The 72,089-nt window shown below is 33.8% G+C and overlaps 1 protein-coding gene across 2 annotated transcripts; it reads left to right on the forward strand.

Moving 5' to 3' along the window:
- Positions 1-25,247: 25,247 nt before the first annotated feature.
- Positions 25,248-46,367, forward strand: LOC147409930 (long chain acyl-CoA synthetase 9, chloroplastic-like). Of its 2 annotated transcripts, none has more exons than XM_086432112.1 (12): positions 25,248-25,503; positions 28,007-28,477; positions 29,544-29,624; positions 40,342-40,617; positions 41,214-41,345; positions 41,448-41,621; positions 41,743-41,972; positions 42,771-42,888; positions 44,773-44,904; positions 45,014-45,148; positions 45,217-45,423; positions 45,959-46,367. In XM_086432112.1, the coding sequence occupies exons 2-12, from the start codon at positions 28,031-28,033 to the stop codon at positions 46,124-46,126; spliced, it is 2,100 nt and encodes a 699-aa protein (XP_086288238.1). In that variant the 5' UTR covers positions 25,248-25,503; positions 28,007-28,030; the 3' UTR covers positions 46,127-46,367. The 2 variants fall into 2 exon arrangements, with proteins under 2 accessions (XP_086288238.1, XP_086288237.1); XM_086432111.1 differs by having other exon boundaries at positions 25,249-25,503; positions 27,978-28,477.
- The last annotated feature ends 25,722 nt before the right edge of the window (positions 46,368-72,089 follow it).

Raw genomic sequence — 72,089 nt, forward strand, 5'->3', positions numbered from 1 at the left:
GAGTCGATAGAAGTTAATGTTCATCTAACCTGGGGCCCTCCTATAGTAATTCAAGACCTTTGAAAGTAACCAACTGAGTGGAACTCGGAGGACAGCTATAAATTGTCTCTAGAATACCATAGTGGTATATTGAGGAAAATCTTACGAGAAAGGGGACTCCTCAGTTTAGGAAGTCCCAATTTCGTCAGGGATACCATAGGCATCCCTAATTGCATTCTTGGTAGGGTAAGAAGGGGAATGAGACTTCCCCTTAATTATAGAGGAAGACAAAGAATAAAATAGAGAATAAGAAAAAGAAAAATCCCCAAGAAAAAAATTTAATGCCCTCACCTAAAATGAAAGAGAGATCGAGAAGAAATGAATTCCTTCAACCTCTCTTGGACTTGGATGGAGGCACAAATAGTGAACTAAAGAAGAAGTGGGAAGGAAGAGAAGGCTTAAAGTAAGATGGATAGTGAAAAAAGAAGGAAAGGAGTTTGAGGGTATTTATAGACTCAGGGATATCGAGATTCGTAAATCTAAATAAGCGGACAAGATAGCGTGGGAGAACGTACCAATAATGAGCAGCCTCCGCAGTGATTGAACGCAATGATCGAGGCAAAAAATACGAACACACATTCCAAGGAATTAATCAAGTGAGGCCACATGGTAAATGCAATAAGTGCACTGATATCGGGTTTTGCATGTGGCAAAACCATTAAATCACCAGAACAAATGCCTGTCGGGGCATCATTTGGATTCTCGAGGATGAATCAACACAGCAAATAAAATACACTAATAAAAGAAAGGGCACCACGCGCCATAAATGATTAAGTTGAATCTTGGAGGATTTTAATTAAATCCAAGCCCCCGAGAGGGGGTATTGTGGATAATCATTTTAGTAATAACTTCAGATCACTACATGTGGCATGAATACGAATCGAGTCCCAAGAACACGGTAAGATGTCACGAGTATTCAAATCCAAGAAATATAATTTGATGAGTCCGAGAGATATAAAGAGACCATTCCTGAGTCGGATCACGGAATTAGAGAAGTGAAACATATAATTGAACCCCAAAATATATGTGGGGCAGAAAACTAGGGATTTTCCTAGATTTAAGGAAGTTGATACTAAATATAGTTATGTGATTCTAAACCTAAAAAGGGAGAAAATACATTCCAACTAATACATCAAATTTTAGGGAAGATAATATTATAGAAAATCTAAAAAGATCATGAAGAAACCTCCATAAATAAGAGAGGAACAACAAGAAAAAGGTATATTTTTTGGGACATAGGGGAAACTCTACACCATTTTACACTTATTTCTGACTAAATTGTCAGAAATGTTGTATTATAGGTACACCCCAAAGTTCAGAAAGATCAAAATCAAGGCAGAAGTTTCAAATCTCAAGGTAGTACAAGAAATTGCATCAACAAGCATCATATGTACTTTTCCAAAATGTGATTTTCAACTTTTATTTATCCATCGTTTTGTGGATGACATGCAGTACTAATTAGGGGTAAAACTCGGTTCGGGTTGGTTCGGTTTAGGGCAAAATCAAAATTGAACCAACCAAGGTCAGTTTCATTATATGGGAACCAGAACCAAACCGAATTGATCTAGAATCAAACCAACCCAAATCAACCTTAATTCGGTTTGGTTCGGTTCGGTTCCAGGGGTTGCCAAAAAAACTCAAAATCTAACAGTAGCAATTATCAGAGAATTATACCAACATAATAATTAACTTTCCTCTAAACCCTCAAATGACTAAGAAAGAATTTCAAAATGCAAAATTATTCACAGAAATATATTAATCAAAATGCATTATTCCAAACCCTAACCCATGTCACATTAATGTAAAAATCCATAGAAAAATTATGACTCCCCTAAATACAGATCCTAGATTGCTAAAAAAATTAGAAAAAATTCCATAATTCTCCCAAATCCATAACCTCATTTAAGCCAATCATCACTTTCTTGCACCAAAACCCACAAATAATCTTCAAAAATCTCTATAAACTAGATACCCATATCCTGGAAAACTGTTCCAAACCTCAAAAGATCAGGAACCCAGTTCAGAAAATTAATAAAGTAAAGTAAGTATTAAAATGTGAACATGTTTCTTCATCTCAGCCTTCCTTGCCAACAACACTGCAAAGAGAAGCCTTGGCAACCGATCGAACCACTGCTTCAACATGTGGAGGCCAGACTTGGGGGTTCTTGTAGCAGAGGGAAGGAAAGATGACCCTGGCCACCGGAGTTGAGAGGCAGGCCGCAGTAGCACATTATGTAAGTTGCAAGAGGAAAAGGAGAGAGAGAAAAAGAAAGAGAGAAGGAGAGATGATGCTGACCGCCGAAGTTGAGATGCAGGCCGCAGTAGCACATTATGTAAGTTGCAAGAGGAAAAAAAGAAAGAGAGAAGGAGAGATGATGCTGACCGCCGAAGTTGAGATGCAGCCCACAACCGCATGTCCGCACAGTCGTACTGTGGCATACGATTGCAAGAGACGAGACAAGGGGGGAGGGAGGGAAGGATGGCCGCTATCGCCGGTCATTGGAGTTGAGCTCGCAACCACACATTTACTACAAGAGACGAGACAGAGAGAGTATAGGGAAGGGAACTGAAAGAACAAATGGGTTTAGGTTTTGTAAAAATTAAAATCATATTGGTTCGATTTTCGATTTGGTTTGGTTTTTTATATTTGCCTGAACCGAGAACCGAACTGAATTCATCCATTATTCATTTTTTAAACCTGAAATCGAACCGATGCTAGTCTAAATTGAACCAAACCAATCCAAATTTCATGGATTGGTTCGGTTCTCGGTTTGAACCGAATTAAGTTGCACCCCTAATATTAATGCACAGTTGGGTGCCATTCAGACGCCACAATTTCTTTCTCAACGTACTGAGAAAAATGAGATCTAAATTGTTCAAAATCTAAGTGGCATTGCATATAACTTAAAAATATTTTTTATGAAGGTGTCAACCACAATTGCTACATTGTATGGATGAGACATTACGATGAAATGTGCACCCTTATAAAGGCAATCCATTATGACAAAGATGGCACCATATCCTTGTGATTTTGGTAAACCCTTTATAAAATTCATAGAAAGATCAACCCATATATGAGCTGTAAAACCCCGAATTTTTTATTCGTGTCTCGAGGAAAAATAAATAATAGAGTTTTGAGAAAATCTTGAAAGTGGGACTTAGGGGTAAAATTTTAGGATATTTCTGATCATTTTTAATGGAATCTGAACTCACCATTGGATTCAAAATGATCAAAAAATGTACTTTAGCCTATAAGCATGCTTAAATACGAGTCCAAATAGAAAAATTACAAAATCCTCGATTACCGAGTCGGACCAAGCTAAAATAGTGACTTTTTGGTAAGCAATAATTATTAAGATTTTATTACAACATTGGATTCATAACAAAAAATTATTGAACATAAAATATTTATTTGTCATTTTTTGAGCACAAAAAGTCGAATTATCGTCAAAAACAAAAATGACGTCAATTTTATGGGTGACCTTAAGCCAGAAATGTAAATTTTTGTTAGAGATAGAATTTATAGAAATTGACCATACCATTAGAACCAGAATGAAAAATTAGATGAAATAGAGTATTCATTCGTCATTGTTGGAGTCCAGATAATCAAGTTATCGTCGATCGAAACAATAGGCAAAATATCGATTTCGTCCTAGGATTTATATAAATAGATTTTTTTTTAATTTTTTCACTATTCAAATTCTTTTAAAACGACCCAAACCAGTTAATCCATTTTTAAAAAAAAATCATTTTTTTCTTCAAATTTCAACCTCCGATTCACGATAAACGGCTCGTCATCGTCGACCCACGTAAAAGGGAGAAATGTCCACAGTCGTGTTCTCTATAAAATTCACCCAAGATCTCTTCATTTCATCTTTTTTTTTCATCCTGTATCGTCAAAAATCAGTTGTATATATATATGGGGGTTTCGAAATTTCGACCTCGGATTTCACCTATTTTGGGGTCAACCGTCTTCCACCGTAAAAGGGAGAAATGACGACGACATCGAGATCTTTAAAATCACCGGGTCAGATTAAAAAATTAGCTGCTTCAAAATTTGATCCATCTCAATTTTCGCGTCGATCACCTAGATTTTCGGGCACGTGTTTCAATTCCGTCGCCTAGACATAGTAAGGAGCTCTCAATTTCTATCAGTAATCGTAGATTGTGAAAATTGCATTTAAAATTTTATTAAAAATTGGTGGTGAATTTCTAAAAATATAGAATTCTTTTTAATTTAATTCACGTTAGAATTTGCATGTTTGATATGTTTAACTGTATTTTATAATAAAAATATACATGAGTAGGATACCTCACTAAGTTATTTCCGTCAGTTGGGTCCTATGCACCACTCGGACCCTGTTTTGATCTAAGTTTTGATATTTTTTTCAATGTTATTGATAAAAATGAATTTTATTGTTGAAAAAATGATTTTAATATTCAATGAACTCAAATTGAGTTTACGAATATCAGAAAGTGGATATTTTGTTTGAAAGATTGAAAATGGTATGAAACGGTAAAATGTTAGAATCACACCTAAGGGGTGATGTCTACATTTTACATTGTTGTGTTGTGTGTAGGTTGGTGAACGGATATCCAAGGATAATGTTACTGGTGGGATGTTTATTTACTTTCTATTAGCGCGAGGTGCTATTTACTTTTCCGTTCTATTATTTATTTTAGGTCAGTGGCCATACTTGCATGGTAGGAAACTGGATATCCATTCTCAACCTTGTATTGTTAATTTCTCTTTTGTTTTCAAATGAAAATGATATATATGTAGTTATTTTGTGAGTTGTAAAAGAGTTTGTGAATGCCTGAAGGGATAGTGCGTCATATCATCCGGAGTGGTGTACTATCTTGGGATGTACTGTAGGGACCACCAAGCTCATACGTGGTATGAAACACGTATGAGAGTGGGTCACAACTGAAATCCAGGTTTATTCCTCTCTATCTTTACTAGTTAACTTGTACTGTAAAGATGGTCGTATACGAATGGTTTATATATTTGGTAATCACATGTATGCCTTATAGGCATAGACGAAGATGATTAGTGAGTGATCACTAATAATCCATAGTAGTCAAACGTTCTGACACATCGAAAAGAGACCCATGGCTTACGGTCATGTCAAATGGCCAGCCTGAGCTGGATAAATGGTCAACCAAACATGGTAAATGCAACGACCGGCTACAAAATCATGATCTAAAAGTCAAAGAAAAATTATAACATCATGTCTCGACTGGGAGCGATCCAGTCGTGAATCCCAACTCTCTAATTCCAATACTCCACCATAGTGTATTATGTATCTGTTGCTTTACTTTGATATATAAAATGAAATGCATGTTTAATGTTTCTCTTTTGATAATTAGATTTGTATATAAAGAAAATGCTATAGTGAGTACTGTTGATTGATGTAATGTCAGTTTTTAAATGTTTAGTTGCTTATCCCTAGCTATATTATCAGTTAATCGTAATTTATTATGTAAAACTTTGCATATGTTAAAATGATTTAGTATGCTTATTCGTTAATGCTAGAAGAGGTTATTAGCAAAAACTGTTTGTTTCTTTACTGGGTAACTATTGTTACTCACCCATTCCTTCCTATTTTTTTAGCTTTAGAGCCTGTAATTGGCAAGGCAGGCGTAGAACCAGCAAGTGAGGATCATCTGGTGGGTCAGACAGACAACCAGAGTCCGTCACCTGGTGAGTATTGGGATTATACTCGATTTTTCCAAAAGTGTTATAGATTTGTGTTAAGCGTTAGGATTTTTGTTAGAGTGAGGAATTTTTGTATAATCCCGTATATAAATTTCTTCTTCCGCACTCTGATCTATCGTTCGTTATTAGATATATATATATATAGGCTTCCGTTGTTATTATATTTTGTATATATATGCAGGAGAATGTGTGTTGTTTATTAGGTGTAGGTTAAACGCTTTGGAATGCTAACATATACAGAAGAGACCATGTCGAAATTTTGAGGTGCCACCTAGTGCCTTGAGATCTGACATAGGATTTTGTTTTAGCGTTTGGCAGGACACCACAGATGGTATCAGAGCAAAATATTAAATACGTATGGGATACTGATCTGCTGTGTTTTGTGGAGTTGACTGATACCACAGACATTAGCGATAATCATAGAGTGTCATTAGGAGTCTGATATTCGAGCTCATTAGTAGTTCCGTATTGGGATTGCGAGCTCTTCTGTGTCTAGAAATCCTTAGAGCTTAGCAAGCGTAGGATAAGACTATAGGTTCATTCTGTAAGTAATGAAAATGGTATTCATTACTAGATTCCTTATTGTACTAGTAGTTAATGCTTCTATGAGAATGATGTTGGTGTGATTCGAAGAAGTGCCTTGCTTTTGATAAAGTGAAGATTTCTGAACTTACAGGTTAGGAAAGATGCAAGGAAATATTGGTACAACTGGACCCGTGACAAGGAGTCAAGCTAGTGGGGAAGACCTACCTGGGTCGAGTAAACTCACCAAGTTAGAACAGTTTATAGAAGCAGTCTCGGAGTTCTCCCAAAGGCAGGCTCGTATGGAAATGAGACAATCGGAGATGTTTGAGGCTTAAATGATTATGGTGGGTCAACTGACAAAGAGATTAGAGAGGATAGAAGAAAAGCACGACCACCATCTTAAGGATAAATCTCAAAAGGATCCGAGGGTAAACATCCCAACACAGGGAGGGCTGCGAGAAGAAGTAGGGATATTACAATCATCGCCTCAGAGTCTATTTGAAGAAGGGCAGTTAGGACCCAATAAGAGAAAAACAGTTACAAAACTAGAGGAGTCACGAGAAAAACAACCATACATAAAAAGCGAGACTATCGATATACCTGCTCAAGAAATAGAAGAATTTTGTAAGAAATAACAACATATGCTCATAAAACAGTCAAAAGAAATAGTAGTGACATGCTATGAATGTGGTAAGTTGGGGCATAAAGGGAAGCAATGCTCGGGTCCACGTCGACCAATAAAAAATGCATGGCTCAAAAGGATGTTGGATGGGCTAATTGAAGAAATAATAAAACCATCGGATTTTAACATGGTTGATGACATGCCTACACCATCGCAAGTAGATCGAACTAGCAGTAGAAAACAAAAGGGGATGGAATTATAGATGTCCCAGGGACAGACCAATCAACCCTTGACCTCTCTTCCTTTCAGATCAGACCTGGCCAAAAAGCCTATGTATTTGAGCCCACCCACCCTAGGATCAGTTTACTCACAATATAGAGCTACTTCACCGCCGAGTTGTAGGATTCCCTCATCACTAGGTCATAGAGAAATTGGGACTCCAATGAGGCCAGTGGGGACAAGAGTACCAACGAGACAGGTCCAAAGATTTCAAGCTCCAGTTTACCAACTACCCACTTCACAGAAATCTATGAAGACAAAATCATCGACATGTTTTGCGTGTGGTCAGGTGGGACATATTTTGAGAGAGTGTCATCTATCGCAGTCTTAAGTAGGGGTGGTAAACCAAGAGAAAGTATGTATCTCTGACGAAATTTTGGAAGGTATGATTTCTAATTAAAATGTTAGAAAATTGGACTTCTATTCAATGTTGTTTCCTTTAGATCATATGCTTCTAATAAGATTATGCACACTTACTAAAGTTAGAAATTGTCGAGATATGCCGAGTAATAAAACTTTCTACGCCACCAGAAGATTATAATTGACAAAAGGTTGTTGAGTACTAGGAGACAAAGAATGCTGACGAGATATGCACAATAGAGTAGGATAGAAAAGAACATTTCACGGGAAAATATGTATTGTGGGGATGAGTACATTTATAACATGATAATAATATAGTATTGGGTTTGTGTGCATAAAGGCTAAAAATATTTGTTGGTAAGTGATGTTTAGGATAATACCTTGTGAAGAAAGAAGGAAATTTTTTTAGAAAGATTAGGTAAGAACCTACAGAGTATAGGTATACAATTTAAAATTGAAATTTGGTAGGCGATCAAAATGAATGAGTATTTGAAGGTAAACTCGACGCGTAAATGATGAATTTCATTAGGAGAGGTAAGGGGTAGATTTATGAATAGTGGAACATGTTGGATTTGGCAATTGGATAAGCTAAAAATAGCGTTAAAAAGATTAGAATTATATTAGGGAAGAGTTAGATAAAAAAGGTAGTTTTGAAAGCAATGTAGGTCAATGTAAAATGCGAGAAGAAATGATTTTGTGACAAGGTTGCATTCATGGTGACTTATTAAAATTGTGAGAAATAGATGAAGAAGGTAAGATAGCAATATTGTTTATGAATTGAAAGTCATGAAAGATAGTTGTGAGATTTGTAAAGGTTAATTGTGATACTGTCAATATTGGATGATAAGTGGAAATATGTATGATTTAGGCAAAATATAAAGTTACATGAATAAGGATTAATTGATATTACAGTGATATTGAAACAATAACTGGTCAATATTGTAATTTTGGGAGTAGAGAAAGAAAGCGTGTGACTTGCAGCTTATGGGACCGTTTGAAGTAGTTGAACAGATTTTGAGCAAGTTCACCGGATGTTCCACATGTCCATGTTGAAGAAGTATTTGCCAGGCCCTTCACACGTGGTTAGTTGCGAAACAATTTATTTGATGTAAGATTTACCCTCTTGATTAAGGTTTTAAATCATGAAAATTATGACAAAGGCCTTGAGGAGATGTCACGGTAAGCAGAAATGGAATACTGCATTGAATATAAAGATATTGGTGTATTGGGAATAGAGATTTTAATGCAGTTGGCGAATTCAGTGTTAGTAGATATTTGTATTATACTAGAGATATAATAAGTGTGAAGGTTATGTATTATTTTATTAAGGAGTATTAAATGTGTGCAAATAGTAGTGATGTGTTTGCGGTAAGTCTATGCAATGAGGAGTAATAATCAGGGTAAGTATGAGTAAAACATAATAGACGGTGTAATTGGTGAGAGAAGTAAATATAAAGAATAGAGAAGATTTGAAAGAATTATTGTTGATAGATATTAGTAGGAAAGTGATACAAGGTGAATTGATTATTATTTTAGGATTATACAAATAATGAATTAGTTGAAGTATGAGTTTGAATTAGAGTGATTAATTAATGAATATGTTGGGTTGACGGAGTATGGGAGACATAAGGTTACGAGTTATAAATGAGATTGGCTTGGGACTAAGAATAGATGGTAATCAAAAATAGGTGTTGATTATTATACATATCGTGTTAGTGGAATCGCGACAAAGATTGAAAAGGTATAATTTTAATTTCGAGGAAGAAATTTTTATTAAGGGGGGAGAATGTAAAATTCTGAATTTTTAATTCGTATCTCGAGGAAATAGATAATATAATTTTGAGAAAATCTTGAAAGTGGGACTTAGGGGTAAAACTTTAGGATATTTCTGATCATTTTTAAGAGAATCTGACCTCACCATTAGATTCCAAATGATCGAAAAACATATTTTAGCCTATAAGCATGCTCAAATGCGAGTCTGAATAGAAAAGTTGTAAAATCCTCGATTACCGAGTCAGACCAGGCTAAAATAGTAACTTTTTGGATAGAGTAAGAATTATTAAGATTTGATTACACCATTGGATTCATAACGAAAAATTATTAAACACGGAATATTTATTTGTCATTTTTTAGCACAAAAAGTCAAATTATCGTCAAAAATGAAAATGATGTCAATTTTAGAGGTCACCTCAGGCCAAAAATGTAAATTTTTGTTAAAGATAGAATTTGTAAAAATTGACCATATCATTAGAACCAGAATGAAAAATTAGACGAAATAGAGTATTCATTCGTCATTTTTGGAGTCCAGATGGTCAAGTTATCGTCCATCGAAATAATAGGCAAAATATCGATTTCGTCCCAAGATTTATATAAATAGATTTTTTTAATTTTTTCACTATTCACTTTCTTTTTAAATGACTCAAACCAACTAGTCAATTAAAAAAATAAAAAATAATCATTTTTTTCTTCGAATTTCAACCTCTGATTCATGACGAATGGCTCGTCGTCGTCGACCGATGTAGAAGGGAGAAAGGTCTGCTGCCGTGTTCTACAAAATCCACCCAAGATCTCTTTATTTCATCTTCTCATTCACCCCATATTGTCAAAAATCAACCGTATATATATACGGGAATTTTGAAACTTCGACCTCGGATTTCGTCTATTTCGGGGTCAAATCGTTTTCTACTGCAAAAGGGATAAAGGACGACAGCATCGAGATCTTCAAAATCACTGGGTTAATTAAAAAATCAACCGCTTCAAAATCTGATCAATCTCGATTTTCGCATCGATCGCCTCGATTTTCTTCCACGTGTTTCAATTCTGTCGCCTAGAGATAGCAAGGAGCTCTCAATTTCTATTAGTAATCGTAGATTGTGAAAATTACATTTAAGATTTTATTAAAAATTAATGGTGAATTTTCAAAAATATAGAATTTTTTTTGTTAATATAAATTCACGTCAGAACTTGCATGTTTGATATGTTTAATTATATTTTATAATAAAAATATACGTGGGTAGGATACCTCACTAGGTTATTTTCGTTAGTTGGGTCCTGTGCACCACTCGGACCCCGTTTTGATCTAAGTTTTGATATTTTTTTCAATATTATTGATAAAAATGAATTTCATAGTTAAAAAACTGATTTTAATATTCAATGAACTCAAATTGAGTTGATGAATATCAAAAAGTGGATATTTTGTTTGAAAGATTGAAAATGGTAAAAATCAAAAAAAGAAAAAAATGGTATGAAACGGTAAAATGTTAGAGTCACACCCGAGGGCTAATGTCTGCATTTTACATTGTTGTGTTGTGTGTAGGTTGGTGAACGGATATCTAAGGCTAATGTTACTAATTGCATGTATTTACTTTCTGTTAGCGCGAGGCGCAGTTTACTTTTTCGTTCTGTTATTTATTTTAGGCCGGTGGCCATACTTAAATGTTAGGAAGCTGGATATCCATTATCAACCTTGTATTGTTAATTTCTTTTATTTTTAAATGAAAATAATATATATATATATATATATATATATATGTAGCTATTTTGTGAGCTGTTAAAAAGTCTGTGAATGCCTGAAGGGATAGTGCGTCATATCATCCGGAGTAGTGTACTATCTTGGGATGTACGGTAGGGACCACCAAGCTCATATGTAGTATGGAACACATATGAGAGTGGAGTCACAACTGGAATCCGGGTTTATTCCTCTCTATCTTTACCAGTGAACTTGTATTGTAAAGGTGGTCGTATACGAATGGTTTGTATATTTGGGAATCACATGTATGCCTGATAGGCATAGACGAAGATGATTAGTCAGTGATCACTATAATTTATAATAGTCGAACGTTCTGACACATCGAAAAGAGACCCATTGCTTACGGTCACGTCAAACGGCCAGCCTGAGCCGGATAAATGGTCAATCAAACGTGATAAATGCAGTAACCGACTACAAAATCAGGAACTAAAAGCTAGAGAAAAATTGTAACATCATGTCCCGACTGGGAGCGATCTAGTCGTGAATCCCAACTCTCTAATTCCAATACTCCACCATAGTGTATTATATATCTATTGCTTCACTTTGATATATAAAATGAAATGCATGTTTAATGTTTCTATTTGGTCAATTAGATTTGTATATAAAGAAAATGCTATAGTGAGTAATGTTGATTGATGTAATGTTAGTTTTTAAATGTTTAGTTGCTTATCCCTGGCTATATGTACCAGTTAATCGTAGTTTATTATGTAAAACTTTGCATACGTTAAAATGATTTAGTATGCTTATTCGTTAATGCTAGAAGAGGTTAATGGCATAAATTATTTATTTCTTTACTGGGTAACTATTGTTACTCACCCATGCCTTCCTATTTTTTTAGCTTCAGAACCTGCAGTTGGTGAGACAGGCATAGAACCAGCAAGTGAGGATCATCTGGTGGGTCAGATAGACAACCAGAGTCCATCACCTGGTGAGTATTGGGATTATACTCGATTTGTCCAAAAGTGTTATAGATTTGTGTTAAGCGTTAAGACTTTTGTTAAAGTGAGGAATTTTTGTATAATCCCGTATATAAATTTCTTTTCCGCATTCTGATCTATCGTTCGTTATTAGATATATATATATAGGCTTCCGTTGTTATTATATTTTGTATATATATGCAGGAGAATGTGTGTTGTTTATCAGGTGCAAGTTAAACGCTTTGGAATGCTAACATATACAGAAGAGACCATGTCGAAATTTCGAGGTGCCACCTAGTGCCTTGAGATCTGACATGGGGTTTTGTGTTAGCGTTTGGCGGGACGGCACCTAAGCCGTTATTAGAATAGGTTAAAGGAGGCTTGGAGGATGCAAACTCTCGCCTTTGTTTCATCGGCATATGTCACACTCTATAACATATTTTTTGAAATCTGATTTCATACATTTCCTATAAAAAGAGTATGAAACTCGTTTATAGGTTTTCTTGTGTACTGAATGGCTGGTTGTGGGAATATTGTACAACACATTTAATATTTGCATACAAATTGGATTTGTTGAAGGAACACTAATTGATCCTTGCGTTTCAGCAGTCTATCACGATAAGTATAATAAGGAGTTTATTCTTTGTCCACCATAATATGTGGGTTATTTTAATAAATAAATAAAATATTTATCTTATTATTTTAATTGAGTTTCTTTCTCTCTATTTATTGTTGATCAAAAAACACAAAAAAAAAAATTGTATTTGAGAGAGAAAGATTGATAATGACTTGTCATTGTAGAATATCTTTCTTTCTTTGTTGTTCTTGTTTTTTCTTAGATTTTGTAATCCCACAATTCTTAGGAATAGATGTGCTCTCGTCTTTTTAAAGGGTGGTTTTGGAACTTGGGTTGAGCCCCAAGGGGATCCAAAGGTTTTTCTCTAAGGGGGGAAACTCTACACCGAGTTAACTCGATAAACACATACAAACACATGCGCCAGGACGGGTGGGTGGGTGGGTGGGTTGGGGTAAGGTGTCTAATGATCATTAGTATCATTTTAGTCAAAATTTATTTACTTTATTTAGTCAAAATAAATTAAATTTAATTACTCAATCCTCCAACTGTTGGTGTACTTTTCCATTACCAATGTAACAGGTATATAACGAATTTGTTATATTATTCTATTCTAATATATAATTAATAGTAATAATATCTATACGTTGGATTTATTTCTATAAATAAAGTTGTCTTCTTCTAAGAGTATATATAGAAAAAGAAAACTCTTTATTATAGAAAAAAAAATGAAATCGTCTATTGTTGTTTCATTCTTTATTTTTGGCAAAATACTTTATATATATTTGTTTTGAGAAAAAGTGAACTGTGAATCAGGAGGTACGTACCTTCATGCAAAAGGTAGATGATAACATATTGAGATTGAGCTATTGTATCATGAGGCAACGTGTCACGATTCTAATTGCACAAATGTCTGATTGTTGCAGAGACGCAAAACATCTTAAAGAGAACGAGATTGTACGTGCCTCAACTCAAAATCAATCTAGAATTATTCTTTGGTATAGGTCAAAACAAGTTCACATAAATTCGAGAATTGGGATTTTCAGTCTAGGTATTATTTGAAATATTATCTATCAATTGTAATTTTTTGAATTTTGGGTATTTTATCACAATAATTTTAAGACAATTCCTTGCAAATCTTAGATAATGAACTCAACTGGACAAAATAACACCTTTGACAACAACAAACCCTTTTGGTTTAAAGGAACTCATTACAAAAGGTGGAAATAAAAAATGTTCTTTTATCTAACAACCATGAGAGTAGCTTATGTTGTAGAAGATGAACCTGTAAGAGATGGTGAGTATGAACCTGCTAGATCATCGATCTCTAAACATTGAAAAAAAGGTAACTTTTAGTGTAGGAATTACCTTTTGAATGGGTTAGCTAATGATCTTTATGATTATTATGCGTCATACCAGATTGCTAGGGATATATGGGACGTTTTACAAAAAAAGTATCACACAGAAGATGTCGGATCAAAGAATTATGTTGTGAGTTGTTATCTGAAATTTCATATGGTGGATAAAAAATTTGTAGTTTCACAATCCCATGACCTATAAAAAGTTACCCATGAATTTTTGTCAAAAGGAATAGTTATCTATGAACAATTTCAAGTTGTTGTGCTCATTGATAAACTACCACCTTCATGGAAAGACTTTAGGAATACTATTCGTCATAAATTGAAAGAGTTTTCTATAGAGAGTCTTATAGTTCATCTTCAAATTGAAGAAGAGGCATGTCGTCAAGATCAAAAAGAAAAAAAATGATTTTTCTATGAAGATTAACTAAGTGTCTAAGAAGCAATTTAAATCTAAGGTTTATCTTAAACCAATTAAGAAAAACCTAAAGGATAAAAAGGTTCATAACAAGAGGTCTACCCCCAAATTCATTACAAAAACAAGAATCCTTCAAGACAGTCAAATGATTACAATGATGTTGTTTGCTTTGCTTGTAACAAGCCTAGACATCTAGCCCGAAATTGTCAAATACGAAAACTTGCTAAGCAAGTAAACATGTTGGAAGAGCCTCTAATAGCTATGATTACTTAAGTACGTATGCTCGATGGATTTGAAGGGTGGTGGGTAGACATTGGAGCTTCTCGTCACGTCTGTTTTGATTGAAATTTGTTCAAGTCCTATACCCTGACCAATGATAAGAAGGTATACTTGAGTGATTCACACACCACCAAGGTACAAGGCATTGGGGACATTGAACTGAAGTTTACCTTTGGGAAAACTATCATACTAAAAGATGTATTTCATACCTCATAGATGAGGAAAAACCTAATTTTATGTTTTTTTACTTAATAAAGTAGGTTTTGAACAAACCATTGGGTCTGATCAAATATGTAATCACAAAAAATTAGATCTTTGTGGGTAAGGGACATGCTTGTGATGGTATGTTTAAGTTGAATGTAGAAAATCCTAATAAAACATCTACTTCTTATGTTTATACATTGTCTTCCATTAATATATGGCATGCTAGACTTTGTCATGTTAACAAAAAATATGTTAAAAATATGAGCACACTAGGTTTAATAACATATTTAGGCAATGACAATTTTGATAAGTGTGAATCTTATAGTTAAGCTAAAATTTCTAGAACACCTCATAGGAGTGTACAAAGAGAGTCTAAACTTCTTGAATTAATACACTCATACATTTGTGAGTTGGAAAGAGTTCCCACCAGAGGAGGTAAAAGGTATTTCATAACCGTTGTAGATGATGATTCTAAATTCACTTATGTATATTTAATGAAACACAAAAGTCATGCTTTTGATAAGGGCGTACACTAGTAGGCATGTTGTTAGATTGAAGTTGATGCATTGATTGTATATGCGATGATTGGGAAGTTTAGATGGTGTGTCAAACACGTCTTTGTACTAGGACAACAACTCAACCATCTCTTTTGGCGTCTTTGGTGATGGGTTGGTATGTTCTATGCTGCACAATTGTACCATCATGCCTTGCTTCAATCAATCAAACAATAATTTTATTATCAACTAGTTCAAGTTGGTTGTTGTGAATTCCTACAAAAGTGTATTAATGCCACTATGATAAAAAATCGTGTGGCCTTGCAAAGTCCCAATGAACTTTACCCAATGTTACAAGCTATTGAACTCCTAAAATCATGTCATAAGTATCCAAAGGTATGAGCTGATAATCCACATTGCAGTTGAAGTCGTTGATTTGTAGGGGGTTGCAGATTCATTTATTAATCAACTTCTTTTCATCTGCTAGTGTGACTTCGAATGTTTTTTCTTTGAAAATCGTGCATGTGATCCTTTTTGTAGCATCCCCAAATCCTAACATGAATCCCTATGATTCCATGTTAGAATCCCAAAATACTAAATAACATTTCTCATAAATGATAACAATAAAAATAGACAAACAAGTTTAAAAGGTGATAAATAGCAGCATAATAACATAGACTAAATATAATGCGTGTTTAAAACGCTACATAAACATCAGAATATCAAAGTGTAATCAAATATGAAATCCAACATAATACTGATAGAAAAGAAATGGCATAACATCGCCAAATAGAAGAAAGTCCTCTCACTAACATCCAAATCACACTCTCACTCAAAAATGAAAATAAAAGTTGCAACTAGGCTAATAGAAATAGTCATAATGCTCACCCGGTAGTGGATTCTAATCGTTCATGTGTCCTACAAGTTGGAACTCCTCTAGAGGCTCCTCATAATGTTCGTCAACTAAAGGTGGATCTGCAACTATAGTAGGGTGAGTAAGGGAGAGTTATTTAACAGGTAAAGAACTATCTTAGTTATGAATTTATAATCATTCTAAAATATTTGAAACATATGCAAGTTTTTCAATGTAAATAAGAGTGAAGTTGTATAATATAGTGGAAGTACAAGTAGATCATTTTAAAAGAAATTGTAAATAATCCAATCAAAATTAACATATCATATCTAATAGATCTAAATACAACCAATGGTAGTGTAGTTGATAAGAGCGTTGAGAATCTTGATTGGATACCTCTTAGTTAGGATTCGATTATTCCAATCTTGACTGGTGTGGAACTTCACTATTAGTTCCTGATTTTGTGGTCGATCATTAAACTTGCCACACTTGAGTGACCATTTATTCGACTTAGGTTAGCCGTTGACTATGATCATAAGGTACATGTTTTTTCATGAAGTGTCACAACATTTGATTACTTTAGATTGTTAATTGATCATTGACTAGTCATCTTTATCTAAGCCTATTAGGCGAACATATGATTCTCGAAAGATATCTTTATTTGTCTAAAAATTACTTTTGTATTAAATGGTTCACGGTAAAAATAGAATGAAATATCCCAAATCTTAATTGTGAAGCAACTCTCCTATGCATCTCATATTACATAGGAGTTTACCATCTAAATTGTACATCTTAAGATAGTATGCCACTTTGAAAATGACATGACACACTATCCTTTTAAACATTCACAAGCTCTTTAACATATCCCAAAATAACTGCACACACACACACACACACACACACACACACACACACATACACACACACACATACACACACACATATACACTTTTCTTTTGAAAATAAACTAGAAATTAACATTACAAAAGTGTGGAATGGATATCCAATTTTTTACCATGCATCCGTCCAACATGACAAATAATACATAACAACCCCCTTCTCATATTTTGTACAAAAAATAAAAAATAAACATGCAGCATCGCCTCACGATAATAGAAAATAAATATCAACCCTAGATATCCACTTGCTGACACACACACCCAAAGATAGTCTAAACTCTCATTTATAAAATATAATTCATCGCATCACTACAAAATATGAGATTTTTTTAGACGGTTTTAAAGTGCCACTAATTTCATGGAAACTGTCTCAAATATATATAAGGGCGATTTAGTCAAAACACCCACTATAGTGGTGTCGCTAATTACTTTTAGCGACCAAGTAAGGGTGGTTTTAAAACTGTCTCTAAATAATGTGATTTAAGGGCGGTTTTTATATTTTTAGAGGCTATTTAAAAACCACTTCTAATAATAGCAATTTAGGGGCAGTTTTAAAACCACCCCCAAATAATGCAATTTAAGGGTGTTTTTTATATTTTTAAAGGCTGTTTGAAAACCGCTTCGAATTAATTTACATAGTTAAATAGATTAATTGTGCTTGACGGATTAAAATCGCCTCTAATAACAATTATTATTTTTAAATAAATATTATTTTAAGCAGTTCAAAACCACCTCTAATGTTGTAAAAAAAATTTATTAAAATTTTCATTTCAAAATAAAACACAATTATATAAAGAAAAGGAACTACTATTAACATCCCAAATTTTACTTATCACACTTCAATTTCTTAAGAAATGCTATTAGTACCCCACATTTTATTTATTATACTTCAATTAATTAGCACATCACAATTAGACTAAAACACAACATTTACATTAAAAAATATACAAAGGTTAGTTCTTATAATGACAAACCAGGTACTAATTGAAACACTAACATTGTAAAAAAAAAAAAAATTAAGAACAAAAAATCAACTACTCAAATGTGGTCCTTCAACATTTACAAGCAGGAAAATGATTGTGACAATTATAAAATCTAAATAACTAATGAAATTAATAATTTAGAAACATTTAATATGGGTGTCACATTTGTAAATATGAATGAATTGAAAAAAATATATCTATCTATAATTGTAAATATTAAATCATACTAACCAACTCAACATCCTATTAAAAAAAAAGAACACTCACCCCATAATTGCCAACTCAGTGAGGTCATAAAGTTTTCGTGGTCATACCACAGACCTAGGATCAAAACTCTACCTTCATACTTAAACTTTTTTTTTATTAGAAGGGTATCTGGGCCAACTTGCGTGCACCAACTATTCCTTCCCCCCTCAACAAGGCTTGCGAAATAGGATTTTAATCCTACAGTCCGTGGCCACTGATATTAGTAGCTAACCCTTGATCCTGAAGTGCTACCACTCGGCCACCCATCTGGTGGTCTTCATACTTAAACTTACCCTAAGAAACTTTCAAATAGAAAAGAAAAGTTACAATATGAGTATAATTCAATATGTATGCTTTTTATATTTGATAATAAAATGTTTAGATTATGTAATTTCGTTTCTCACAATCATGGAAGTAATAGAAATGAAAGTCTTCATCAAACTTAATAAGTATGATTCTCACGCACCAAAGGAAATTATAAATAAATAAGTATAATTCTTAGAAACAATTCTCACATGGAATTGTTGAACCCAAAAGAACTATTAAAGACCTAAGTTGTCCATTTTTTGTGAGATTCAAGCAAAATACATTGATTATTTGATATTAGACTAATTACATTTTCCAAATAAAAGAAAATCAGAATCTTGTTACTTGAGTTGTATTTATCACTACTACAAAAAACAATCATGAAATTATGTGGGTACACATAATTGAGAGGTGACATGAACATACTTGAATTAACATATGACATGACTTTCGATAGAACCAAATAAAAAAAAAAAGGACTCATTCAATTCAACCCAAATTTTTAGTGATAAAACATTTGTGAATATGGTTGAGAAATCAACCAATTGGGATAAGAATCAACCTTGGTAAATCAGGCAACAATTACATCACTTCAAAGACATAACTCTATGGGTTGAATCCATCACTTCAAAGAAGTTATGGATAAGTTCAATCCAACAAAGACAAGGAAAGTTCCCATAGGCAATGTGAGAAGGGTCTCGTTATTTTTTAAAAATTAATTAAAAAAAGCTCAAAAATATTTATATATAAGTAAATTTAAACAATTAAATTAAAATACGAAAAGAAAGTTCATAACAAAACTAAACTCAATATAAGTAATATAAATTCCAACATTTACCAATTGAACTCACCTTGGTTTTAGGTCCAGGTGAATTATGACATTTTATTCATTATAGAGATAAGTCATTCCCCTAGCTACATAACAACATAATGAAAGATAGGGGATTGAAGCCCATTAAAATGTATTGAAGTACAAAACATAACATAAATTAATATGAAAATGGAATAACTGAGATTAAATACTTATCTCAAATTTCTTTAGTAAGCCTTTTTTGTTGATGGTGATGAAGACATTCTTGGTAGAATTAACAAGATGGGGAATAAGAGAAAATAATTGTAGCTACATAGGCATACATATATACATGAGAAAAGAACTAAACAACTAACTTTCTAATGCTACCACATACCAAATTTAGACAATTGACACAATGGACCTCGTGTGTGTGTGAAGCATAACGAAGATGATAATTCAACAGACAATATCATTCTATTGTAAATGGTGCGGTGAAGTCACTAGTAGTCTCTAACAATAAGCCTTTCAGTGCTCACTAGGATAACAAGATATGAGTTTGGCAAATTGATAAGGACGATGCCCACCACACGAAGTACAAGTGTTTAGCCATACTTCCTACACTTAGTGATCATGTTGTGAGATTACTACTACTCAAGAACTATGTGTAGAAAAAAGGGTATATGTTACAGATATGGCAAATGTAGTGACAAATCATCGATCTTTCTCACTTTAACTCACTCCTTCCACTATATCCTGGGAAGTAACCATGGTTGATTCAACTCAAGTTTCTTGTTTTTAGTTTCACAATATGCATGTTTGTTAACTCAGAGGAGAACAAATAATAAGATAACTAATAAAGTAAAGTAATAAACATAGATCTTCCTTAAATTATGAACTTAACATCCACATGAAAGGGTAAAAGAAGCACCTTGCATTTTCCAACCCTTCATCTTCATCGCCATCATCACAAAAACCTCCAATCTTAAAAGAAAAAAGCCACAATAAATGGCCATTTAGAATATTATCATCCTCAACGATCACTTCTTTTCATTTGCAATCGGAACAATTACAACATCATTAATCACAATGGATTTTAATGTTTCTTGATCAAGATAACCTTTTCCCTTACTTATCTTTAGAATATATAATTATGAAGAACATAAAATTTAATCATCATCAGCATAGTCACTTTATTTAATTCGAAATTGTGTCAGGTACATAATCCTTAGCTATGAAGATGTCTAATGTTTGTTGATCAAGAGAACTTCTTCCACTCTTTGACTTTCCTTTTGGTACAATTATCCTTGTTCTTGCCCCATGATACACAATAAAGGGCAATGATTATGAAGAGTGCACTAATCAAGCTACGAGAAGCAAAGCAAACGGAACACGATCAAATCAAATGCTAATTGCTACAACAACCAATTAAATTTATTATCTAATCCAAGTTTATGAAAATTTGCTAAACATTTTATGATAAAAATGCATGGTTAGTATAAAAAATTAAAGGGTTATTCAAGCATATTGTTGCCTCTCAAATGAAGATCAGCAAATCATGTTCATCTAGAGTATTCAAAACGACTAAAAGTATGAAAAAAATGGCTCAGATTTTAATGATGATATGGGAAGTCAATAAACTACCAATGCAATAAATATACAGGCCATATCATGTGGCTCACCGGCCCAAGTGAAGCTGCTCTGCAAAGGCAATCGTCGAAAATAGCACAACTATGATTAGTAGTAATGGATAAAACATGGCTACAAAAACTGGTCCTTTCTCATTAATACACCATGTTTGTAGGTAGTACGGTACTATAGAGTTCACAAAAGAGAATTAGAAGACTATTCACTTCTAAACGTTTAACTTCTTAATCTCGACATATTTAATTTTCTCTTCAGATTATCTAAGTTTGGTCATCAACCTTTAAGGCCTATTTATTTTTTCCACCCTCCTCTAAAAGTCCCATAAATCCACACATATTTTCCATCCCAAATTAAAACCCTAACTCCATATCTTCTTCTTCTCCATCACTACCACATCCATGGCCACCATCACATTCACTCTGTCCATCGTCATTGTCGTCACACCACCGCCATCTCTATCACCGGTTACCTTTCTCTCTCCCACTTCTTCTTCTTTTTCTTCCTTCTCCTCTTCCTCATCATCCCTCTACCCCAAGCCTCTTCTTCTCCGCCCTAGGAGAAGGTTCATAATACATTAACTCTTATTCTTTTCTTAAGTTTATATTAATCTGTTCCTTTTATAATTTAGATAACAGCAAAGTTATTTATAGAAAGACGAACACTATAGAAAAGGATAGGCAGCTAACTATGAGGAAAAAACACGTTATTTCTTTGCGAGGTTTGAAAGTGGAGAACGCATAGCATTCTTTGGGCACATAGGATCAAATGTAAAACAGTGCTTTCTTGGCAGAGTTTTAGGCCAATCGTTGGACACTTCCAGCATCATCACAAGTGGTGAAGCCGAGTTGAGATTTTGTAAACTTTACTTGTAGCTGGTGTAACATGTTTGCGTATATGACCATTATAGATTTCAAACTTGGTTGGTTAGTCTTTGAGTTATAATACAATAATCTGACCAATGTAAATAATTACATTTCCAATTTGTTTATCCTTAAGTTGCCTGAGTTGTTGCAAGCATTGATGGGTCATTGGAGAGTGAATTTGGATCTGGAGGGTCATCATTAATTTGCAGGAGTTTGACTAGAGTAGGAAAACTTGAACTTCATTTGCTTGAAGAATAACACTTGTAGATGCAAGTTGATATGATAGTACTAATTTTATACTACTAGCTGTACTCTGCTAATGAGACATTTTATACCATTGTTCATGTGTCCTAAATTGGTCTTCTAGTGTAAAATTATCCATGACTCTTAAAGAATCATTGTAATTTTTGTTTACACCTCTTGATGCCCAATTGATAATGTTCATTCTAAATAGAATGTATGTTATAGCTAGCTTTCTTTATTCTATGTCTATAGGTTTGTTCTGATATTTATTTATTTTTACCAAAAAGATACCTTCTAAAATATTAGTCATATTTTTTTATATTTTATTATACTTTTTTTGTGAATCTCTAATAAAAAACAATTTGTATCAATTTTAAACTGGTACAAAAGTAAATTGAATGTTCATTTTGAGAAAAATTAATAATTATCAAAATAAGTATATAAATCATTTTTTAATCATCTCTGTTTTATTTATTGGTTCTAGGTAGTCGATTCCTTGAGTGGTTCGAAGGTTTTTTCGCAGATGTTCGATTCAGACCTAAGTATTGTTGAGTTCTCTCAAGTGTTCGCATGGCAAGGTGAGTTTTAGGATTTCTTAGAGATTGATTGTTTAGCTGTTTTAACTATCTGTATTTGCATTTTTCTATTATTTTATTCATTGAATGGTTTCGAGAATGGGAACAAAGCACTTTGTTGGAGCTCCCACCATCATTATCCTCAATATTACCAACCAATTCATGTTTAGTTTCTTCATTTCTATGATCATTTCCATGGATTATTTCATGTTTGGATTCTTCATTTCTTAATCTTTTCAACTACAATTGTATGAAGTAAATGCTAGCTTTCATTAATTTGATATTTTATTATATAGATATTTTTTTTCCTAATATAAAATTATCTATATGGAAATATGTTATATGCATAGAAGAAACATCTAGAACTAGATTGAGGTCCTCATTTGGGCCATGTGGGTTGTCATGTTAGCCCTTGATTAGAGGTTTTGAAAATGGACAGCCATCATGAGCTCCCAAATTTAAAGTTTAAATCCAATAGTGAACTTTTGTTAATAGAATATCTCCTTTTTTTTCTTCTTCTTCATCTTCCTCAGATATTTTTTTCATGATTTTATCAAAGTAAAATCAAATAATTGAATTTGATTTTCCAGCCCTACCTATTTTTCACCACTATTTTTTCATGGATTTCAAATTCTATGAAAAGTCACTTTCCATGCAATCAAATATACTAGGTTTTGGAAAGTTGAGGACTTTAAAGAGAAAAAATGAGATTTTTTTACGAGGGTTTAGGGGGATTTTTTTTAATATTATTTTTTTCTTTATTTCATATGCAGGATTGAAGGAAACCTCATATTATATTTTTATTTTATTGATCAGTTTGGATTTTCATCAGACCAGATGAGGTTATAATCCAAAATTTTATTAGATCCATATCTTTAATCCGAATTTGATCCAAAAATCAAAATTTTAGACCCGAATCTTATATTTTCGGATTGGACTAGATCACACATCGGGTTAAATCCGACCCATTTGCAACCTTAATTTTGCATCCTTCCAAACCATGTTAAATCTTGGTATGTAGCTTAAAAATTGTCAGTAGCACCCCAATTTTTTTAAAAAAATTTAATTTAATTTTTTTTTACACTTTTAATTGCAATTTTCTCTCTCATTTGATTTTTAAAAGAAGGATGAAAAAAAAAGCCCTCTCCTTTAATAGATATGAAAATTATTTTTTGTGTACCTCATTTGAAAATCTGTCTGTAACAATAATACAGCAGAAAAGAACATAACAACTAAAAATCATTTGTGGATACAGACACTTCTATAACCTTCTCTGGGTCCCACTTTATCACAAAGATCTTGGCTGAGAAACGTTACACGAATAAGTCGTACATGTGGGCTTTTTTTTTCTTCTTCTCAAGACTTATTATAGTTGTTGATGCGTTGGACCTGTGGTCCACAACATGCTTTTAAAACTCGGTTTCCCGTCTCAAAGTCCGATACCGAGTCATCATATGAGCTTTCTGATAAGTATGAGACGTCTCGTTATAAAAATCAAAAAAATTTAACGTGAGATATTAAATCTTGATAAAAAGAAGGCTCGTGAGTTGGTCTCATTCAATTTCGACATCGAGTTAACTCAAATGATAGGTCTCAATCTTGGACGAGTTTTAAAACCATGATGATCCACAATGTTGTTCCATTGAATGAGTCCCACCCTAAGTCACCTTCTACTACATCATAAACAAGAACAAAATGCTAAATGCTCACAAATATGAATTAATAAAAAATAAAAATAAAACAAATGCCCTCATCAACAAACTAACAACTTCTGATTTTTCTTCCTAAATTCACTGATTCTTCAATATTTATAATAAAAATTTTATACGTAAAAGTCATCCATCTTCTACTTCTTCAAAAATTCTATTTGATTTTTAAATTTTTGTTTTTTTGGAGCCGATCATCTTCAAACTCTTCAACTTCTATAATAAATTAATTATTGTCAATTTATTCAACCTTATCCTTGATCCATCTTTTTTAATCTAATTTTTACCCTTTTTTAAAAAATTGTAACATATTTTTATCTGAAATTTCATCATTTTATATTATTTTAAAATTCTAATTTTGTAAAAGAGTAATAATTTTTTAACAAAAAAGTCTTCACTCTTTTAATACACAGGTTGAAATGGCATGAGCATGGATTTATAAATCTTTTTTCTCGGGATACAAAATTATGTATCTCCCGTAAAAGATGTGTAATTGGTATCCCAAGGAAAAAGATTCATGATTCTGTGTCTATGCCACTTCAGTAGAGTATGGACCGAGTAAAGACTTTCTAGTTAGAACATCAATAATATTTGTAAAATTATCAAATTAAGAGATTAACAGTCGATTAATAGTTGCATATGTAACATTTTATCCCAAACCGTCAAAATTTTATTTTCTTCAATTTTCAAATCTCAAAAAAAGGATTAGCATTCTTATTGAATCTGAAGTCTGAACTTTGTGTAGTTTACGATGAAGGTAAGTAATAAGGGGGGGAATTACCAAGTGGCGCACAAGGGAGAAGTGAATCTGAGTTTATAATCAACTCCTTGTAGTACAGGATCCAGATTCAAACGAAAATAAGCATAAAAATATAAAAAGACTGTTACAAGTAGCGTAGCGAGAGTAGTTTCTGAAATTCCAACGTCAGAGACTCTCGGTCTCTTCGCCCCCCTCCTTCCATCCTTTTTAAACTTTATTTATATACGAGCTTTACAATATCGACATTAGGGTTACAAGTAAACCATCCGATTTCTGCTTTGATTTTTGATTTGGTTTCGACTTGATACTTTGAAGGTATGGTTTGAATTCTGTTATAATTGTTGTTCTGTTTGATTTCTGCCATTCAAGTATGTTGAAATTTGATGTTTAGTTTCAAATTTTTTTTTTTTTTTGAGTGATTTGTGCTCATTCTGTTGTTCTTCATCGTGAAATACATTGACTTTGATCATTTCTTTGTCAATGTATATATACAATTTGACGCAGACTTCATGTTTTGGCAATGAATATATACATTGATTTTATTTTAATTATTTGAGAATTTTTGGAATGTTCACATATAATTTGACACTAAGTCCTAACGTTTGTGAATTGTACCAAACTATTCATTTCTTCCCAATTTATCAAATTTGTAGCTAAATAGTTGAATCGTTAACTATGGGTTGATTTTGAGTAATATTCGTTATAAATAGAACTATTCTGAATTTCCTTTGTGTTTTTTTTTTCCAAGTAAAATTATTTTTATAAATAGGGAAAGATGGATGCAAATAAAGTCAATGAAGTATTTCTCAAAATTTTCACAGAATAAGAAATATATATGGCAAATTTAAAATATCAAAAAATTGGTATTGTTTTTTTTTTTTTTATTGATAAGCTGACAGGGGCGGAGCCAGGATTTTCTTGTAATGGGGGCAAACTATCATTAGCTGTATAGTTGAAGAACTTGAATGGAGGGAGGTGTGGGAGTGGAGGCAAAAATTAGAGGGAGATGAGGGGTGTGGGGGCAAATGAGGAGAGAGGTGAGGGAGTGGGGACAAATGGGGCATGTAATTAGTTGAAAATATAAGGGTGTCTCAAAGTTCTGTGGGGGCAATTGCCCCCACCAGCTCCTTACTAGCTCCGCCCCTGTAAGCTTAGGTTAAACATCATTGGTAAGAATCCTTGATAGATCCTGAGGAATGCTATTTACATCATTGGTGGAAAAAAAACTATTCCCAAAAACTCCTATTCTTATAGTGAACAGTAAATATTGTGAGGAAAAGACGACTTTCATATTTTGTTCCTTTTTCTCTTGTTTTTCCCATAAAAATCCAATTAAGAGAAGAGAAAAAAACTAGAAAAAGCTTTGGTGCTGTGGAGAGTAGGGTTGTTAATGGACCAGAATGAACCTGAAACCTAATCCGATAATTTAAGGTATAGATCGATGTTTTGGAGCTCAATAAGAACCCAATTTCATAATATTCATCAATCCGATTGGATATCAGAAGAGTTCTGGATCAACCATTTTCAGATCCAATAAGGACTTGATCTAATATATGAGTAAATACATAAATTATGTTATGTATGAGAAATGTTAGCTATACCATTTCAATTATTATTTGATCAGGTTTGAAGCAATATTTTAGAATATGATCGTAGTTTAAATTTTCATATTTTCTTGAAATGTTTTGGCTGAGACATTTTGATTTTGACCAAGACTTGAATGTTACATTGACCCTGAAAAATTTAATGTTTTGATTTGTCAAAGAAGTTTCGGTCAAGAAAGTGTCCGATTTTCTCATGCCGAAACATTTCCTTGAGACAATATTTTAAACCTTGGATATGATAAAGATCCCATCTGATATCTAGTTGAACCCAACCCAATTCACCTCTCTTGAAAGAGATCCCACCATCAAGATCATATGTTAGGATGTTGATACATAGTCTTGTTATTTAAGTCCTCTCAATTTTAGGGGGTAATGATATGAAGATTACGTACGTGACCTGACCGGGTCTTGGTATGCATCACGTGGTGTGAAAATTACTTGGGTGCATATAGTAAGAATTGATCAAGTCTGTACTGAGTTGTATCATTTTAGTTGTCGCCCACATTGTACACCAGAACAACCATGTTTAGCATCTTATTGTCATTCATCAGGAATTTTTCCTAGCAATACTGAGGATTGCCAATGAATTAAGAGGAATTTTCTTCGAAGACTTCCTGGTTTGATGGGATATAGTTTGTAATTTGGTTGTTGATTAGTTTGTTTTTGTTTTGTTTCCCCTTTGTCCTTCGTGGTGCTCACCTCAACCCCTCTTTTTCTCTTTAATAAAATTTAATGTACTTATCATTTTTTTTTTCTGTCGTATTTGCATCATTCCCCAACACTTCAACACATTATTGGTGATCTAATCTTGAGCCTGTCCAATAAGGCCCTTACTATAATTTGGATTGGAAGGTTACAACTGAAATTGAATTATACTTTAATATTCAGCACATGTGGGGTTCTCTATATTGTACACTCATTTTTTATAACTATTTTATACATACATTTAAGCACGAAGGTCTAAAATTATTTAATGTACATGTACTCAAGAAGGTTTTAATTGGTATAATTTAGTATTTTGGGGACATATAATGGTATTAAATAGATCCAACAATTAGGATATGTTACTTCGATTTGATCTGATTGTTTCATGATAAAGTTTGTTTTTTCTGGTGTGAGCATATTTTAGTAGATTCGCATGGAAATGAGTGAAGAATGTTTTTTTTCTTTTTGTTGTTGTTGAAGATTTGAATTGAAAGATTCTTCTACACTAGGGAAGTTACTCCTATACTCAAAAGATGAATCCATATCTTGTTGGCGTCCTTGCTCCTCTTGTATTTTCCCTACTCTTTCAGAATTCAAAGAACAGAAAGAAACGGGGATTACCCGTTGATGTTGGGGGGGAACCTGGGTACGCAATTCGAAACTATCGTTTTACTTCCCCTGTGGAAACTGTGTGGGAAGGTATATCAACCCTTGCAGATCTGTTTGAGCAGTCATGTAAGCAGCACAGTGATAGGCCTTTACTTGGAACTCGAAAGTTGATTTCTAGGGAGACACAAGTAACTGAGGATGGAAGGTCTTTTGAGAAGCTTCATTTGGGAAGCTATGAGTGGTTAAGTTATGGTGAAGCTTTTGAAGCCGCGTGCAACTTTTCTTCTGGTTTAGTGCAGCTTGGACATAAACGTGAAGAACGTGCTGCAATTTTTGCCGATACACGAGCAGAGTGGCTTATTGCATTACAGGTGGTTATTTTGTATGCTTTTCACAATTCAGATGTATATTTTGTCTCTTCTTATCATGGTTTAAAATATCATATCGATTGAATGTTTCAGTTAATCAAAAAACTGATAGGGTATCGGCCGAAACATTTGATACAAACCAATACATACCTGACACATTCCCAAAACATTCAATGTTTTGTATCAGTCTTGCCCAATACCGATACGTATCGACTGATACATTCCAATATTTTAAACCATGCTTCTTATCATGTGGTATATTTTGATTGGTACAACAAACTGTTAGTGTTCCCAAAGTGCAAATCCGAGATTGCTTGACCAATTGGCAAGGTGGGCTAGTGGCAGTAGGAAAATTAACAAGTCACCTGTAAAAATTGTGAAATAAATGGTTTCCAATGGGGCTTGAACCCATGTTGTTATCACCTACATGTCTTTTCATATCCTTATGAGCAACTGATAATACCTGGATGTTTTTGGTAGGATTCTTTAATGGGTAAATTACCATTTCATGAGCTAAATATTATGAAATTCCGATTCCGGCTCACTGTTCATTTTAATTCCCAAAACATGAAGAGCGAGATTGCAGATTTTTCAAAGTGATAATATCGCTGATATAAAGTAGCACGATCGCTGAGATTCTTTTTTTTCAAAGTGACAATCTTGCTGGTTTGTATAGTGATGGTCTCGCTAAAAAATAGCGAACCTATGAGATCGTCACTTTTATAACTAGCTAGATTGTCACTTTGAAAAAAAATATCAGTGATCTCACTAATTTATATCAGCAAGATAATCACTTTGAAAAACCTGCGATCTCGCTATTCATATTTTGGGAATTAAAATGAACAGCAAACTGGAATCAGAATTTCGTCAAAAGTAGATCACGTTTTGGGAAATTTCTCTTCTTTAATTGTACTGCACTTTTGAATTCCATAAGATAAAATATGAAAATGCTTTCTAGACTAACAGGACAATTTTATTTCAAACAATGTGATCTGTATTTATACCAACTTTTCACTTGTGATTGATGATTTCTACAAATTTTTAATATGGTCATATATTCTTGGACCAGGGATGCTTCAGGCACAATATCACAGTTGTCACCATATATTCATCTCTTGGGGAGGAGGCTCTTTCTCACTCATTGAACGAGGTTTGATCAATCTTTCCCCTACTTTGTTTCTGCATCTCGTGTTTTGTGTTGAATATTGCAACCACTATAATATTAATTTGTAATTATAAAATACGAAATGGACAAAGATGATGAACATATGCATTCACATGTGACATCAATGTTTTAGGTCTTGGCTTCAGCAGTAGTAATGGTTTGCTCAAGGCCGAACAAAATCTTTAATATTTTGAAATTCTCCAAAACTATGATCTAGTTTCTGTAAAATTTATATGAGACCACTGGGACTGTTTGAACTTTTGAAGTTGTTGAGATCAGTAAGTGACCTATGCATATTTTAGAATTATTCGGTAGTATGGTGGTTGTAGGCGCGGTTTTGACGCCAAGTCTGTAGTATTACCACTAATAGATTTTACTAAGTGATTTCGTTTTGCACTTTCTCAGTTTGAGTGGTTTGTGCCAAGTTTTTTTTTTTTGATAAGTTATTGTGCCAAGGTTTAAAATCTTGTCTTGACGCAATGTTTCAATCAGGAGAAAAACCGAGATATTCTCGCCTAGATCTTGTAACAACTGATTGTCTCTTTCTTTGTCAGGTCATTAGAGTATCCTAAATAAAAGAACAATACCATAGGTAGATTCCCTGTCTGTCGTAGAACTCAACCAATCAACACCATGATAGGCCTCTACTCGTTCATGACTATGATGAGCAAACAAAAAACCCTTCCTAAGAATTGGAACATCTTTGTCCTGTTGTGACTCAATTAGACAGGCCATCAACTACCTTCTCTTTTACCCAATCAGATATCATTAGTTCTGTCCATCCTGCATCTACTTCTTCATCTGATCCCTCATGGATCATTAATTCTTATTGTGTCTTTCAGGACTTAGAAACAAAGAAGATGATTTTTACTGGATGTGAAGCTAATAGTCTATATCTCCTGAACAAAGCTTCAATTGTTTCAATGACCCTTCAATCTAGTAGTAATGGTAGTAGAGTCAACAAGGAACATGTTATGTGTTGGTATGTGTGTCTTGGTCCTGTAACCTTATAGTATTTGAAACTTATTTTTCGGTCCTTTTTTTTTCTTCTGTGTTGGTGTCAGACTTTCATTCCGAAACATTGAGTTTGCAAAACAACATAGAATATCTTTTTTTGCTAGAGCTAGAAAAGTGATTTTGTTTTTGATTTTGTGTATATTGATGTGTGAGGAACATCTCCTATTATTTATTTAATTGGGTTTCAGTACTTTGTCAGTTTTGTTGATGATCATTCAAGATGCACTTGGATCTACCTTATGAAATTCAAGATGATGTATGTCATATTTTTCTCCTCTTTGTTTTTCCCGGGTGTCAACACAAAACTAGCTTGTTCAATTTAGGCCCATGTTAGATCCTCCCCTTTTAACACATGCTCATCCATTGCATCACTAAGCCGTAAATGATTTTTATTTTGCTCATTGAAGGAGATAGGGTCACAGAATCCCAGTTTTTCTCCCATCTGTAATAATTTTTCATGAAACCTCTAATTGTACTCCATGAATACTAAGTCATTGAGTTTCTCTTGCTTAAGTCAATTTAGGTGCAAAAATAGCTTGTTCAATTTAGGTCCATGTCAGTCCTCCCCTTCTAACACGTGCTCATCCATTGCATCACTAAGCCATAAATGACTTTCATATTACTCATTGAGGGAGATAGGGTCATAGAATCCTAGTAGGCGTTTGGATAGGACTCCTTGGCTACTTCTGACTCTTGCGGGGAGTTAGAAGTCGTTTGGATGCGTTTTGATGAACAACTCCTTCGAAGAGTTACTCCACGCAAGAGCAAGAAATTACTCTTTGTGAAGAAGTCGAGAAAACCTATTTCTCAAAATTCATCTTGCGGGGAGTCAAAATCTAACGGTTCATTTTACCAAAATACCCTTAACTTTATTAATTTTCTATGAAAATATTCCTAATTCATTTGCCCTTAAATCAAATGAAAGAAACATTTATTAATATTAAAAAAAAAATTTAATTTTGAGTATAATGGATTTAAAGACATTATATTAATATTTAATATTTAAAATATTATATTATATTATATTAGTATTTATTATGTTATATTATATTAATATTTATAGTTAAACACATTATATTAATATTTAATATTTAAAATATTATATTATATTATATTAATAATTATAGTTAAAATGTCAAAAACAATATAGTTTGAAAGCATATTATGACACTAAAAGACAGTCTGTCAATTTTTTTTTTTAAATTTTGAGTATAATGGATTTAAACACATTATATTAATATTTAATATTTATTATATTATATTATATTAATATTTATAATTAAAATGTCAAAAACAATATAGTTTGAAGGCATATTATGACATTAAAAGACAGTCTGTCAATTTTTTTTTTTTTTAATTTTGAGTATAATGGATTTAAACACATTATATTAATATTTAATATTTAAAATATTATATTAATATCTATAGTTAAAATGTCAAAAACAGTATAGTTTGAAGGCATATTATGACACTAAAAGACAGTTTGTCAATTTTTTTTTTAATATTATGTCATACTATGTCAAAAACAGTCTGTCAATTTTTTTTTTTAAATTTTGAGTATAATGGATTTAAACATATTATATTAATATTTAATATTTAAAATATTATATTATATTATATTAATATTTATTATATTATATTATATTAATATTTATAGTTGAAATGTTAAAAACAGTATAGTTTGAAGGCATATTATGATACTAAAAGATAAAAAACAGTAACTGGTATAATATAAGGGTATTCTGGTCTTTTTTCTAGAAGTCATGAGAAGTCAGTATGGTTCCCAAACAGACTTCCAGTACAAAAGTACTTCTGCTAGTACTTCACAGAGTTGATTGCCAAACGCCCTTTTTACACAGAATTACTTTTCCAGCTCCTCCATAGAGTACTTCAGCTCCTGTTCTTTGGAAGAGTAGTTCTGCTCCTGGTATCCAAACAGGCCCCTAGTTTTCTCGCATTTATAAGAATTTTTTATGTAACCTCTAGTTGTACTCCATGAATACTAAGTCATTGAGTTTCTTTTGCTTAAGTCAATTCCCCTTCTTGGTGTGAATCTATTTAACGTATCAATTTATGAAACATGTTTCAGTAGTAAACCACTTTTAGTTTTCTAAAAACTATAAAATAAAATATGCTACACTAAGATTAATTGAATAATAAAATGGAAAAAAATTAATTACCATCTCAAATGTCTCCAATTGCACTTGCAGCCTGATGCAAAGCACATTAGACCAAGATTTCTTATTACCATTCTCTTTAGACATAGATCTTTTGTAATGGGATCCACTCCGTAAGCTGCGCACCAATCAACTGTATATCATATTTCTATTGCAGAGATATTTAGCACTCTGAGCTAAAATAAATATTATAAATGAATAAACTATATTTTTCTTTTTATACTTGGAGTCTTCATAGCTCTACGCTTGATAATGATTTCCCTTTTGAAAATTCCTTAGTAATTCTTATAGTGATCCGGTTGCGCAGATATATTATCTTACTCTGCCTTAATTGGAACCATTCTTATCAAAACGTCAAGGAATCCAATGATATGCATGTAATCCGCCTCATCATTATCGGTGGATTGGAAGTATACATCTGGATTATGGATGTAGGCAGCCCGAATATCTCCAAACCATTATGAATACCTTTCCATTGATTGTAGTACTATCTAACCATGCGAGCCTCCCATCCAGAGTTTCTTATCTTGTACTTCATAAAAATCACTCTCCCCCCAAAGTCACACAGTTCCTATCCAAATTTCTAAAGTCATTTTCCCCATATGACTACATTCGTTTTTAATTTCCTATACTCAATCCACCACCTTTCTTAGGGGATCATATAATCTGCCAATCTACTAAATGATACTTTTGGAATCCATACTTATTATTCTACAATGCTTTTTTTGGTAACTCTTGGTAAGAATTATCTTACCACTCTTTGATAGGAGCCTGTCTGCCAAGATGCAAGTCTCATCCCTACTCATTCAACATTCGGATCTGGTATTGTTATTGATCTGTGGTTTGCTCTCAATGATAGGCACAAGTATTGGACCAAAAAGCAACCCACCTCACATTCGATTATCCTCATATAATATTCAAGACTATATGTCGCTCCCACTCCAAATACCTTATTCTTTCATAGGTTAATGGCCAATCTTGAGACTGCTTGAAGTCATTTCAGGTTTTGTATTTACTTGGTGCTTAGTCTCATCTTGGTTTTGAATTTTGTTTTCATTGAGCTTGGAGATAAAAATGGTTGTGGAAATATGGACAATTTCTTTATGTATACATTTCTTTGGAAATCACTATTCAATTCGTGAAAAATTTCCTTGAATGTTGAATTTCGATTGATGGAATCAATTTTATATATAAAATTACAAGATTTTGGTGGAAATATTTCGATGTATTGTAAACTTTGTTCAAAATATTCATATAAGTATGCAAATAAAATTATCCATCTTCTAATTAGTTAAATATATTAGTAACTTTACATATTCAAAAGATAAATAAATATATGTGATTATGTGAATGTATTTTTTTTATAGATTATAATCATGTGAGAAAGAATTATATATTAGTTGGTTCATTTAAAAAGTGGTTTATATATTAGAATATTTGTAGTTAATATAACATTATAATTTTCATTTCTATAGAGCATGTAGTTGTTTTGGGTGTCGGACTCTTAGATATTTATGCCAATGTTTATTGAAATGCTACTAATCTTCATTTCCTCAATTTATTTGACTTCTTATTGTAATTTGACTTATAATTGTCTTTTCATGTTTGTTTTATCATTTCCTACACTTTCAATGAAAACTTCCTCGACATTTCCATCATTCCTTGAAAATTTTATTGATTTCCGCACTGGTTGAAATATTTTCACAAAATATTTCCATTTCTAGGATGATCACAATAGGCATTGAAACCAAAATTTAAAACCTTTCTCATAACCACATATTTATGACACGTGGATGTAGATAGGCTTGCCGAAACTTATCACAATGCCTATGATCAAATTAAGATGCATCGAAGAAAGAAATCAACAGCATTGACTGAGTCAATTCAATCCAATCTTTGATCGGTCCACAGGACCTAGTCCAAGTTCTCTTAGGACACTTTCTTTTATTGAGTTTCTATTTTTTAAGTTGCTTAAGTAGTCCTAGTTAGTTTCTATTTCAATTTTAGAAAGTTTATTTTCCTAGTTGGTTTCTAATTTATTTTATGTTTCTATTCTTTTCTAAAATTCGGTTTTATTCTTTAAGCTATAATTAGAAGTCCTTTTAGGTGTCCAAATTGAATCTAATACGATTATAAGGTTAGTAATATGTTAGAGATAGATTAGGAATTTACTTTTTAGTATTTTAGAAGGTTTCTAAGTTGTTAAGAAATAGTTATCTATATAATGAGCTCCAATAAACAAGTCAACAGTTAGTTCTTTTGAAAATTGATCAATAAAAGAAAAAGTAGAGACTTTTCTTCCCTTTCTTTGGTTTTTTATTTTTATTTTTAGCATAAGAATCCAATATTGGTTCTTAATTTTAGTGTTTGTGATTGATGGAAATCAATCACAAATTCGATTGAAGTTTCTAGTTTGTTTTGCTCGACATAGGGATTTTTTATTATTCCTAGTTCTTGGGATTTCACCCTAGAACCTGATTTTTAATATAAACTCCAGGTTTGTGTGTTCTACCCTACATTAGTTAGTATCAGAGATAGATTCTTTTATTTTTTTTATCATGCCGATGACTACAAGGAGCCACGATCTTTTGAAAGGAGACGCACAAATAACATATTAAGCGTGGAGAAGTACGTAGTGCACTTGAGGAAATTACTACTCAGTTTGATAATGTTCATCAATTAATTGATGAGAGATTGGGGGTGAATTTAAAGCAAATTCAATCCAAATACGACAGAGAGATGGAGGAACTTCGAAGGTAGAAACAAACTCTTGATAAGAGACTCAAATCACTTTGGAGTGAAATTCAGTCCGTAGTCAAGGTCGAATTAGAACAACCACTATAGTGGGTTCACCAAGTTGAAAAAGATGTTTTACAACTCTCTACATGTTTGTATTCTTTTCCTCAATTGCTGATGAAGGCATCTCTTCCCATCCCCAAGTTGCTTCCGCTACCAAAAATCTTCATCGAACTTCCATAGACAAAATCGAAACTCCCCACCCCCAACCCTCCCTCCCCAACAAAATCCCTTTGTTCCATCATCTTCAAATCAAGTTGTTCACGGAGTTCCCCAACATTATACCTCTCTGAAACACCAAAACCAGCCTCGAAACCATCATCAACTTTCATATGACCCATTCCTATTCACTTAAAACAGCTAACAAATACCAGCCCCCACGACATGTTTCTCATAACCCCAACCCTCCATATAACCCTCAACATCTTTTCCCAACCCAGCCAACTCCTTACACTGATTATCTTGATAAATTGGATCCCCACTGTACTCCATCACCCACACGTATCAATTAGGTAGAATATTGACTTAAGACGACCATCCTATAATTCAATAACTTTCTCCACATTGATGATTTACTTAACTGGTTGTTTACCGTGAAGAATTTTTTCAAATATAAGCATAGGTCGTTCGAATACCATAAAGAAGGATATTTGGTGATGGTCTACCCTATCAATGATAGTTTTCCAATGGGCACCTACAACAAAACTAAGTCCAAGAAGATTGGACCTTTAAAAGCGCTAAAGAAGATCAATTCTAATACCTACCAGCTCAAAACTACCCGTCACTCTATGCATTTTCGATGTTTTTCATGTCAAGCTCCTATTTCCATACTTTGGTGATAATTTTTCCAATGATGCTTCCATGAATTTGAAGGCGAATTCTCTCCAACCTGGGGAGGATGATGCAGATAGGTTTGCTAAAACTTATCTCAATGCCTATAATTGAGTTAAGATGCGTCGAAGAAAGAAATCAACAACATTGACTGAGTCAAATAAAATTAGTTTGGCTTAGTCAACTTGGTTTGACCGAGTCAAGTCAATCCAATCTTTGACCGGTCCACAAGACCTAGTTCAACTTCTCTTAGGACTCTTTCTTTTATTGAGTTTCTATTTTTTAAGTTTCTTAGAGCATCTCCGACAATGCTTTAGCTAAAATAAATGGCATCTTTTGTCAAAAAGTGACAAGAGTTACTTTAGCTAGTCTACAATTTTGCCTCAACTCCAAAAAACTCAACAAAATTTTCTCTATTCATAACACTTTATATTATTTTACTTTAAAAAAATATTTCATATATCTTTTCTATTTGACCAAATTAATTCAAATTAGTCATTAGGATTGAAAATGAGTTGGATAATATTCATTTACCCGAGTTATTCGAGTATGGGTATAGTTTTTTTTTATACGATTAGGAATTCGAGTAAAATTATCCATAATTATTTTATTCAATTTTGTTTAGGATTGGATATAGATAATCTTATCACATCCAAATATTTGTTTATCCAAAATTTAATATGGTAAATTCACAATAAGATGTATGTCTAATCCAAAATTAAGGTTTTTTCTTTTCCATCACAATGAGGTATATATATAAATAATCGGGTATGCATATCTTTAGAAAAAGTTGGTAACAAATCAGATTGGGATATCCCATAACATCAAATTGGTACAATAACAATAATATTACTAAAAAATATATTAGAAATTTCATTAGATAGACCATAACATCAAATTAGTATATGATAAAAACTAATATTATTTAAAAATACTAGAAATTAAAAACATAATAATTGCCAAAATTACAACTTCCTAAGAATTATTAAATCCTTTTGCAATAATCTCCATTTGATGACGATGATAATATTCTGCTTGCATCTGAGGCATTTCATTCGTATCTATCAGCATTATTCGTTCATCATCTTTCATTTATTCGATTAAAAGCTTTTCTTGGTCACGAGTAAGCTTTTTTTTTCTCTTGATTTTGTTTGATTTGAAACTTGTTTTGCCCAAGTGCAAGTCTTTCTTTCACTACAATATATGTTCTTTCATACATTTCCATTTTTTTATCATTCAACTATTTCTTTTCTTCCCTTATTTCGTGTAGTAACATTGTAATAAACAAATTTGTATGCTCATTTTCACGATCTTTGTTCATCTGCTTATTTAGACGATCTTTTTCAGCTTTCCTTCTTGATGGTCTCTCTAAGTCCACAAAATCGGCATGTGGGACATCATCTTCCCCAAGATTCATTGGAGCCCTAGAGTAGGAGAGGACGTGATAGGGTCACTTTTGTACCTTTTTGTTGGTTTTTTTCTTTTGACAATCTTCCAACCACTTTGGTTGGTATTTCAATACATTCCAACAATATTCAAATTGAAATGGAGGTTTATCTTTATATTGTTCTTGGTATAAAAGTTTCACATTAGCAATCTGGAAGTAAAAAACTCAAATATATTTATATATATAAAAATAATAATAATGATAAATTTAAACAAGTAAGATGTTCCAAATACCTTATCTTGCTCAGTTACACCACTTTGATGTCTTGATTCAATCTGAGCATAGAACCTACAAAATTTATTTGTAACTAATTGAATCTGCGACTAATGGTTCATTAAAGAAACTTGATTCTGGTCAGAGTGAAATTTCTTGTATTTGGTAATCATATACTCGTAACTAATAACTCTTGTGTTTTTGTTCATTCTCTTGCAATGCATCTAAACTGATGTTTAGCCATCCCGACACTAGTAGAAAGTCTTCTTCTATAGAAAAATTACCACCTCTGGATTTTTTTGTGCTGGGTTCTGGTTCAGTGGGAAAAAAAGATGATTGAGAAGTAAATTGAGAAGATTGAGAGGGGAATTGTGTTGATAATGAGGAAGTTACATAAAAAATTGATCATCTTTATTTGATTTGTAATACGTGTAAATGTTGTTTGATGGATTTGGATGATAAATTTTTTCTTAAGAATCCATCTCATAGATGAAAAAAATAGTTAAAAAGTTGTCGACATGTAAAAATGAGATAAAATCTGGATTTTATAAGAAAAATAGAACTTATAAAATATTACAATACTGTTGGAAAATTGAAAAGTATAGTATTATTTTATTCTAATTTTATTGAAAGATATAGCCGTTGTATATATTTGTTGGGAGATTTTGAGGACCAAATTGTGAGCTTAAAAATGTAATGATAAATTATAGTATTATTTTATTATAATTTTATTCAATTGCTAGCCTTGAGGCTTGTCACATCTAGTGAGTATAGTACCCTACGCTACGTTACCACATCAATGATAAAGAGTCTATTGGATGCTCATTTTTGTCATTTAGCTCTTTAAAGTAAAGAGCCAACAACCTCTTGCAAGTCTGTTGGAGATGCTCTTAACTAGTATTAGTTGCTATTGCAATTTTAGAAAGTTTCTTTTCCTAGTAATTTTTGTTTTTTTTTTGTTTTATGTTTCTATTCTTTTCTAAAATTTGTTTTTGTTCTTTAGGTTATAATTAGAATTCCTTTTAGGTGTCCAAGTTGAGTTCTAATAGGATTAGAAGTTTAGTAATATGCTATAGATAGATTAGAAAGTTAATTTTTAGTATTTTAGAAGGTTTGTAAGTTGTTATGAAAGAGTTATCTATAGAGGAGCTCCAATAAACAATTCAGCGGTTTGTTTTTTTGAAGATTGATTAATAAAAGAAAAACAAGAGATTATTCTTCCATTTCTTTTAATTTTTTTTATATTTCAGCATAAGAACCAAATATTGGTTCTTAATTTTAGTGTTTGTAATTAATTTCTATCAATCTCAAACCTACATTGAAGTTTCTAGTCTGTTTTGCTCGACATAGGGATTCTTCATTACTACTAGTTCTTGGGATTTCAACCTAGAACTTGGTTTTTAACATAAACTCCAGGATTGTGTGTTCTACCCTACATCACACGTGGATACCTCACACGTGGATACCTCTTGTTTTTTTCTTCAATATTTATGTCTTTATTATTAAATTATACCCACTAGAGTTAGTATATTCTAATCATTGAAAACATGTCTTATGGGTTTCCCATTGCATGTCATATTTATCACCAATTTGCTACTTGGCATACACAAATGTTAAAAAAATTCAGAACGAAGTGACCATTTTGCAGGTTTAAAGTGACGATTTTGCAGGTTTAAAATGAAATTGTCAATTTACACCTGCGAAATAGTCACTTTAAAAACCTCTGAATTCGTTATCGTTCACGTTTTGGTAATTAAAATGAATAGTGAGCTGGAATTGTAAATTCGTCAAATGTTGATCACTTTTTCGTAAATATCTCTTTTAAAAATGATGCATTCCAATAATGTTTTGTTTAACTTTGTGGACTTGAGAAGCTATAGATATATTTTGTGGAAATTTATCAAAATAATATAATCATCAGTCTTCTTAACCAACACTGTGCCATCTTCAAATAATTTACACTAAGAGAATCGCTTTTGAATACAAGCATCAGGCAGTCAATTCATCCACAATCTTGTTCATATTGGACAATCCACAAAATTATTTTCATATCAATATTGTCTCAAAGGCTCTTATCCACAAAATTTTGTTTTCATATCAATACCGTCTCGAAGGATCTTATCCACAAAATTTTGTTTTCTATGTTAAATAAATTTGCATCTATAATCCTTGTAGATATCTGTTTTCCCCAGTTTATTATATGTTTACTTTGGTTCTCCAGACAGAAGTCTCAACAGTGATTTGCGGACATAAAGAACTGAAAAAGCTTGTAGATATAAGTGGACAACTTGACACAGTGAAACGTGTAATATATATGGATGATGATGATGGGATCCCATCTGAAGTCTCATTAGCTGAGAGGAGCACTAGTTGGACAATCACCTCATTTGCTGAGGTGGAGAGAATTGGCCAAGAAAATTCTGCTGATGCAGATTTGCCTGTTTCAACTGATGTTGCAGTTATAATGTATACAAGTGGGAGTACTGGACTGCCTAAGGTTTGGAGAAGCTTATACTTTATATTGAATATCCTACTTGTAGATGCTTTATATTAAAATATTTTGGATTATGGGATGCACAACTTTTCAGTGTTTCTTTAAGTAATGCACAGTTTAATAAACCTAGAAACTTATTATTGGTCAATTCTAGTTGATTGGAAAAAGAAAACATTACGAGGATGATGTTTTCATCTGCATTTGAGTGTGTATATTCTATTTGTTCATGCCACCCTGCCCCCCCCCCCCCCCCTCTCTCCTTTTTCTTTCCAGAACCCCTTCCATATCCCATACTATATAGGAGTCCCCCCTTTTCATCGTTTTTTCTCTTCTTTTCCATAATTTCCTTCCCATGACTCGAGGGTTTGGTTCTGATACCAAATGTTAAGACCCAAACCAATACTCCAAAATACCTATGCTTCAAGGTCAACATCCCATGAACTTACTGGACTTGCTTTTAAAGTTTTCATTTTCTTTTCGTGTGAACATTTAATTAAATCGATATTTACTAATGCCTTAAAATAGTTAACGTAAACTTAAGTCCATATCAGAGGTCCACTTAATTATTTCAATGTTTTATCTTTTTTCACTTCCCATAGGGAGTAATGATGACCCATGGCAATGTCCTAGCTACAACTTCTGCTGTCATGACAATTGTTCCTAGCCTTGGAAACAAGGATATTTACTTGGCATACCTTCCACTCGCGCATATTCTTGAATTAGCAGCTGAGGTATGGAGCATTTTGTAGATTAATTAGATGGGCCATTTCAACTTTCATTATTAAGATTCTTTTCTGTCCAATATTTAGCTAATCTCAGTATTTGTCTTGTAGAATGTTATACTTGCTGTTGGAAGTTCAATTGGATATGGTTCACCCTTGACTCTTACTGATACATCAAACAAAATAAAAAAGGGAACAAAGGGAGATGCTTCCATGTTGAAGCCAACATTGATGACTGCAGTTCCAGCCATTCTTGATCGTGTCCGAGATGGTGTGCGAAAGCAGGTCCATGAATTTAGACAAACATATCTGTTTTATTTATTTATTTCGGTTAAACTTGGTTACTGAAGAAAAAGAAATAAAGAAAGGTAAGTTAAATAAATACTGATTCTTTCTAACATTTCAGGTAGATGCAAAGGGTGGACTGGCCAAGAAGCTATTTGATTTTGCATATAATCGTAGTTTGTTAACAATTAAAGGCAGTTGGTTTGGGGCATGGGGCGTAGAGAAAATTCTATGGAAATTTCTTGTTTTCAGAAAGGTTCGAGCAATTCTGGGAGGTCACATCCGTTTTGTGCTTTCTGGAGGGGCTCCTCTTTCTGGCGACACACAAAGATTCATTAATATATGTCTTGGGTTAGTACAACCTTGATTGATTTCATTTACCTTCACATAGAAAAGAAAGTATAAACTCTTTTATTCACTGATTGAAATGCTGCCTTATTCAAAAGTTGTGTGCTCTTTCATCACCTCTTTCTTTTTTATAAGTCAAATTTTATGAAGAGCAGACGAGATGGCCTCAAGAAAACAAGAATACAAAGACTACAATCTCTTATCACTCACAAGATCTCACCTAAAAGAAAATCTTCAAAAGAAAAAGCACTAAACTCTTTATTTTTCTTACACCAATAAAAGATAAAGCCCATAATGGAGAAATCACTTCTTGGAGAGGGAGCTCTTTCCCATCAAAGATTTTTCCATTTCTTTCATCACCCCTTAAAAACCTTAGAATCTCTTCAGAGGTAAAATCAGTTGAATAACTAGTTAAAAGAAAATTAGTTGTTGGATTGAAAGTGTCTTGTAGACCTTGATTATTCTAAATGAAGCAGGAACACCATACAATGGTGATCCAGTGTAACATGGAACAAAGAAGAAAAAGAAACCAAAAGTTAAGGCTGTCGCCCAACCCATTCAGCCCATCAATGTTCTTGTAACACAGTTGAATAATAAGACATACATTAGTAGCCCAAAAGCCCCCAAAAGAATTCTATCCTTTTCTGTTTCTAGTAGTGGTCTTCAGCAGCAACTACGTCCAAAAATTGAAAAATCAGCAGGAGTTTCTAATTTCTATTTTAAACAGACTAGAACTTATTTAGTTTGTTTTTTTGGAAGACATGTTTTTTATTTTTTATTTAAATCATTTTTTTTTTGCAGGGCTCCAATTGGGCAAGGGTATGGTCTTACTGAGACTTGTGCTGGTGGGACATTTTCTGAGTATGATGATACATCAGTTGGTCGTGTTGGTGCTCCACTTCCTTGCTCATTTGTTAAGGTAGGAAATGAATTAAATCATTTTTTCACCAGTTATTGAATACAATTTTTGACAAATATATCCACTTCTCTGTGGAAGTGTTGAGGAACCAATTAGTTAACCTTTTATGTACATAAGTTCCACATATGATTTTTCATCATTGGCTAAGGGGAATTCTTCATTTCTGTTGAAATCAAGGAAGCCTAACTTTTAACACCTTACAATATACCTATTAGTCCAAAAGTCAAAAGGTCTATGTGATCTTTCTTTTTTGCTTTTGTTTACATAAGTGAACACTTATATTGGACATTGAAATGGTTTCATATTATGTTTCTGGCAGAACCCTAATGCATTGTCATCTTTTCATTAAGTTCCATCTTAAAATTTATATTGAAAATATAAATTTATTCATTGTGCATCGTGCAAGGTGCATTCATCTATAATCTATAACAAGCATTGGAATATTTGTTAGTATTTTTTGTTTTTCTTTTATCTGTTGGTATTGTATTTTCTTTTTTCTTTTCAATCTGTAAGTAGCAGATTATTGAAAGTTGAAACATGGGGACATCCATGGCTGGAAGGGTGGGGTAGTGAGATCATCTTACTGGTATAGTGTGTGGAAGGGCATTGCAAAAATCATTCCCAAGTTTAGGAGAAAAATAGACTTTAAGGTGGGAAGGGGACCAAAATGCGTTTTTGGGAGGATTGATTGTATATGGATTCCCTTCTGTAGGATCAATTCCTCAATTTGTTTCTATATCTTTGAAAAAAGGTTTATGGGTTTCAAATTTGGTTGTCCTCTCAGTGGATAAAGGTCTTGAGACTTTGGATTCAGAAAATCTTTCATTGATTCAGAAGTCCAAGCTATCGCTAATCTCATCAATGTTCTCCTGCTGTTAATTGGCATAGAAATGATGAGGATTTGTGGGAGTGGAACTACAGTCCGATTGGTAGGTCATCTATTACGTCCTCCTATTCAACTTTCACCCTTGCCCTTGAGCTTAAGTTTCCTGCTTCTTCTATGCGGGGTAGCGAGATCCCTTCTAAGGTTGTGTTTTTTGTTCGGATTGGGGTCCTTAGATAAGATTCTTACCACATATAACATTAGTCGTTGGGAATTCATCTAGTTAATTATGTACTATTTTCGGTGAACCGATGTCTTTCGCTCTAGATTGAGGATTTTGTGCAATTTGACCTATCCTCTTATGCATTGTATTGGGGCATTCGGAGGGAGAATAAAATAGGCTTTTTGATGGGAAAGTGTAGTCTATCCAGGAGGTTATTATCAGAATTCTAGGATTTCGTGTTTTTGGTTCAAGCTGTATGAAAAGTTCAAATGGTTATCTTTTGAGGATCTCTTATTTAGGTGGGATTTGGTTTGTATGTAAAACACATACCGTTATATATTTTTTTCTTTGTATCTCAAAGGTCTCCTTGGGCTTTTTTGATCTACAAAATCTTTTTATCTATAAAAAACAGAATTCTTCTTCTTTTTTTCCTTTCCAAAGTATTCTCGTAAGTTGCATCATACATAAGGATAATTTTGTACCCTAGATTATCATATGTCTTTTCTAATTTTCATTAATGTATGCATGTAAGTTTTACACGAGCTGTCTCTTAGAAACGAATATCCTCGATGGGTTTTATTATAAATTCATAGCTCATCTGAGCTTCTGTGTTCTGTACATTATATGTGGCCAAGTCCTCTTCTTTTTCTTTCTTTATTCTTTGCTCCTTTATTTTTCTGTTTCATTTTAAATTTTTGCTGGCTTTTGTTAGCCTCATCATCTATCATTAACATCAAGTCTGCAGGTAAACAGTTATTATTTACTTAAGGCTTTGTTCCATTCTTGGAATCAGTATAATATTTCCGGTCACATTAATATCAAGTTTTCTGTATTTCAGTTGGTTGATTGGCCTGAAGGTGGATATCTAATTAGTGATTCACCAATGCCCCGAGGGGAAATAATTATTGGTGGTCCAAATGTTACATTGGGATATTTCAAAAATGAAGAGAAAACAAAAGAAGTATACAAGGTATAGGCTCAAAGTTTTGTAAAATTTTAATATTCATTTAGACCACAAGACTTCAAAAAGAAAATGTTTGTAAAGTAATGACTCCGTGTTAATGACTTGACAAGAAAAGATCGATGAGAGAGGAATGAAGTGGTTTTACACTGGCGACATAGGGCAATTTCACTTTGATGGTTGCCTCGAAATAATTGACCGCAAAAAGGATATAGTGAAACTTCAACATGGTGAATATGTCTCTCTTGGGAAGGTAAGAGTCATGTACATTAGATGTATATCTTATGATGCTTCTATTGGAATTTAACTTTCCTTCTACAGGTGGAGGCTGCTTTGATCGTGAGTCCGTACGTTGATAATATAATGTTGCATGTTGATCCATTTCATAGTTACTGTGTGGCTCTTGTGGTTGCTTCACAACATGCAGTAGAAGATTGGGCTGAGAAGAATGGAGTCATTTTTAATGATTTTTCAGAATTATGTGAGAAAGAAGAAACTGTCAAGGAAGTGCATGGATTGCTTGTAAAGGTTAGCCTATCAGCGCAAAATTCCCTTTCTATCGAAGATTTTGCATGTTTTCAGGGTTTTTACTATTGTAAACTGTTTTGCCTAAAGGTCTTGCTGATATCGATTCGATCTGAGATCTCTTATTGAATTGCTCTGCTCATTCAATGAGCATTCTCAATATTTGCCTTGAAGAGGACTCGAACCTCCATGCTCTTTAGCATGAGATTTTGAGTCTCTCTTGTCTAACATTTCACCATCGAGGCATCTTGAGAGTGAATCGTATTCCATGAATATGTTGAAAGTGAATTAAACTGTGTCAATCTTTCCAATTTTAGTTACTTTGTACAGTGTTAGACTCTATTTTGATACCCCTCTTAATACAATCTTATTACTTTTTAACTCTAAATACAATCTACCAATACTCTTCCTTAAGATGGAACATATATGTCATATATCCTCAACTTCATATAACTTTGGCTGCCACCTTAATTTTTTTAAGAATCGACCATATATTATATGCCACTTAATTTTACTATCAATCTAATTTCCTCTACAGGTTGCAAAGAAGGCACACTTGGAGAAGTTTGAGATTCCTGCTAAAATAAAATTACTTCCCCATGCGTGGACTCCTGAATCTGGTCTGGTCACGGCCGCTCTCAAGCTCAAAAGAGAAGTCATTAGGAAAACATTTTCTGAAGATCTCTCTAAATTATACGCTTCTTGAAAGAGAACTTATGTAATAGGATACCTGCTGTTGGTACCTCAAATTTTAATTATTACACCCCATTTTTTAGGTTTAGGATTTTATATGAGCCTAATCATGATTATTGAAATCGTTTCCATGAGTGTTATAAAGTTTTATAATGTTGAGATGATAATCTGAAGTCTGCTGTTGGTACCTCAAATTTTACTGAATGATTAAAAACAAGTAAAAGTTGGGGTGCCAATTTTATCTTTATCTTTAATTTTTTTTTTCTTTTTGTTGCTAGATTTCTGTTTTTTGGGTTTAGGATTTTATATGAGCCTAATCATAATTATAAACGACTATTGAAATTGTTTGAACAAATGTTATAATGCATTGTAATATTGAGATGATAAGCTGAACCAAACTTGATAATGTTTGAAGAGTGTTTTAATCTTCCATTGGGGTGTACTAGTAGGAGGGCTGTAGTTGTCTTCAATTGGGGTGTGACAAACAATCTAAGAAATTGGGGTGCAATAATAAGAGACATGTTGGCACCCCAAATTTTACTTATTACACTCTAATAAAAAGAAAAAAAAAAGTGAGGAGATTTTTCCCAAAATGTGGGCAACTTTATGTCCAAATTTTGATTTCGGTATACTGTTCATTTTAATTCTCAAAACATGCATTTCGAGTGAATTTGTCACTTTTATAATCAATGAATTCACTTATCTTTGATGAACCAAACCTTGATAATGCTCTCAAATCATTCCAAAATTTCTAACCTTATGAAAATTGGTTACAAACTAACGGTTAAAAATTGACAGTCCATAATTCTTCAACATATAAATCTTACTCAATCTCCATTGACGGTCCATTGTCTGAATCAAGAAATACGGGATTAAATGACTGCCACCTCAAATCCAACTTCGATCTCATGGAGATTGAGGAAGATTTTGGCGCACAAGAGGTTGACGTGCCAAAAGATCTTAAAAAACTTGTAGAGTATCATGAGGAAGAGCGTCAAGCAAATGTTGAGGAAACGGAATTAGTAAATCTCGGATCTGAAGATGACCCAAAAATAGTCAAAATCGGATCCTTTCTAACCTAGAAGATGGAAATGATTGAATTCCTTCGATAGTACCAAGATGTGTTCGCATGCTCCAAATCAAGATATGTCGAGATTTGACACTAATTTTGTAGTACACCATCATCTACCCATTATTCCAAATGCAAGGTCAATCAAGTAGAAACTCAAAAGGTTGAAATCAGAATGGACTCTCAAAGTCAAAAACGAAGTGACGAAGTAAATTCAAGTAGAATTTTTTGCAGTATCAACTTATCCAGAATGGCTTGCAAACATCATACCAGTACTAAAAAAAGATGGCAAAGTAAGGATGTGTATAGATTATCGAGACTTGAACGAAGTTAGTCCGAAAGATGATTTCCCACTTTCGTATATCGACACGTTCGTCGATAATACAATAGGACACAACATGTTCTTGTTTATGGATGATTTCTCTGATTATACTCAAATCAAGATGGTAGAAGAGGATCAAAAGAAGACTACATTTATCACACCTTGGGGTACTTTTCATTATATAGTTATACCTTTCGATCTAAAAATTGTCGGAGCAACCTATTAGCGAGCCATGACTGCTTTCTTTCACAATATGATTCATAAAGAGATAGAAATTTATGTGGATGATATGTTCGCTAAGTCTAATTTAAAAGAAAATCACCTCGTCAACCTAAGAAAAATAGTCGATCGTCTGAGGAAGTTTAGCTTGAGGCTTAATCTTTCAAAGTGCATATTTGGAGCAACTTCAGGGAAGTTATTAAGTTTCATCATAAGTTAAAGAGGTATCGAAGTAGATCTAGTTAAAAACAATGATTGAAATGCCAATGCTAGAGACAGAAGCAGAAATACAAGGTTTTTTGAGAAAGATTCAGTATATTAGCAGGTTTATCACACAACTCACGTCAATTTGTGAACCTGCTTTCAAACTCTTTAAAAAGAATGAATCTTTAAAATGGAACAAATACTGTCAGGAAGCATTTGACAAAATCAAGAAGTATATGCTAAATCCTCGAGTCTTAGTTCCCCATACCCCAGGGAGACCATTGTTCAGTACTTTAAACATCCATGGGATGTATACTGGGGCAGTATGACAAGATTGGTCTTAAGAAAATGACAATATACTACCTTAATAAAAAGTTTATAGATTATGGGCAAGGTATTTTACGCTTGAGAAAACATGTTGCGCCCTAGTTTGGGATGGATCCATTGAAGTACTTGTTTGAGAAACATGCATGTACTGGTCGTACTGCTAAGTAGAAACTATTATTATCAGAGTTCAATATCGAGTATGTCACGTAGAAGGCAATCAAGAGATATGCTATTATAGACCATCTAGCAGAACACCCTCTTTTAGATTACGAACCGTTGAATTTCAACTTTCTAGATGAAACCATTTTTTTTACAAAAATAAAGGAAGATGGAGACAAACCAGGTTGGAAATTGTACTTTGATGGTGCAGTCAAGTAGAAAGATAATGGGATCATGATTTTTTTTTGTGAAGCCTGATGGATAGCATGTACCCAGAGTAGTCAGGCTACCTTTCTATTGTACAAACAATCAAGCAGAATATGACACATGTATAGTAGGTCTTAAGGCAGTAGTAGATATGGAACTCGACGAGATTGATGTATTTGGGGACTCTAGCTTAGTTGTCTACCAAACTACCGGTGAATGACAAACACGAGAATAGAGATTGGTACCATACCACTAGTATATCGAAGAACTAAGTACTAATTTTTCTTGAATCACTTTCAATTACATACCAAGGGCCAAAAACCAGTTTGTAAATGCACTTGCAACCTTGCCTTGCATAATCAGAGTTACTGAATAAACCACCATCGATCCTTTGGAGATAGGAATTCAAAATGAGCTAGCTTATTATTTACAATTGAGATAGGGGATGCAGAAATAGAAACTCCATGGTTTTTCAACATCAATGCGTATTTAGAAAATAGAACCTATCCTCTAAAAACTAAAAAAGTTGAAAAGAGAATAATTAAATGATTAGCAGGGCAATTCTTTTTAAGCAATGGGACACTTTACAAACGATCACACCAAAAGGTCGTCCTTCGATGTGCAGTAGAATTTCAAGCTAAATTTCTCATAAAAGCTGTTCACAGAGGGGTCTGTGGTCCTCACATAAATGGACATATGTTAGCGAGGAAGATAATTAGGATAAGCTAATACTGATCCACAATAGAAAGCAACTATTTCTAGCTGTAGACACCCCATTTTTGCATCCGCCTGATTAATCAACTCGTCAACCCGATCACAACGATTCCCAATGATGGATGTTATTTCCATTGCTTTATTTTGTTACCAGAAATATTTCAGAAATCCGGATGAGGTATCTCGAACTACAAAACATTAGAAATCACGCTACGCTAGGAAAATATGATCCCAGAAACATAGAAATCATCATCTTGCAAACAAAACAAAGCTTCACGATAAAAATCACTAAAAATTGACCAAATTACCAAAATACCCCTAACATCAAAACAATCCTAGAGCCTACATTACACTTAGGAAAATCCTTTTGAATACATAAAACAACAAATCGAAACCAAATAAATCACTTCGCCAATTTTCACAAAATTTGACAAAATTACGAAAATGCCCCTCATAAAGTTCACAACCATTTCACACAAAATTTTTTATAAATAACACAAACTAATATTTCCATTGAATTCCTTACGAAAAATCGATTCTAAAACATCCTAGAACATTAAAAATCGACTTAAAACGTGAAAAGTCCTCTCCGGGGGCAAAACGGTAATTTCACAATTTTCATAATTAAAAATTTTGAAATTAATAAATAAAACATTAAATAATTAAAGTGAAACATTAATAAAATTAATTTATAATTTTGAACCAAAAAAATCGATCAATTAAGTTCTCAGGCAAAATTGTTGAGGGTTGCCAAGATATTTATTCAAGGACCCCTCAATTTGGGGATCCAAAGATTTAAAGATATAATAAAGGGGGGTTCTCCAAAAATTTAAAGTCAATCAAGCAAGACTAAGGTCAAGGTATTAAAGTCAATCAAGTGAGACTAAGGTCAAAATTAAAGTCAATTAAGCAAGACTGAAGTCAAGATATTAAAAGTCAACAATTAAGACTAAAGTCAAAATATTAAAAGTCAAACAAATAAGACCAAAAATCAAAATCATAATAGAGTTCTAATTAAATAATAAATCTATCTAATAGATTTTTAAATAAAACACAACTCCACCTAAAACAATTCTAATTAAAACACAACTCTACCAAAAATAAGTACTAAAACACAACTCTAACTAAAAGAACTCTAATTAAACACTAACTCTATCTAAATCTACCCTTAAAAAAAATCTATAAATAGAGCTCCTCACACCCTATTTTAGTATAAAATCATAGGCCCTAAGAGAAGTAGGTCTAAAAGCCCCCCTAGCCTCCCATAAACCCTAGTTTTGGAGTCCCAACTCCTTACCTAACATCCCTTCTTCGATTTTAGCCTATAAAACACCTAAAAACCCTTCGAAAACACCCCAAAATCCATAACAAACTTGAAGAATCCAGATAAAAAAAGGAGATACCTTGCCTCGGAGATCAGAAATCCAAATCCGGAGATAGAACGGTGCAAGGAGCAGTTTTTGTCGGATTTGAGGGAACAAGGTCTTTGCTATCGGAAAGTTATATTTTATTATTTTTTTATTATCTAGGTTTTTTAGCAATGTAACTTATTTGGGAAGTTAGTAGAGACCGGTTTTGGGCGGGCGGGGTTGGTGCCTAACACCTTCCAACCCCGTTACATGATCCCCGAATTCAGTTTTTTCTGTTCTAGATTAGTTCTTTATCTATTTAGAGTCATTGATCGGTTCCTAGACCATAATAATTAGGTGGCGACTCCCAAACCTCAAGGGTCAAAAGCGGATCCGCGCACCCCGCGGATCGAGGGCGCTTTCAGTGGCGACTCCACTGGGGACTATTGAGGATCAGACTTGAAAAACCCCAAGTATGGGGACATTGCCAATGACTTAGTTTTATTTGTTTAGCTTATTTTATTTAATTTTTAGTTAGTTTCATTTTATTGTTTCTTTATTATTTTTATTCTTGTTGGTACGTCATTAATTGTTTGATTCTACTTGGAGCACTTTGATTTAACATATCCATCTCTATGGTTTAATCAAGGGCCATTCGGAATGACTCTAAATAATGTGAGATTTCAAAGGAAGTCTTATTGAGGATGGGATAATGATTTTTGGACCATGATTTTTTTTACACGTATAAGTATATTTCGATTAAAAATTTAGGTGTGTGCTTGATTTGGTATTTGACCATTTTCCTTAAAAAAAAAAAAATTTATAAAATAATGTTTTTTTATTTGATGGGCGGTGCGCGATGTATTCCTTGACAATATTTTTTTTTATTTGTTATTTTTAATTTTTAATTTTTATTTATTTTTTAAAAAAATTTGCTGTTAACAACAACAATAGGTTGTTAGAGTTGGGGTGTAACACATAAAGACCGAGCCTTTAAAAATCTAACATTTCTTTTAAAGAAATTTTCTTTTAAAGAAATTTTCTTTTATTTTTTTTAAGGTTCTGTTGACAGAAACTTTAGGCTGGTGTGTAACAAACAAAAATCACTTTTTTATACCTGCACATCATCTTCTTAAGATGTTGAATCACATTGTTTCATCGTTATTAACAGAGACCGATTCGGTCTCTCTGTTCAGCCGATGGAAATCAGCTTCGATCAACATATAATTAGCATAAAAAACCGATTTTTCTTCCATAAGGAGCTACAAAGTTTCCAATTGACAGCAGATTGAAGATCCATTCAAGTTTAGCCGTTTTTTGTTTTCTGTCGAAGAAGATGGTGAGTTGTTTAAAATCGAAAAAAAAAATAGACATCTTTGTGTTTTATTAAATCGGTTGAGCTTGAATCGAACACATCTTTGTGTTTTTCAAAAAAACCTGTTGATGCTTGAATCGAACACATTTTTATTAAAAACCCATTGATGCTTAAAACGAATATAGAGACGTTCCAGATTGATCCATTTTGGTCGAACATTGTTGCTGTGTTCGTTTGTATCTAGTTTGCTCGATCAAATCGCAGAATCGTTTTTGGTGTTTGATGTTTTGATTGGAAAGGTTTTTACGAATCTTTCTTCCCCGAACTTGCCTTATGTTGGGGTATTGAAGCCTGAACTCTACAAGTGATTTGGTTGGTCAGCCACACTTGTAATGCTGGTAGCGCACCTACATTTCAAAAGCTCAAGCCCACACGTGCTGGTGGCTTTACAGAAGCCTGTACAGAGTTTGAGATTCATCAGATTTCTTCTTCTATGGATGAAATTTTAGAGAAATCTAATAAATTATTTGATAAGGAGAGAGAGAGAGATTGGGTGAAGTGTGGGTTGTGTGAGTTGCATCTACTGGCAGCAACATGCAACATATAAAAATGAAGAGAAAGAAGTGTTTTGTTGCCAGCAACAACATAACTTTTTTTTGAAATTAAAAAAAAAAAAAAAAAAAAAAAAAAAAAAAAAAAACTGGATTTATAGGTGCAATGATGCTAAAGAGAAAATTTGTTTTTTTGCCACACCAACTTTATGCCTATGGTACTACATTCGAATGGTTTGTTAAATCTGTTTTGGTTGCAAACATATGAGTTGATGTAGCAATAAATTTTTTCTTATTTTCTGTTTTATTTTAGTTTGATTTTTTTTTTTAGGTTCTTTTAATGATTAGTAGTAGTTTTCCTTTAATTTGTTTTTCTAATTTGCTTAAAAATAAGTCTTTTTTGTTTTTTTTGCTTATTTATTTATTTATTTATTTTTTGTTTCGATTTTTTAATTTTTTTTTTCCTTAACAATTATCATTATATTCTCAACTTAATATTCTTTAACAATCTCGATTTGGTTAGGGTCACCCAAAGTAACCCTTAATTGAACCATAAAAATTATAAAAGAAAAGATTATGCTTTTAACAAAGATTAGATCTAATTTATTATTTCATACCATATTCATTGATTGATTTGCCATAATCATAGTTGATATATATTTCTGATGTGCTTACTTTGATCTATGTTATGAATTTTTAATGCTTTGATTAATATTCATGTGGAATCTATGTTGTAATGATGTGATCAGGCCCATGCGCCCATTTGTTTGGAAAAGGCCCCGGGCACACCCCACCCTATTTTGCACACACCACGTGCATGTTTAATGTTTTGCGCACTTACACGTCCCACCTAGCCAACGCGGTACTAATGCGTGGCCCGGTCTCTTCGGAGATGCGACGTCATTCATGAAAACCACAACTCCAGTCACGTACCTTAGGGTATATCAAACTGGGGGCATTAATACCGTCTGATCAGGTGATTCTGAAAGATATATTGATGCACCCAGGCTGGAGCGACCTGAGCCTTTGACCTATTGTGAGCCACACAGTCGCACGTCCCGATTGTCAACGTAGTACTAGTACGTGGTCGGTCCCCTCATGGGATGCCAAACCATTTATGAAAGTTACAACTCTTGACTCGTACCCATAGATATGTAAAAGATAATCTAAGTATATCAATTGCACTTCTTGGTCAAAACCGGTGCCTAAGCAAGATCTTGCCCCGTTGTACCCTACTGTACGAGGGGGATAGACTATGTCTATTCTAGACGAGAGGTATTTAAGTGGGCCCTTGCTCAGCATCGTGCGCCACCTCTCAACTGGAGATCAAACTGGTTGTTTTTGACTTCAGAGAAGTGAGTTGAGATTTTAGATTATCACCTATACGGTATATCAAAACAAGTCACCACGTATCGAGAGGTATATAGGTGTATTTAGGCAAGGGTGGCCAGATAAAAATGCATTGCACGTAGTAAGCTTAGAGTCTAGGAACCTCCCCTATAGGTCATGACTCGAACTGACTATGGGTGTTCCCGGGTTGCTTTATTCAATCCAACCAACAGGTAAGTGGGCGGACCGATCCAGAATAATCCAACAAAATCCGCAATATCGGTCCGACCCAATCGGTGAAATGTACCGATTAATTTGAACTACTTAAATCAGTTGGCCCAATTGACAAATGGATCAAACTGATCAATACCAAATCAGTTAGACTAATTGGTTTCTCTTTTAAAAATCCAGACCACTTTGTATAGAAAGATTCGATCTTAGGATCAAATTAATTTGTCTGATCAAAGGTTCAATCCCAATCAGGGGTAGACCCGTGCCTAATCTTTCTCATTTTTTTGGTCACCATAGACTTATAGTGCATTTGGATTCGATATTTTCCATTGAACTTGGGCTATTTTATATCAAAACTTTAATCATATGGTTAAGAGTCAATGGTTAACCTTAGTTTACTTCCAATCAGGTAATAATTGGTCCCAAACGTTCTAAACCTCCATCTGTACCACTTTGGGTTCATGAAAAGAGTCGTCTTTCCAGAGTACCATTGCCAAGTAGTCAGTCTTTGCCATGAGAAGAAACGAGTACCATGGATGAAACTGCGCTCCATCAGATTTTAGAATCTTTTCAAGCACAAATTATTGCTTCTGTCCAAACACAAATTGAATTCCTGAAGATTGAAAAGGGAAAAGATAAAGCTATAGAACCTCAGGATGTGTTTGACCTCGTTGAAAACCAAGAAGATGATCAGTTACACGTCGACCCTGTCCTAGCTCATCGAATAACTCAGGTTGAAACTGTTTTGAAGAATATTAAAGACCCTGACGATCTTACTCTTGAATTAGGGGCAATGACCTTGTTTCCCACGATCCGTCTGTCAGAGAAGTTCACAATGCCAGATATGGAGAAGTTTGACGGTATTGGATGCCCTAGGACTCACTTAAAAGTATATGTCGGCATCATGCAATCTCAAGGTTTGAGTGAAGAACAGATGGCACAACTTTTTCAAAGAGCCCTTACAGGTCCTGCCCTACGCTGGTTAATGTCATTGGATTTATCTCGGGTAAGAACATGGCAAGAATTGATGAAGGAGTTTATTAGTCGGTATTCATTCAACACGGATATTAAACTTACAAGAAGAGACCTAGAAACTACTAAACAGAAACCCGGAGAAACTTTCACTGAGTTCATCGCTCGATGGAGAGCTAAAGCCTCTCAATTGTGGGACAGACCTCAAGAGAAGGAGCAAGTCAAGATCATCCTCAGGAATCTCACTCCAAGTTATGCCAAGTACTTGATGCCTCAGTACCTCCCCACTTTTCAATCCTTTCTTGAGGCTGGAAATCAAGTTGAGGATGCCTATTCTTCGGAACTTTTTGGTAACTCGTCTGAGTCAAAACTCAAACATTTTAAACCTAATGTCAATTCCTTACAAGTGGCCAACACCTCCTTCGCACTATCTCCTCAAGCTACTCAGCCTTCACAAACTAAGCCTATGAGATAGTTTGCCAATCTTGGAATGTCTCTTAGTGTTGCTTATTAAAAATTGATGAAAAGGGGATTGCTGACACCTTTACAACCTAAGCCTTTACTTAATTCTCTTCCCCCAAACATGGATAATGGGCAATTCTGTGAATTCCATCAGATGTCTGGTCATGTTCTTGATAGGTGTATTACTCTCCGTCATGCTATCCAAGACTTGATAGAACAAGGAAAGGTTACCATACCCACTCCTACCGCACCCAATGTGAAGACTAACCATTTGCCTACCTTTCAAAGTCAACCCCCTCCTACTTTGAACCTAATATCCATATCCAAACCCGAATCAATTGACCCAGTTTCCTTCATTCACCTAATTGGTCTTAATAGTGCATTCGCTTCATGCCAGTATGAGCTCAACTACCCTAAGACAATAACAGAACTGAAGAACAGAGAAATCATTGAAGCAACGGGTTGTCCCGCATGTGACAGGCTTGAATCAGAATATGAAGAGATAGTAAAAGCAGGCAAGTTCAAGTCATCCATCGAAGATAACTGAAATGGCATAGACTTTAGAATTGTGTCCCTCCATTAAGAATGATGTCGTCTTTTAAGTTTTCTTTATTTTTTTTTTTTAGCTTCAGTTGCGTTAGTCTTTGAATTCAGTTAGTCATCTTTATTTTCAAGTTTTAGTTGAGTTTGTCAGTCTATGTTTTTCAATTCCAATAAAATATAGAAGCTTTTGATTATCATGCGTGTAATAATGATTTGAGCATAATATCTAACATGGGGATTGACTTAAAGCTCACTAATCAAGCTCGATAAATATTTGAATTAAAGAGTACACTCAAGAAGTGCAAATTGGTGATACATTATCCTCAGGAGAACATGAGAGAATAGTAAACTTACTTGAGAAATTCAACAATGTTTCTTGCATGGTCTCATAAGGATATATGGACGGATTGCATAAAAATATAGATCAAGACATAAAGTCAAGAGTGATTTCAAAGTCAAAGGTTATTGTTCAAAAATGATATAGCTAAAAGCATCGACAAAGATGCTAAAACTTACAAGTGGATTTACCATGTTTCTCACTCAAAAGAAGAGAGTTCTCTTTCACAAAAGAATAAAAGATTTTCTTGAAGTTCTAGAAGAGTTGAATAATCAGAAAATTCGATTATACTCGATTTCACAACAGAAGACTAAAGAATATTCATTCTTCAAAAGGAAACCTTACTCGATAGAGCAATCCAAATATCGAATTCCTGGAACTTTGATCAAGTCAAGCAGCATTCACCAAAGGAGGTCTTCTTTGGTCAAACAATTATCCTATCTTACCAAAAAAAAAAAAAAACCTTCTTTAGCCCCTCGCAGCCTTTTAAAAGAAAAATAAAAGCAAAAGCCTCTTCTTTCTAAATCATACCAACCAACCTTGGGGAGGGAATCTTAGTATGAACTACGTTTTGACCTGATCCCAAAAGAAAAAATAAATATATTTGGGGTACGTAGGCAACCTGAGAAGTTACTTCAAGCCCGGTCATGAAAAAAAATATATTCTCTTAAGGAAAGTATCATTCAAAAGGAAAATCCCCTATTAAAAGGTTCAAAAGAAGATAATACCAAACTAGAGGCATTAGCAAAAAAAAAAAGAAAAAGAATGCCAAACTAGGGGCATTAAAAAAAAGAGTCAAAAGAATTTACAGAAAATAATGACAAAAAAAGAGAATATTAGACTAGGGGCATTTAGGAAAGTTGAGCCTTTTACCCTTTCTTTCTAAACCATGACCTAAGCCCACCTATTAAGTCCTCCTGAATGCTAGTTGACTCGGTTAAGGTGCAGGGAACCAAGAAGTTGTCGAGTTGGTCATTTAAGATCATCAAGAAAAAAGAGAAGCCCGCTAAGTCGAAAACTCGAAAATGCGACTTAGGCAAAATTTAGGGCATAACCATAAAAAAGAAAGCCTGCTAGGTTGAAAACCTAAAAAGACGACCTAGGCAAAAATTAAGGCATCATCAGAAGAAAAAAAAATGAATTCTGCTATATTGAAAACCTAAAGAGGCGATCTAGGCAAAAATTAAGGTATCATCAAATGGGAGGAAAGATTTCATCAAAAAGAAGAATTCAGAAGGAAGTTTGTGCAGAAACTAGAAAATAAAGAACCATTCAAGCCACAATATTCATTTTTCAGCAAAGAGCTCACATCTGACGAATACAATGTTGAAGTCGAAAAAATCAGAAGTCATCTTGAACATTGTAGGATCTTTAAGAGTATGTTTACTTGTTCAAGTGTTCGCTACTGGAAGATGTAGAATCATCAACCACTTTGAAGAGAAAGATCTTCTATTCTAATATTTATCAAGATTTTTTAAGTCCAGCTCAAGCATTTCTCAAAAATAATAATCAATCCCTTATTGGACATATGATAACCTTAAGAATCTTAAATTTAAAAGAATGTCAGTTCTTCTATCTGTCATACATCAAAGTCCATATTTTTCAAGCGTAATCCATTCCATCAGTCTCGTAGTCAAGTCCCAATTAAAGTCAATCTTGAAACTATGGGCATTTTTGAAGGTCATTTTAATTCCAAAGTTTTTATTCTTAATCACATGATAAAAATGAAAATCTTACTTAAAAGTCCGATGAAGCCCAATGATAATTATGAATCCAGATGCATGATAAGCCAATAAAGGCCTGATTTTTCAAACTTTGAGCTCGATTAATAGGATTGTTTAAGTTCTTATAAATTTAATCCCGAGAAACGTAACTTAGTAAGTTCGAGTCCGAGAGACGAGATTCCAACTTTTTGAATCATAGAATGAGTAGGCTTTTTGAAGTGCCTAGAAACCTAAGTTCGAGTCCGAGAAACCAGACTCCAACTTGTTAAATCATAGAATGAGTAGGCTTTTTGAAGTGCCTAGAAACCTGAGTTCGAGTCCGAGAAACGAGACTCCAACTTATTGAATCATAGAATGAGTAGACTTTTTGAAGTGCCTAGAAACCTGAGTTCGAGTCCGAGAAACGAGACTCCAACTTGTTGAATCATAGAATGAATAGACTTTTTGAAGTACCTACAAACCTAAGTTCGAGTCCGAGAAACGAGACTGCAACTTTTTGAATCATAAAATGAATAGGCTTTTTGAAGTGCCTATAAACCTAAGTTCGAGTCCGAGAAACGAGACTCCAACTTTTTGAATCATAGAATGAATAAGCTTTTTGAAGTGCCTATAAACCTAAGTTCGAGTCCGAGAAACGAGACTCCAACTTTTTTAATCATAGAATGAATAGGCTTTTTGAAGTGCCTACAAACTTAAGTTCGAGTCCAAGAAACGAGACTCCAACTTTTTAAATCATATAATGAATAGGCTTTTTGAAGTGCCTACAAACCTTAACTTGAGTCCGAGAAACAAGACTCCATGTTTAATAGGATTGTTTAAGTTCCTCTAAACCTTAGTCAGAGTCCAAGAAACGAGACTCCAACTTTGTTTGAATCATATTGAATTAACAGGATTGTTTAAGTTATTTAGCCCGAGAAGCGTGGCTACAATAGGTTCGAGTCCGATAAATGAGACTCAAACTTTTTCGAACTCTAAAAAGAATTTCAAATATGATTTAACGAAGTTCTTTCATTGTTATGACTCCAATTACTTCATTGTTCAACCTTGCCTTGATTGCTTTCGTTGCATAAGCACATTTCAATTTTGAATCATTATTGTCAGTGAGAGAAGATCTCTAGGACCTGACACATTTTTACTCAGTTTCACACAACATCACACCATTTCATACAGTGCACTTTTGCATTAATCATGGAGAGTTTTCTAAAATTCAAGGATCTGACACTGTTAGTGAGAGCTCACGCTCGAGGACGTGACAACATTTTTTCGGTGAGAGTTTTACCCTCAAGGATCCGAACACCTCGACGAATTGCTAAATCAAGCTGCAAAATGAACTGTCACTAGCTTTGACATTCAGATATCGCACTATCTACCAAAATAGATTTGCTATCTAGTTTGCTTCAATCCTCTATCAAAGAGGGGCATCTGTAGACACCCCATTTTTGCATCCGCCTGATTAATCAACTCTTCAACCCGATCACAACGATTCCCAATGAGGGATGTTATTTCCATTGCTTTATTTTGTTACTAAAAATGTTTCAGAAATCCGGATGAGGTATCTCGAACTACAAAACATTAGAAATCACGCTACGCTAGGAAAATATGATCCTAGAAACATAGAAATCATCATCTTGCAAACAAAACAAAGCTTCACGATAAAAATTACTAAAAATTGACCAAATTACCAAATTACCAAATTACCAAAATACCCCTAACATCAAAACAACCCTAGAGCCTACATTACTCTTAGGAAAACCCTTTTGAACATATAAAACAACAAATCGAAACCAAATAAATCACTTCGCCAATTTTCACAAAATTTGACAAAATTACGAAAATGCCCTCATAAAGTTCACAACCATTTCATACAAAATTTTTATAAATAACACAAATTAATATTTCCATTGAATTCCTTACGAAAAATCGATTCTAAAACATCCGAGAACATTAAAAACCGACTTAAAACGTAAAAGTCCTCTCTGGGAGTAAAACGGTAATTTCACAATTTTCATAATTAAAATTTTTTGAAATTAATAAATAAAATATTAAATAATTAAAGTGAAACATTAATGAAATTAATTTAAAATTTTGAACTAAAAAAATCGATCAATCGGGCTCTCATGAAAAATTGTTGAGGGTTCGTGAGATATTTCTTTAAGGACCCCTCCATTTGGGGGTCCAAAGAATTAAAGATTTAATAGAGGAGGGTTCTCCAAAAATTTAAAGTCAATCAAGCAAGACTAAGGTCAAGGTATTAAAGTCAACCAAGTGAGACTAAGGTCAAAATTAAAATCAATTAAGCAAGACTGAAGTCAAGATATTAGAAGTCAATCAATTAAGACTAAAGTCAAAATATTAAAAGTCAAACAAATAAGACCAAAAGTCAAAATCATAATAGAGTTCTAATTAAATAATAACTCTATCTAATAGAGTTCTAACTAAAACACAACTCCACCTAAAACAATTCTAATTAAAACACAACTCTACCAAAAATAAGTCTAACTAAAACACAACTCTAACTAAAAGAACTCTAATTAAACACTAACTCTATCTAAATTTACCCTTAAAAAAATCTATAAATAAAGGTCCTCACACCCTATTTTCGTATAAAATCATAAACCCTAAGAGAAGTAGGTCTAAAAGCCCCCCTAGCCTCCCATAAACCCTAGTTCTGGAGTCCCAACTCCTTACTTAACATCCATTCTTCGATTTTAGCCTATAAAACACCTAAAAACCCTTCGAAAACACCTCAAACCCATAACAAACTTGAAGAATCCAGATAAAAAAAGGAGATACCTTGCCTCGGAGATCAGAAATCCAAATCCGGAGATAGAACGGTGCAAGGAGTAGTTTTTGTCGGATCTGAGGGAACAAGGTCTTTGCTATCGGAAAGGTATATTTTATTATTTTTTTATTATCTAGGTTTTTTAGCAATGTAACTTATTTGGGAAGTTAGTAGAGACCGGCTTTGGCAGGGCGAGGTTGGTGCCTAACCCCTTCCAACCCCGTAACATGATCCTCGAATTCAGTTTTTTATGTTCTAGATTAGTTATTTATCTATTTAGAGTCATTGATCGGTTCCTGGACCATAATAATTAGGTGGCGACTCCTAAACCTCAAGGGTCAAAAGCTGATCCGCGCACCCCGCGGATCGAGGGCGCTTGCACTAGCATATCAAAAAATGCCATTTATATCATATATATGCTAATAAGATCAATACACCAAATCAATTCCACAACATGACATCACCATGACCTTTCTCACTCTGGGCATGGATGTCATTGGTCTAATAAATCCTAAAGCATTGAATGGTTAGTGATTTATCTTGGTTGTTACTGACTACTTTACTAAGTAGGTGGAAGCCATGTCTTACGCAAACATTATGAAAGGGAAAGTTATTAGATTCTTGAAGTGGAACATCATTTGTAGATATGGCTTACCTAGCGCCATTGTGTCAGATAACGCTCTCAACATGAAGAAAAAAGACATGAAAAAACTCTATGAAGATTTTTAGATAAAATATCATAGATCGATGGCTTATAGATCGAAGATGAATGGAGCAATGGAAACAACTAACAAAAATATCAAACAAATTATTGAAAAGATGGTAATAACTTACAAAGATTGGCATGAAATATTACCATTCGCTCTCTATGCTTATAGAACCTAGATTAGAACCTTTACTGGGACAACACCATTCTCACTCGTCTATGGGATGGAAGTAGTCCTTTTAGTTGAGGTCGAAATTTCTTTTCTCAGAGTCCTTATAAAGTAGAATTGGAATAAGTTGAATGGGTTAGAGCACAGTATGACCAATGAAACCTAATTGAGGAAATAATATTTGTTACAATATGTCACAGACAGTTGTATCAGAAATGAATTGCACAAGCTTACAATAAGAAAGTTTGACTTAGATATTTTCAGCCGGGTGATCTGGTTGTGAAGAAGATCCTCCCAATTCAAGAAGATCCAAGAGATAAGTTTAAGTCGAACTATGAAGGTCCCTTCATAGTCAAAAAGTAATGTTAGGAGGTGCACTAATCCTCGTAGAGATAGATGGAGAAGTATTTTCAGAGCCACTAAATGCTGACACAGTTAAGAAATATTATGCCTAAAATCCAATACTTGAAAGGTAGAGAGGTTATTTTTTCATTTCCCTTAATCAAACCCCTTAGAGCGTGATCGTTTTCTTTGACCACCTAGAACTGGGGCAAGCTAGTGAATATACTAGGACAAGCTAGAGAATACACTAGATCAATTTGGGGGAATAACTAGGTATTTTTAATAAATAAAAAAATGAGAAAAAAAAATTAAAGAACTAAAAAAAACTCTTAGCCCACATAAGGATAAACTATGAAGTCAAAAATAGAATTTTTAACTTTGGACTCAACTTGCATTTCGAAGGCTAAGAGAAAGTCAAGAGAATAACATCATTGAGAGTTCTAACTAAAAGGATAGTTTAGGAAGCAATAAGAGCACATCCCAATTCTTACCTAACACATTTATTTTCTTTTGAGCCTTTTATCCTTTCTTTCTTCAACTTGCTCATAACTTACATTTACAACCCAATAAAAGTCCTCTCCAATCAGGTAAATGATTAAAGGTAAGATCCTAAAGTTAGCTGGTTGGTGATGGCCGAATTTAGACAACATTTGACAGTGACAAACAAAAGTAATTAGGACCAATAAGGACATATTGATCTTGTGTTTGATCTTGGACCCAAGTCACAAGAGTCGCTGAAGGATGTGAGAGGGGAGATCAGATTAGATATTCAAAAGCAGACACAACTACTAGAACAAAAACAAGATTGGACCATCAGAAGAGTAGCTGCAAAGTAAAGTTTCTAATCTGCTATCTCAACTCGAATCACCAGACCTCTAGAATCGTTGGGAATTCGTATAGGCTCAATTCATTGTATCCATTTTTATTTTATAATGTTAATAAATGTAGCACAGTCTAAAAGGATACAACAAAAATCCGAAAGGGTGTTGTGAGTAAAAGTATCAGTTGTGGCAAAATCAAAACTATCGACATAATGAAAATCCTAAAATGGCATCGATGTGCAAAAATGGTAGAAAACTAGACTTGGTGAAAATCTTAACAAGTACTAAGGGTAACATTGGTAAGAAAAATAGAAAAAATAAAAAAATAGAAAAGCCGCCAAGAGTTTTTTTTGAATACCATCAACCATTCCAATCACACTTCTTTGTATAAATCCTTTACCTTACCTCCCTCAAATTCCTAAAGACAAATCTTTCTGACTATGGAGATGAGTCTAAAAGATCTAGGAGAAGCTGAGAATGGGTTTACATAATCCGTTTGATCCTTTACTTCGATGACTACAAGTTGTTCAAGCCTGACCTATTCATGTTCTAACTTTGCCTCAATCTTGTTTTCTTTTAGCTTCATTTTACAAATTTTAAAATCCAAAACAATATTAAAACCATCAAAAATCTATATTTTTGACTTATGATAAAAAATCTAGAATTTGTATCAAAACAACAATTTTCAAAATAAAAGATAGATATATTTGAGACCAATAATACTAAAAAAATTTATTTTTTCATTCATTGCATAATTTTAAATCATTTTGTTCAAGTGTGCAAAAAATAAAGAAGCTAAAAATATAGGAAAATTACGTCTAGCTACGTGAAACATAAGAAACATCTAGGTGAAGCTCTAAGTCACGGACTCAAGCCACCAAATTAATGATCACTTTGTCTACATCGAAAATATCTTGGCTCACCAGATATGATGTCATGTTATCAACACGAGTACTAGAGCTTAACCTCATCTTGAGATCATCAATCTTAGCCTGGTACTTCTCAACATTGTTACATCTCAGAATCTTATTATCTCTTAAAGCGATACTCAAACGATCAATATCAGATTGTAGCCTCTACTTAGACTATAACCAGATACATTCAATATGATGGTGATCTACTCGAAGCTCCTCAATCCGATTATGGTAGTTGTGGATACGAGAAACACGTAAACCAAGGCAAAGACCAGGAGAAGAAAGAGGTTGACCACTCATCAAATCTCTAAACCAAGACTGGTACGAAACAAAATCGTGAGAAACAAAGATAGGATCATAGAAAATATCCACATTCTGCCAAAACCTATGCAATCAATCTCGTAAACGGGTGTTTGAAGAGTTAAAATCTCTGATCAAGTCACTAAAGTCCTTAGAACAAAGGATTTTTTGAATGTGACCATACTACCAAAAGATTCGAAACAAGAAATGGTGAGTAGACCCCAAAAAGACAAAGAGAGTTAAACAGAATGTTGGAAGGAGCCTACTCATCTGATCATGCTCTCATCAATAAACTAAAGATAAGCATACCAATTTTCCTTCCCAACCACGAAAAGCGGATACTCTTTCGTTGACATCAAGGAAACTAAATTGGTGTTATAAGATAAAGGACGCTCAATCTCTTCGATGGAGAAAAGATGATCAAAAAGCCAAAGTTGCATAAGAACAAGGAAGTAATCAAATAACATTTAAAATGAAGTTTTAAAACCAAAATCCCAAAAAGTTCAAAATTAAAAAAAAAAAACAATTTTTAAACCAAAAATCCATAACAATTCGTAAATTTACAAAAAAAAATTTGAATTTTTTTTAATAAATATAAAATAAGTGGCTTTTTTTATTTTTTTCTTTCTATTTTTACCTACAAAAGGGATGCACACCCCATGAAAAAATAATGCCTTTACAAAAAAAATTTTGAATTTTTTTTAATAAATATAAAATAAGTGGCTTTTTTTATTTTTTTCCTTCTATTTTTACCTACAAAAGGGGTACACACCCCATGAAAAAATAATGCCTCTCAACAGCTCTGGTAGTCAAAGTTCTGTAGAGCTCAGCTAAAATCATCGGAGCTAACCGACTACTTTCGAGAACTTAAGTGATTATATTTATTAAGGAAGGATCCACTAGGTTATATTTCCTAGGGTACAAGATTTGGTCCACAACCATCAGATATAGGGCATTAAATCGGATATCCGACTAAGCACCCAAAACTGTATTTTCAAAGAAGAAAGGTTTTGATAGCCAAACCAAAGTAGAATCCCCTTGTAGCTTCTTTGGTTTAGGGTGATGAATTCCAAGAAATTGGACTACCTCATTTCAATAGCTAGGATGTAAGGGAGGAGAGACTACCTTATTAGAGAAGTATAACCTGAGGATACTCTCAAACTCTTTGATAGTTGGTGTAATCTCATACTTTCCAAATCAAAATACATTAGAATCCTGAATCCAACACTCGATTATAGTTTCAATCAAATCCCACTTCACCTATACCTCATACAAAAATAAAACAAATCATAGCTTGTTCTCACCAATCCATATCATCTTCTCATCCGTAGACAATGATTGAATCCACCGAGTGGTATGGCTTTCCTTGATAGAATATTGATTCAGGTTGAGAAAAATAGGACCCAAGGCATTAGATCCTTCCCCGATTTCATTACCACTAGCTTTTGAATAGTTGGTAGGCTCCATCTTCGATCTAAAGCAAGAAAGTCGCAAGTTTTTAGCAAAATTGTGACTTTTATGAATAAAAGATCAATTTTCAAGTTTTAAAACTGTAAAAAGTTATGATCTATACCTTACCCACGTACTGGGGCAAATTTTGCCTGGCCAAGGGTGACCCACGACTAGGGAAAAATTTGCTTTGTTTTTAGGTAAACCAAGGCTAGCACAAAATTTTAGCCTGGCCAAGGGTAACCCAAGGCCAGAACAAAATTTTGAACTGGCCAAGGATTACACATGGCCAAAATAAAATTCTAAACTGACCAAGGTTCACCTATTGCCAGAACAAATTTCATTCAAATTTTTTTTGCTATTTTTCGAAAAATTTACTTATAAAACCCCCAGGGATTGCTCCCTTCGCATTTCGGCCCTGACCTGTCAATTTTGCAGAAAATAGACATTCGTTGGAGCATACATCTAAAAGGTAAAACAGGTGAAAATCAAAGAATTCAGGTAAAATAAAATAAAAGTGTTACACACACAAGATTATGAGGTACACAGTATTTTTTATTACAAGATGACTAATAAGAAAATACTCATACTAATCAAAAGTAGCCTTTGGTACCTCGATGGAACTTCTTAGCACATATCATTCTAATCAAGTCGTAGTCAACATTACCTCAGGATCTTTCTCAACCTCCGGCCTATCCTCTGACTTCGGCTTAATTAGATACTCAAACTCACACTCATCAGAGATGTAGTTAGTTTGGGGCTCAGAAGGTCTCATGAACCAACAGTTTGTGAACCCAGCATGGTTGGTTCTCACACTTTCCAAGTAACGTTGTTTTTAGCCTGGTAGTACCCTTGAAGACAAAAGTTTCTTGCCTGATGTGGCTTAGTGGGTGGCTCTAGGTAATAAAGTATATAGTAAGCGCTAGCCAGAGTGTAAGGAGCATTGCTCCTAGAAGCTCCTTGATGAGACCAAAACAAAAAAAATTTAAATGTTAATAGGCATAGTCATTTTGTTTTTTTGTTTTTAGTTGAATAAATAATTACAAGCTAAAATGGTTTTTTTTTTTTTATTAACCCATAATGACTTAGGTGGCCTCTAATAGAAATAACTGACACCTTCTCATGCCTGTTGAAGAACCTACAGAAGATAAACAGATGATTGAATCAAAGTTTTTGAAATGAGGGAAAGTATTACAAGTGTTTACCAGCTCACACTAGAGTTTCTCAATGTAAGAAGCCTGTGGAGCCATCTCAAAGTTCCTTCTCTCATCTTGTTTAAGGTACCTAGCCAACTCAGCACTCTAAGTACAAACAGAATAAGAAACAAAAAAAGAGAAAATAATAATGACAACTAAAGAGGAAAAAAGAGAAAGAAGGTAAGGAAAGGCATTTAAGCCTCGTATTAGCGAACATAAATGCCCCCGGATTCCTAAATCCCCTTGACTACCTCAACTTTAGAATACACACTCAATGGATACCTCTTGGAACCACTCATCGTAATTCTTGGGACGAATCAATCGTTCCTTAGGAATATTCTCAGAATTGGCGAGTATGCCATCTCGATGGCTCCAAAACTCAAAATGGGTCGAGGATTACGAAGAATGTGAGCCTTTCCATCACACTGAAATGAGAGGTACTCTCCTAGGAGAGCACATAGGAAAGTTTGTCAATATAGCACGGGAAAACTATCCTCTGAAAGTCGAGAAGGTGAGCTATAACAAAGTCGGGATGAGTAGAAATAGAATATGATAACTCAAGCACTTGAGGATTGATGATCTGAAAAGAAGAAATAAGTAGTTAAGGAAACTGAGAAAAAAATAATGAGGATGAAAAATGGGACAGTACTTACATCTCGACGGAAACATCGATCTAAGTGAGCTCAAGCAAACAAATCCCTACTTTTTTGTGTCCTTTTGAAATGGATAGCCAATTTTCAACCCATTGGGTAGTCAATTCCCTTTGAAGGCACACGGGGACGATAGAACTGAAAGTAGAGATATGAGAATAACTGCAAAAGAGGGAAGGAATGTGATGCACAATAAAGGAAGTACAAAATCCAAAGTAAAATCGTAAAATACCTCAACGAAAGGCTAGAAGAAACGAAGAAAAATCTCATTACTAGGACGTCCCATCACACTTGAGACCACTCGATCTACTCCCTCAATAATAGTCCCAAATATCATGCTTCCCCAATCATATTCTTGAATACGATTTGTGTCTCATAAAGTTGAAAAGAATATGACATCGATTGAAGTCTGATCTTTGGAGAAGAAGTAAACACCCAACATGATAAGGAATAGTTGTCTAAACATAACGATAAAATGAGGGTGATTAGCTCAAATCCACGAGTAAAGACCATTCTTCAAGTACATATCCTTCAGTCATGTGATGCTCAACCTCCTCTCCTTCAACCACTCACAAGCGAGAATAACTCAAAGACCTAGAAATGTCAACATTTCGTCATTATCAACACTCACTAGAGGTATAGATAGTCATTCTATTCCAATCCCAATATACCCACAAAATCAAAGGGTCGAATTCCAAGTTCCATGTCCGGAAGGTGGAAAGTACGAGTTTGAGGAAATCACCTCTCTATGAGTATAATGATCAGAGTTCTATTGACCATAAAGTGGAGAATCTCATAGAAAGTACTGAATCCTATCAATCCCATTTGTGCCTTAAGTACATTAGAAGAAGTCGCATAAATACTATAGAAAGTGTACCAACTACCCTTCAATTTTCCATCTAATAGAGGTATTTTGATGTCGGCATGCATGCAAACAGATATATGACAACGGAGATCGGATAACAGAAGAGTATCATGTATTTGAACAGCAATCTCAAAGGATATGATCACCCTCAACTCCACAGTATCATCAATATCGGTTGCCACCACCTCAGGCTCTATTATTGCTGGAGGAGGATTATGAATTGCTTCATACTCCTCTTTACTATCCAAGGGTACTGAGGCCTTGCCTCATCAAAACTGCTTGAAGAACTATCCTTAAGAGGAGTGACCTTCTTGTTTTGAAAATATTAAATCAACCCATCTAAAAATAAAAAAGGCATGATAAATGTTAGAAGTCAACTAAGAGTCATACCCAAAAACAACACAAAATTCAAAAAATATTAAACATAAAAAATGCCATGTCTTAGCCCATTCAAACCCTAAGCCATTTGCTTAAACCCATATCCACCCCATTGAAGCATTTTGCCGAATACGTGGTGTGATCAACATGAATTAATCGCCCTAAGTAAAAAAAAATCTCACCTAAACCATCCAAAGCCCTACCTAAGCCTATTCAATACCTTACATATCCCAAAACCTCATCATTTTTTTAACCAATTTCATTGTGACATTTTATCGAACACATAGAGTACCAAAATGAAATAGCCTCTCATGCCATTAAATCATCCTCGAACCAATCCTAATCTATGAATCTAGCTCCAATACACTTCATACACCCATTAAATCCCAAAATGCAATTCAATTTTAAAAAAAATCCATCCAATCCATAATCCAACCCAAGAACATTCAATATCCACACCAATCGATGCAATCAAAGCTTCAATCTCATGAATTCAAGTAATTAAATGACTAATTTGAAGAAATTGGGAGATTACTGTAGATGCGTGATTCTCGATTATGAGTATCATTTCTATGAAGCTTTGGAGTCGCCACCATTCATATTTGTTAAAGGGTATGATGGTCATCCGATGTGTATTTTTAGAAAAAGTGTCACTTTTGGCATTTAGTGACTCTCAATGGATAATGTACCAATCAACTTGAGATCAGGGTAAGCGACTCGATTGGAGAAAAGGAAAGGTGTTAGGCAACCTTTTCTCCCTACCAATTGGTGGTAACGTCAACATAACTCGATCATTTTTGGATGTAAATGCAAAATAAAATAAAGTACCATGTGACGATAACTTATACTTTAAGTAGGAATTTATTTTTTGTTCGATTATAGGATCATCCCATTAAAGGAGATGATCCTTATAAACCCTTTACCTTGGGAATTACGTGTATTTTTGAAAAATATTGGCTATGATTATGGGTTCATTCTCATGAGTTGAGAAGAACTCGAACACTAGTTGCCACAAAACGATTTGATGGGTTAAAACAGTTTTATTTTGAAAATGATTACAACCCCTATACTTTCAACTTAACCAAAGTTCGATCTATCGGAGATAGGGAAGGAATAGCATCACATCCTATGTCTTTCTAAAAAGAAATTAAAGAGATGAGGGAGAAAGTAGATGATGGATATAGAAAGGACAGATAGAGATGGGGAGATGTACTCCTTTGACCCACCTTAAAGCCTTAACTTTTCTTTTTTTTTTTCCTTCCTTCCTTCTTCTTCTTCTTCTATACCATCTTCTTTGAGTGATTTTTGAGAATGTAACCTTTTAGAATATATAAAGTAGGGAAGTAGAGAAGAGATGAATAGAAAGTTGAGTTCAGTATAGTTTTTTAGTGTAATACTTGGTACCCATTTTAAAAGGGAAAAGAGGTATTTATAAGTGTTTGGAGGTTATTTTAGGGGTATAGTTGGGTGAAATAATGAAAAATTAAAAAATGCATGGGATTTGAAGGTGGGGGGGGTATGAAATTTAGAATTGGGGTGAGGATAATTGTGTAATGAGGTAGATAGATAGGTTTTTGATCCAAATGGTTTAGATCCTACCCAATCCATTTGGGTGGAGTGTTTGGTGAGGTGAAATGAGTGATGTGTGGTGGAGAAAATGGTGGTGTAAGGGAGTAGTTTGTTTATTGAGTATTAGGTAGGTTGAAGAGGAGTGGTGTTTAGGTTAGGAGAATGGATTATGTAAGGGGTTAGTTGATTGAATTTTGGAAGGGTTAATAGAATGATGACATGTGTCAAAAAGGGATGGGGTGGTGAGATGATTAGATTAGTGGATTAGAGAAAATGAGTGTTTGATTAGAAATAAGGGGTGTCGGTTTGATTTGTGAGGATGGATTTGTAAGTAATGATGAAGGTAGATTAGATAAAGATATGGGTTGAGATGGGGGTAGATGATTTTTTAAAGAAAGGTGATGCAGGTAGGTTAGGGAAAGGTATGGGTTCAGATGATTTTTAGAAAGAGGGGTTGTAGGTAGATGATTTGTTAGAGAAAGGTGATGGGGGTAGGTAGTTGGATGAGGGAGGTGAGTTAGGATGATGACATGTATCCCACCTTGATCATCTTGGGTGATTGGTTGATGTGGATAATGGATTGTGGGTAATGGTTTGTAGGTTATGGATCTGGGTTTGAATTGTTGTGGGCTATAGGATGTTGGGCTTGGGGTTTTATGAAGGTTTTGGGTTTATTGGAATAGGTTAGGGTTTATTTTAGGATGGGGTTTAATTATTGGTGGTTGTAGGGTTTGGGTAATATGGAATTAGGTTTAGGTTAAGTTGGATAAGGTGAGAAATAAATTTTTTGTGAGTTGAGGGTTCATGAGTTAGAAAGAGGTGATGTGAGTAGATGATTTGTTACAGAAAGGTGATGGGGGTAGGTAGTTGGACGAGGGAGGTGAGTTAGGGTGATGACATATGTCACTTTTGGTGATCAAAGGGGTGATTGGTTGATATGGATAATGATTTGTGGGTTAGGGTTATGGGTGTGGATGTGGATTTGGTATAGATGATGGTTTGTGGACTTTGGTTTGTTGGGCTTGGGTTTTAGGTTATTTGAAAATTTTTTGGATTATTTTGGAAAGAGTTTTTAAGGGTAGGTATATTTTATGATTTATGTGATGTGAGATTAAGTTTAAGTTAGGTTGGATAAGGTGATAAATGATTTTTTTTGTGAATTGAAGGTTTGTGGACTTTGAGCAGGCTTAGGGTAATTTCGGATTCGAGAGAGAAGTGGTGAAGGCGGGGAAGGTATGGGGTAGGCCAAGTCCTTTTGGTAAGTCCCTTAAAGCTTTAGGGGGTCTTGGTGACCTTTGATTCGATCAAAATGTCGCATTTCAATGAATTAGGCTTTTTAGGCCCGTTGGCAAGTTATTAACGAAATTGATATTTTTGGGCCCTTTCAAGTGGGGGTCCGTTCAAATTGAGGTGTTTACAACTGCCCTTCTTTGCAGGAATTGCATGCAAAAAACTACAAAGAAAAAAACTAAACTCTTATTTGTACGAGCTACAAAATTTTTGCAAAAATATGACTTCGAATTACTTATTGAATTGATGATTTTTGTAGAAAATAGCTATTCAAGCTCGGGGGTCTAATAGAGTTTTGCTTTATTAATTTCTTGATCTCGATAGCATGGAGTTCGTTTGAGATCTAAGATTTGATAAAAATTTGATGAGTTTTGAAATTCGGATATTTTTGGTCGTGTTTTAACAAATCGGAGTTAAATGCAACTCGAAAGGGTTTTTTGAAATTCTTTTATTTTTTAATTTTTTATTTGATATTTTATTTGATTTATTTGATTTATTTGATTTTTTGATT

Source organism: Akebia trifoliata, chromosome 2 (assembly GCF_017979445.1).
Source record: "Akebia trifoliata isolate Shusen 1 chromosome 2, ASM1797944v1, whole genome shotgun sequence".
NCBI lineage: Eukaryota > Viridiplantae > Streptophyta > Magnoliopsida > Ranunculales > Lardizabalaceae > Akebia > Akebia trifoliata.

Bases quoted from the DNA above. Each gene is read 5' to 3' on its own strand.
- LOC147409930 (XM_086432112.1), top strand. From the start codon at position 28,031: ATGAATCCATATCTTGTTGGCGTCCTTGCTCCTCTTGTATTTTCCCTA. The intron at 40,618-41,213 runs GTTTGGAGAAGC...CACTTCCCATAG, and splicing joins GGAGTACTGGACTGCCTAAG to GGAGTAATGATGACCCATGG. The intron at 44,905-45,013 runs GTATAGGCTCAA...TGACAAGAAAAG, and splicing joins AAACAAAAGAAGTATACAAG to ATCGATGAGAGAGGAATGAA.